Source organism: Urocitellus parryii, chromosome 3, assembly GCF_045843805.1.
Source record: "Urocitellus parryii isolate mUroPar1 chromosome 3, mUroPar1.hap1, whole genome shotgun sequence".
Classification (NCBI taxonomy): Eukaryota; Metazoa; Chordata; class Mammalia; order Rodentia; family Sciuridae; genus Urocitellus; species Urocitellus parryii.
Genome location: NC_135533.1, coordinates 203,918,947 through 203,977,131, shown reverse-complemented (window position 1 = coordinate 203,977,131; position 58,185 = coordinate 203,918,947). Strand labels below are relative to the sequence as shown.

Here is a 58,185-nt window from a genome sequence, read left to right as displayed (position 1 = left end):
CCTCCTGCCTCAGTCTTCCGAAAACCTGGGGTTATAGGTGTGCACCACCATGTCCAGCTACAGTAGCTTTTATTCTCTACAGTTGGCCCTCCACATCTGGTGGTTCTGCATCCATGGATTCAAGCAACCTTGGAATAAAAATATTATTTCTTTGCAGAGGGCAGGGGTACTTCTGGGGATCCAGCCCAGTTGCACTCTACCACTGAGCTACATTCCCAGTCATATTTATTTATTAATTTATTTTTGAGACAAGGTCTTGCTAAATTGTCCAGGCTGACCTTGAATTTGGGATACTCCTACCACAGCCTTCTGAGTCACTGAGATTACAGGCATGATCAGGAGGCTGAAACAGGAGGATCTACAAGGTCTGGACCAGCCTGGGAGACTTAGGGAGACCCCACCACTGTGCCCAGCTGGAACAAAAATATTCTAGAAGAAACTGCATCTGTACTAAACATGTGCAGAGTCTTTTGTTATTATTCCCTAAATCACAACAGCTATAAGTACACAGCACTTACAATGTATTAGGATTCTAAATCATCTAGATATTGTATAAACTCTGCAGGAGGATTGCAAGGTTCTATGCAAAACTCTCCCATTTTCTATAAAGGACTTGAGGATCCTAGGATTTTGGTATTCATGGTCCTAAAACCAATCCCTCACAGATATTGAGGGATGAATTATACATTCAGATACAAAAGTAAATATGTGTGTGTATTGGTTAGTAGATATTCATGTACATTTTCTAGCTCTGACTGCTAGTAGGGTCTAGAGGTATTGACAATACAATACAATTGCAATGAGCACACCAAGCACCTAGATCTTTGTTTCTAAATACCCGCTTCAAGCAAAGAAACCAAGCTCCTTGGAGAAAGGGTTGATTCTAGGGTTGTTTTCACTGCATGGAATATTTTGTGGTACCCATAGTAAAGAAGCACTCATAAACGATATAGACTTATTTTTTGTACCAGGGATTGAACCCAGGGGGGCTTAACCACTGAGCCACATCCCCAGCCATTTTTTTAAATATATATTTTATTTAGAGACAGGGTCTCGATAAGTTGCTGAGGTTGGTTTTGAACTCGTGATCCTCCTATCTCTGCCTCCTGAGCTGCTGGGATTACAGGAATGTGTCACAACCCCCAGCTGATGGGGATGTATTAAAAGAACACAGGAAAGAACTTAAAGGGGCAGCAAAATAAACAATACTTGATTAATGGTAATCCACAAAATAAAGTACCTGTAAATTCAGTCATATTAATACTTGAATAAAGGGGCTGGGGATGTGGCTCAGGCGGTAGCGCGCTCGCCTGGCGTGCGTGCGGCCCGGGTTCGATCCTCAGCACCACGTACAAACAAAGATGTTGTGTCTGCCGAGAACTAAAAAATAAATATTGAAATTCTCATTCTCTCTCTCTCTCTCTCTCTCTCTCTCTCTCTCTCTCTCTCTCTCCCACTCTCTCACTCTTTCTTTGAAAAAAAAAATACTTGAATAAATCCATAATCAGAGAAGAATAGACAGCTTCGCTTACGGAATTCCAATTCGTAATCAAGTTAATAAATAGAAAACCACTATGAGGCAAACACTACCACAAGTAAATGTTGCCAGCAAGAACCACAGATGGATGTTAAAATTAGTAGATAGGAAAAAAAAAAAAAGACAAAAAGCCTTCCAAAACAACAAAAATAAAACCCACAGGGCATTTGCATGATCTCGTTTATTCTCCTCATTTTCCTTTCCTTTCCCCCCCCCCTCCTCCCCTCCCTCTCCTCCCTCTCCTCCTGGCATGGTCTCTTAAGATACTAATTGCAAAGGAGAAATCAGCAACTTTACAGAAGTGGCAGACACTGTCTCAAGCAAATAATCAAGTCCAATATCACCAGCAATGAAACACATCCACACTCTGCTCCTCCAAAATACAGTCTGTCCAATCACGAGGAAATATCGGACAAACACAGAGATGGACGTTCTCCGAAACCAGTCCTCTTCAGAAATAATACGGTGAGGAAAAACAAGGAAAGACTGAGGACTGTCACATATTAGGGGAGACTAAGAAGACGTGACTGGATTCAACGCAGAACTGGTCTGGAACTCCGGACCAGTCACCAAAAGCGGAGCAGAGATTTATGAACCCGGATGAGGCCGATTTCCAGGCTTGGGAAGCAGAACACCTGGGTCTGATTCGGCTACAGCTCACTTAAGACCTTGGGGGTACTTTCTACAGCTCTTGGGCCTCAGCCTTGCCATCTATATAATGGGATGTCTCTCTCAGCTTTCCCCTTTTGGGGTTGCTTTCGATCTCAGACTTTGAACAACTGAGCAGGCGCGACAGGAACTGCTTGATTGGCTATTCACTGTGACGCACGTGCGAACAGAAATTACGTATCAGCCCCGCCACTTCCTGCCGCGCCTCCACGCACGCATGTCGGTCCCAGAATACGGCGCCGCCACGCGCGCTCGCACGCACGGTGCGTGGTGACGTCGAGGCGGCGAGGGCGCCATCCCGGAAGCGCGAGCAAGGCTGCCAGATGTGCAGGTGCCGCCGCCACCGACGCCGGGGCTGAGTTTGGGGTGGGGGCTGGGGACACCGGGGCCGCGGGGGAGCCGGGCCGGGTCGGGCGCAGCACGCAGGCTGCCGTGGGGTGGGGCGCGCCGCTGGCCACATCTGGGCACTCCTGCTGCGCACAGGCCTCAGTTTCTCCAGCTGCGCAGTGGATGCGCGGGGCAGTGCCACGGGCCGGAGCTGGATTCGGAACCCGGGCGCGGGAGTTAGGGCCTGCGCCCACATTGTGCGGTGTCATCCGGAGCCGCGCGTTGCTCTGCTCGTACCTCCAGTGTCCCCAGTTTGCCGGGGGCGGGGAGTGAGTGCAGAGTGGAGCCCCGCCCCACTTGGGGTAATTTTGTGAGCTTGGGAGGCGAGTTAAAAGTTTGGGTTGGAACCGCGGCGTGTCTCTGCTGAGCTTGTGACCTTGGGCCACTGAGTCCGCCCCTGTGAGCGTAAGCTTCCCTCCGAGAGGATAGTATCTGCCTCATAGTGGTGATTTAGAAAAATTCATTGAAGTGTTTTATCTTATGAAGAATTAAATATAAGTGATCGCTCCTGTGGAAGCACCTGGGAGGCTCTTGTTAAACTGATGATTCCCGGGACTTCACATTCCAGCTGGAGGAAATAGCCTGCTCAGAGATCTGTTTTTTTCTCTTTTTTTTTCCCCCTTGCTTTTTGTTTTGTTTTGTTTAAAGAAATGGGGTCTCCTTGTTGCCCAGGCTGGCCCCGAACTCCTGCGCTCAAGCAGTCCTCCAGTCTCAGCCTCCGGAGTAACAGCCACTACAGGTGTGCGCATTGGCGACCTGCTGGAGCTCTCTTTTTATCGCACTGAGAGATCTTGAGTCTATTCTCATTTTCTGAGACTCAGGTGAAACAACACAGCCTTCTCCTGGGCGTGGCGGCTCCATCATCCCATAATGTATTTGGAGCAGAGCAGATCCCTTGCTGGATCCATTCTGCTGTGTAGTAGCGGTCGGGGAAGGTTTCCTGAGGCGGCTGTGGGTGAGGGGGAGGTTGCCGCAAACCCCTCACTCTCACTTCTGGGAGCCAGAAAGACAGGGGGGATAAAAACGCTGAATTTCTTTCTTTGTGTTACTGGGGATTGAACCACCGGGGCCGTTCTACCCTTGAATTACATCCCCAGCGCTCTTTATTTTGAGAGCGGTTTAAGTTACCCAGGCTGGCCTGGAACTTTCTATCCTCCCGCCTCAGCCTCCCAAGTATGTGGGATCGCAGGCATGTGCTGTGGCGCCCAGTTAGAGCCCCGCTTTGAAGCAGAACCATCTCTCTAAAAGCCCAGTGAACAGTTAGGAGGAAGCTTACACCTGATGTGGCAACTTATTATTATTATTATTTTAAAAATTTATTTATTTTGCAGTATTGAGGAATGGAACCCAGGGCCTTGGACATATTAGGCAAGCATCCTACCACTGAGCTGTATTTCCAGCCCCAGCAGCTTATTTCTAGAAGAAAAGCAGGGGCTGCAAACTGCTAGCCAGATTCAAAGCACAAATAAATATTCTTGGCCTTCATGATGTTTTTTTTTTTTTTTTTTGAAAAAAGTATTTGTTGCTAACATTTGGAATTGAGGAAATTTCACAGAGGAAAAAAGAAGACCCTATTAACATTTTTTCCCATAAAAATATCTGAAGTCAGGCCAAAATCAGCTGCTGCTTTAAGAGGCAGCCTTCTGGGCTGGGATTGTGGATTGGCAGTGAAGTCTTGCCTAGCACATGTGAGGTACCGTGTTGGATTCCCAGAACCACATAAAAACAAAGTAATTTCTTTTTTTTTCCTTTCTTTCTTTTCTTTTTCTTTCTTTCTTTCTTTTTTTTTTTAAGAGGCAGCCTTTTTGTAGCAGGTGGATACTGACCTCCTGTTCAGATTCCCACCTTTGTGGAACCTGCAGACTGTGCATTGAGCTAGGGCTCAGGTTCACTGGCTGTGTGACCATGGCCCAGTTCCTCAGTCTCTCTGAGCCTCAGTTTTCTCATCTGTAAATAAAGATGATAATAGTTCCAAGTATTTGAGCTTGGTGCCTTAGGATATAGTAACTGCTCAGTAAATTGGAAGGTAGCCAGACATGGTGGCTTAGCCTGTGATCCCAGTGACTCTGGAGGCTGAGACGGGAGGATCACAAGTTTGAGGTCAACCTGGGCAATTTAGTGAGATCCTGTTTCAAAATAAAAAGCTGAGCTGTAGCTCAGTGGTAGAGGATTTCTCTACCATGTGTAAGGACCTATATTCAGTCTCAGGCACCACAATAAATAATGAAACGGGAAGAGAGATTAAATGGATTCAAACATTTTGCTGATCCTGTGTAAATTTTTTTCCCCTTTTTTGAGATTCTGGGGATAGAGCCTAGAGCCTTCTGTGTGCTAGGCAAGCACTCTACCATTGAGCCATACCCACAGCTCCTATGTGTGACAATTAACCAATCAGAAGTAAACCTTCTATTGTTCTTTATTATTATTTTATCAATTGGTACTGAGGATTGAACTCAGGGGCACTACAGCTGAGCTACACCCATAGAACATAGAACTCCCAGACTGAGGGTGGTCAGAAGCAGATACTGGCCCTTCTGGCCCCATGGAGTCAGGGCCAGAGGAAATTTTTTTTTTCCTCCAGTGGACACAACATCTTTATTTTATTTGTATATGGTGCTGAGGATCGAACCCAGCGCCCCACGCATGCCAGGCGAACACGCTACCACTTGAGCCACATCCCTAGCCCAGGAACATATTTTTTGAGAAAGGGTTTCACCAAGTTCCCAAAGCTTGTCTTGAACTTGGGATCCTCCTGCCTCAGCCTCCACAGTAATGGCTGTTGGTCTTCAAATGTGTGGTCCAAAAAGTCAAGCTATCTCAAGGTTCTAGATTTTTCCCAAGTCCCTCAGAAGGGTCAGTTCTGTGCCCCCCTCCTACATGGCCTGGAAAGCCCCCTCCCTCTGGGTAGGGAAGGTCCTCGAACGCCAGGCAATCTGGGAGCTGCAGAGCCATCTGGGTTGCTGTGGCTACTGCCGGGCTGTGAATGCCTGAAATTCTTGGCTTTCATTTGCTCATAAAAGTCTAGTGTCAGAGCTGAGTTTCCAAAATTCTGTTTGCCTGTCCAAAACAAAGCTCTGACACTCCCTTGCCAGGTTCTGGGCCTGGGTAACACAGACAGCTCTCTCTTGGAGCTAACATTGGATAGAGGGAGCCGTAGGCAAATGGGTCAACTGGGAACTCGGGTAATTTCAGAAAGGATAATTTCACTGAAGCAGTGAAATATAAGAGTGACCCAAGCTGGGTGTGGTAGCACAACTAATCCCAGTGACCTGGGAGGCTGAGGCAGGAGGATTGCAAAATTGAGGACAGGCTGGGCAACTTAGTAAGGTCTGTTTCAAAATCAAAACAGGGGTGTAGCTCAGTGGCAGAGCACTTGCCTGGCATGTGCAAGGCCCTGGGTTCCATCTCTAATACTGCAAGAAGAAAAAAAAAGAAAAGAGTGACTCAAGTGGGGTTGTCAGCAAAGACCTCTCGGAAAAGAGACACTGGAGGTGGTGATGTGACAGGCAGCCAAGGTGTTCTGCTAGTGGGGACAGGAAGGAGACTGGCAGATCCAAAAAGGGCTGGGCCTTGGACAAATGAACAGCAGGCGCCCTGAAAGTTGGGGAGTGGGGGATTCCAAGGTGCTGTGTGCTGTTCACAAATAGGACCCCTTTTGGTTCCCAAGACTCCAAGTTCTGGGATAATAACCCTGAGGCTCAGTTGGCATGGCTGAGTCACAACGCTCATCCCGACTCGGGGGCAATGGTTGAGTCAGAACCCAACCCATGAGGTTCCCAGTCCCACCTAAGGGTCCACGCCCCTGGTGCCTGGCATAGACCACAGATTGTGGTTTCCTACCTGTGCCAGGCCGTGGAGGAGGAGGAAGAGATGGACCCCCCGGACTCGGCCTCGAGGGTCTTCTGCAGCAGAATCCTGAGCATGGTGAACACGGATGACGTCAATGCCATCATCCTGGCCCAGAAGAACATGTGAGTGTTGGCCGCAGGGCCCCAGGCGGGGAAGGAATGAACTCCTGGCCAGTCCCCACTCCAGGCCTACACTGGTGATAAAATGAAGGAAATGTGCAAATCTGCCTGCTGGGTCCAGAGTCAGTCCCTCTGTGACCTGGAGGCGAGGCCTTGGCACAGGAAGCAGGACTTTCAGAAGGTCTTGCAGCTGTGACTGGCTTGGCAGGGGTTGGAGAACTGGAGGGATTTTTTTTTTCCTTTTAGTAACTGGGGATTGAACCCAGGGACACTCTATCACTGAGCTATATCCCCAACCCTTTTATTTATTTATTTTTTAAGATAGGGTTTCATTAAATTGGTTAGTCTTGCTAAGTTGCTGAGGCTGGCCTTGAGCTTGCGATCCTCCTACCTAGGCCTGGTATTTCAGGCATGTACCACGGAACTGGCTGTGGCTTCTTTTGGACCTTAACCCAAAGGCTTTCCCACACTGCATTGATGACCCAGCACAGACCTCATTTCCTGCCATTTCTCACTCTGTGCCTGGTCTCGTGGGTGAAGAATCCCAGCAATACCCGTCTCACTTCTAGTTCTTGAGGGCAAATTCACACCTGACCTTTGGGAACTCCCGGACTGGGGGTGGTCAGAAGCAGATATGGAGTCAGGGCCAGAGGAACAACTTGGGGCTGCTGGAGTCTAAGGGGAGTGGGGAGTCTGCTTAAGGGAGAGATGAGAAAGTCTTAGCTTTCCATCACTGTGACAAAATACCTGAGATAAACAACTCAGAGGAGGAAGGTTTATTTCTGATCACGTTTTAGTGCATGGGTCCCTGGCCTATGGCAGCACAGTATATCATTGTGGAAAAGCACAGGAGAGTAGGCCTTGACTTCATTGTGGCCAAGTAGCAAAAAGATGACAGGAAGGTGCCAGGGTCCTGAAAGCCCCTCTGAGGGCATTCCCCCGTGACCTGACTTCCTTCACGAGGCTCTGCCTTCTAAACATTCCATCACTTCCAGCAGCACCACAGTCTGGTGATCAGGCCTTTAGCACATGCCCTTTCAGGGACATTTAGGATCCAAACCCTAACAGAAGGGTACACTTCAGTAGGATTTTGAAGGTTGAACAGCAGTTTTAACTGGGCAGGCCAAAGAAACAGCACATGCCCTGGTCGTAAAGCAAGTAAGGCCTTAGCATGGTCAGGCAGCAAGGGCCCTGGAGGCGGGGCAAAGAGCTTGTGCCCTTTCTCTGCATCAGGCTGGACCGTTTTGAGAAGACCAATGAGATGCTGCTGAATTTCAACAACCTGTCCAGCGCCCGCCTGCAGCAGATGAGTGAGCGCTTCCTGCACCACACAAGGACGCTGGTGGAAATGAAGCGGGACCTGGACAGCATCTTCCGCAGGATCAGGTGTGTGCTTGACCCCTCTGTGGAATGCGCCTATTCGAACCCAGGAACTGGGAGGTTCTGCTGTTTTAATTGTTGTTGCTGTTTGGTACTGGACACTGAACCCGGGTGTTCTCCTACTGCGCTCTACACCCAGCCCTTTTTGAGACAGGGCTTCACTAAGTTGCTGAGGTTGACCTCAGCCTCCTGAGTCACTGGGATTACAGGCATGAGCCACTGGGCCCAGCCCCAGCCCTTTTTGTTTTGTTTGGGTTCCAAGGATTGAACCCAGAGGCACTCAACCACTGAGCCACATCCCAGCCCTTTTTATTTAGAGACAGGGTCTCACTGAGTTGCTTAGTGCCTTGCTTTTGTTGAGGCTGGCTTTGAATTCACAATCCTTCTGCCTCAGGTTCCTGAGCCACTGGGATTACAGGCATGCACCTGCCAGCCCCAGCCCTTTTTAATCTTGTTATAATTTATAACAGCACATGTTTTCTGGGGCTTCATATCAGGTTTACTGCCCAGATGGTTTGGGGTAGGGGGAGCAGGGATCTTGAGGGTTGATAACCACGGCTATGTGTCCCCGTCACCCAAGAAGGAGAAGAGGGGTTGCCACCTGGCCTGGAACCATCAACAGTAGTGGTACTTATAAGGCCACAAAGATAAAACCACCTGCTTTGAAAACTTCCTTTCCATTCTCTGCAAACACAGCTGTGGTACTTTAGGAAAAAGAAGAACCAGCTAGGGGCTGGGGATATAGCTCAGTTGGTAGAGGGCTTGCCTCACATGCACAAGGCCCTGGGTTCAATCTCCATCCCCAAAACAAACAAACTCACCCACCAAACCAGCAGTTAAAAAAAAAAAAAAAAGAAAATTCTCTAAGCTTCATTTTGTCCAAAGGCAGAGGAGGCTAACATAAGGGGGCACTGCAGGGAGAGGGCCCCTCTGCCTGGGCTCAGGGACCAGACCCCAGGGTGCACGTCTGCCCAGGTGTTCCCAGGCGTGTTGGGCTGAACGTGGGGCAGAGAGAGGGAGGCTTGGTGAATGGTGAGGGCCAGGCTCCTGCTGCCCACCCAGCAAGGGCTCCCTAGCCAGTGCCAAGCCCAGCCCATCTGATCAGCAGGTTCAGCCCCTGTGCCTTCCCTTCCCTGCAGGACCCTGAAGGGGAAACTGGCCAGGCAGCACCCGGAGGCCTTCAGCCGTAAGTGTCACCCAGGCTAGTGAGCCCGAGCATGCCAGCTTCCTCCACTCAGAGCTGGCTTCCCGAAGGTCACCTTGGGCTGACATGCAGCCCAGGCCCTGGTGGGTGGAGGTCCAGAGAGATGGGGGTGGGGGGCAAGGGCAGGGTGCTGGTGGGATGCAGTCTCCTTGTCCTGGGGTGTACCCATGTAGTACCATGAGCCAAACTCCGCCCACAACCACCTGTGACGGGGGACTATGAACATCCTGATTTCAGAGGGGGAAACTGAGAAGCACGATTGTGGGAGGAAGTGCAGCTGAAAAGGGAGGGGGAAGGAATCAAGTTCACATCTGTCTAGTGACAGCCCTAGTGGCTCTGGGCCACCATTCTGTGTCGCCAGCACCTCAGAGGGTTCCCTGTTGCTGAGCCTTGGTTTACCCCATCTGCTTAATGGGCCAGTAGCTAGCTCTTCATCCCAAAGCTGCCGACTACCATGGACATAAATTCCGAGTTTACAGAGCAGGGTGGACAGGAGGGGTGCCTGGGCCAGGTGATGTAGTGGGTGTGAGGAAGGACAGAGCCAGCTCACCCAGCCTAACCTAGGAGGCTGAGGCAGCATCCCGACATCACTTCGTGTGGGAGGGATTCCTCTTACCTGCTGGGCCTTGGTTTCTTCCTCTTCCTCAGTAAAATGGGCTAAGTCATGTACCCACAGGGCAGGGAACCTGTCAGGTCACACACACAAAGTCTCCCATCTGAGTGTTTGACAAGGCAGCAGAGCAACTCCTGGGCCTCCTTCCTCAGACATCCCAGAAGCTTCCCTCCTGGAGGATGAAGACGAGGACCCCATCCCGCCCAGTGTCACCACCACCATTGCCACCTCGGAGCAGAGCACAGGCTCATGCGACACCAGCCCTGATACTGTCTCGCCCTCCCTCAGCCCTGGCTTCGAAGACCTGTCCCACATGCGGCCTGGCTCTCCCACTGTCAACGGCCACAGCCAGACGGATGATGAGGGGAGGCCAGGAGAGTAGCCCTGCTCCAGGCACCCAGAGGTCTTGGGCAGCAGTAGCCATCCCCAGGTGTCTGAGGTGGCAGTGGGTAACCCTGCCTCACCATCTTCACCTTTGCCACCCTGTTCTGTCATCCAGGGCTCCCTCCTGGGGCTGTGGAATTCCTGGGGTCTCTAATTTCCTGCTCCTTCTCCTGGGAACATAACCTCATGCCAGGGCGCAGCCATCCCAGCTGGAGTGGTGGGGCTGGGCACAAGGGATGTTTTCAGAGCCAGGCCTCAGGTCTGCTCTGAACAACAGTTAAGAGGTGACCTATCCCCTGGCTAGGACCTCCTGGAGGTGGACAAGATCGTCACATCATCCTCTCACCCTGCACCCACTAATTCTGGTTCCCCTGCCCCTTCCTCGGACTGAAGTACTGAGTACTTTCTCCAGTTAGTGTCTCCAGGAGGTTTCTGACACAGAGAAGGAAGTTAGAGATGGAGGCTGGATGGCCACTCAGCCCTGGGCCTGTGAGGCCTGTGTTTGAATAGAGGTGTGGACCTCAGAGGCCCCGTAGGCATCTCCTGGGTTTCCTGGAGCAAGCAACACCACCTTGGAAAACAGTTTAGTGGAATATTTTTGTACCCGATGTTTACAGATGCTGTTGGGAAGTTATCAATAAAAAGACTGTTGCTAAAAAGGGAAGAGCACATCTCCCTGGCTTCTTTCCCTCCTTGGGTCTAGCAGCTGAGAAAGTGGACACATGCTGGATGGAGGACATGGAGTCCTTTTGTCAGGGTCTGCAGACAAGCACATACCACTGACCTGGAAAGAGATGGGACTGACCACCAGGCTGCATGGCTGAGCCTGCAATCCCAGCAACTTGGAAGGCTGAGGCAAGAGGATCGCAGGTTCCAGGCCAGCCTCAGCAACTTAGTAGGATTTGTCTTAAAAAAAAAAAGGGAGGGGGGGCTGTAGCTGGCGGCAGAGCTCTCCTGGGTTAAATCCTAGTAACACACACACAAAGAAAGATGGGGCTGTTCTTCGTGGAGGTCCCGGTGGTGGCAGTCCTAACAACCCAGGTTCGCACTTCCCAGGTCGTCACACCTTCTGTTGGCACTGCTACCAACGCTTCCCTTACCCCCTTGAACAACACCTCTAGATTGCAGTGTGTGTGCGTGGGGGGGGGGGGGCTCAGGCAGCCAGATTGGACCCCATTCCCCATTAGACTCTCCCAAAGTCGCCTCACCTTCGGAACTCTTAGAATTTATGTTAAAGGAATCTGCTAGGTGCGGTAGAGGCTGAGGCAGGAGGATGGCTTGAGTCCACGAGTTTGAGATCAATCTGGACAGCAAACAGCAACACATTGTCCCCAAGAAAAGGCACCTTCCTAGGTATGAAAGCTTCTCTGCCTCTGCGTGACACGCAGTAGACACTAGAAATGTTCCCAGGAATAACGAAGCACGTTGACAAACTCGCATGTAACTTCTCAGTCCTCCCTTTTCCCTGGTCCGGTGCCATCCACAAGTTTCAGTCCCAGTCCAGAACACGCCAGGTCCCACCGGGCACTTTTCGCCAGACCGTACTACCTTTTCCTGGAGAAGGCACTAGTCTCACCGACTTTCCCTGCTCCCATAGACTCTGCCCTTAAGTCCGTCCGTGCACAGCGGCCAGAGTTTTCCAGCAACAGGTTCCGGGTGTTGAGGGTCTGCGGTGGCTCCCATGGGTCTCCTGCGACTTCCACCTTCTCCATTTCAACCCCTGCACCCTGCACACTCTCTGCGTGACGCCTTTGCTTTAGCAGAAAAGTCTCTCCTCTGCTCTATTCAACAAGCATTCCCGGAGCATCGGCCAAGCGCCAGGTAACGTCGGGGACCCGGAGACAGTGCGCTAAAACACCTGGAGGGGCGTGACCATCGTCACGTGACTCGACGGGCGCCGCCCACACCCGGAAGAGGGTGAGCGACGCTGGCCCACGTGCTCCGCGGCTTCGTTCGCCAGTACCCAACATGGTGCCGGGGCGGGGCCTGGGGCGGCACCCAATGCAAGACGCGGATTGTGACGCAGACGCGCGGCGTGCTCGGTGCGCAGGCGCTCTCGGCGGCGAATCGGCGGTTTCCGGTTCCGCCGCCCTCTTTTTCTTCAACGAGGCTCCAGAGCGGGTCGGTGGCCGAGGTCGTGCGGGTTGGCGCGGGGCGGCTTGCGGGCGGTGGGCGAGGTCTCGGGAGGCGAAGAGGGAGACCCCGAGCTCGCTCGGGCGGGGCAGCCCCGGGGGTGGCGAACGGGCACGTGAGCCCAGGCTCCCAGCTGGGACGGGGCTCCCCGAGGCGGACGCGGCTCCGGGGAGGAGCCCGAGCGATCCCTCGAGGCGGGAATGGAGCCTCCTGGATGGCCCCGGGTGGATAGCGAAGGGGCAGTAGGCGGTGGCGCTGCTGTGTTGTGCGCCGGGCCTTTGGAAAGGATTGGATTTCTCAGGTTGGGTGCTCGTACCTCACTCTACGTCAATAGACGTTAACTTTCTTGACTGTTTCCTAAATTTCCTTTTAAAGTGAAGCGTTATCTAAACAGATACCTGGCACGTGTTTGGCAGATAATAAGTGGTAGCTTTTGTTGTGTTTTTGGTGCTACTGGGGATGGAACCCTGGGCCTCGCGCTTGTTAGGCAAGCCATCTGCTGCTGAACTCCATCCCCAGTCCTCGTCACTATTGCTTATGGGTTGGAGCAAAGGCAGTAAGTGGGATCTGGGGAGTTTAGGTCTGAGAAGGAAGCCAAGAGTGTTGGACATCTCATCTTTATGTTAAGAAAGGAGAAAGGGGTGTGTGGCATGTTGGAGAGATGGCTACTGGGATGGCATTCCCGTGTAGGTAGTAAGGGAAACCTGTAGGACAGTCCAGGAACTTGTCGAAACAGGGGAGGATGGCGCCATCCTCAGGGAAGATATGCCTGGCAAAGAGAATGCCTCCCGGTACTTGTCATGTATATCAGCAAACACTGAAGGGGATATCTTCTCTGCCCAACTTGAAGGACACTCCTGCAGGCTTGTGGGTATAGCTTAGTGGTAGAGCACTTTCCCAGCATGTGCAAAGCCTGGATAACATCCCCAGTACCTGGGGTTGTGGGGGAGGGCATGGCATCCAGGAGTAGGGCGGAGGAATTGGTCCCTTGGTACAGGACAGGTTTAGGCTAAAAACCAGAGTGTGTGAGAAGACAAGCGCAAGGCACAGGCCTGAAATTGTGGTCAATGCAGGTACAGGAGGGCTGTCAGGCCTGCTTTGCTCACCACTCCATCCTGCTTTCCAGCAGACGCAGAGATGCAGATCTTTGTGAAGACCCTGACGGGCAAGACCATCACCCTCGAGGTTGAGCCCAGTGACACCATCGAGAATGTCAAAGCCAAAATTCAAGACAAGGAGGGTGAGTTGGGCTGGGTCAGTGGGGGCTCTGTCCTGTGAGCTAGGTGCTGGATTTGGACAGACCCCAGGTTTGCCAGTGTTTCCCTGTGATCCCTTGGAAAGAAAGCTTCATCTTAAACTCAGTTGTCCTTTTGAAAGATTGGGATTGGTACTAGAGCACCCCTGCAGGGGAGGGCCCACCAGTGAAATGTGGATAATTTTAGTAATTGAGCTTCCTTCTTTTTCCAGGCATCCCACCTGATCAGCAGCGTCTGATATTTGCAGGCAAACAGCTGGAGGATGGCCGCACTCTCTCAGATTACAACATCCAGAAAGGTACTAGGGTGGGGCTGCTAGACCAGGCTCCATGAGCCCTCAGTCCCTGGACAGAGCATTAGTGGACTCAGTGGCACTACAGAGGGAGGCAGTTCTTAAGACGAGGGGTCAGTACAGTGCCAGGTACTCCAGAGGCTGAGGCAGGAGTGTTGATGCTCTAAGTTAGCCTGGGCAAGTATAAGCCCTATCTCAAAATTAAATATGTTAAAAAAGGGTGGAGGGTTAGGGTTGTAGCTCAGTGGTAGAGTCCTCCTGGATTCCATCACTAAAAATGAAAAAGGGGGGAAAAAAAGAAAAAATGAGCACTGGAACTGGGATTGTGTGGTAGATAGCATACGGGAGTGCAGGAGGCCCTGGATTCTGTCCCCAGCACCCCCACCCCCCAAAAAAAGTGATTAGGGAAATTTTTATTACTGTTATAAAGAAAATTAGTGTCTCGGGGCTGGGATTGTGGCTCAGCGGTAGAGCACTCGTCTAACTAAACATAGGTATTGTGTCCAACTTCTTCTAAAAAAATAAAGAAGAAGAGGAGGCTGGGGTTGTGGCTCAGAGGTAGAGCGTTTGCCTGGCATGCATGAGGCCAAAAAAGAAGAAGAAATTTAATGCCTCTTCACTGTGGTAGTTATAATGTTTAATGTAGAGTTGCCGGATGATTCTCCATAGAGTGTCTGTGGGCAGGTCCGGCCAGCCCTTTGTGTCCATCTACACATAGACCACTTGGGATCCTGCTTGGAGTTCTCATTATGTAATATGAGAAGCACCAGTCTACCAGGTGACAGAAAGCCTTGCTCAGTGACTGAGGTGCTAGGACTGGGCTCAGCTGATGTCCTCTTGTCTCCTGCAGAGTCCACCCTGCACTTGGTGCTTCGCCTGCGAGGTGGCATCATTGAGCCTTCTCTGCGCCAGCTTGCCCAGAAGTACAACTGTGACAAGATGATCTGTCGCAAGTATGTGTGCTCAGATGCTTGGGTGGGGTGGCTGGAATAAGGGGAAGGTGGGCCCTCATTAGCTGCTCCTATCCCTTACACAGGTGTTATGCCCGCCTGCACCCCCGTGCTGTGAACTGCCGCAAGAAGAAGTGTGGCCACACCAACAACCTTCGCCCCAAGAAGAAGGTCAAATAAAGCCCCTCCACTGGCTCCTTTCCCCAAGGAGTGGCCTCCTGCCCAAGCCCCATGTATGGCCTTGGGACCTCAATAAAATTTCCCTTACATTGACTGGAGCAGTAACTGGTGTCCATGTGACTGTTTTGTCCAGGGAGGTGGCTGAAGAGTGGCCTATCTCCTTTGACTCTCTGTTGCCTTTGGGTCCTCTTATCCTTCTGGAGACTAAAAGAATTGGTGGTTCCTGTCCTGCACATACAGCAGGTTTTGTTGAAGCCAAAGCACAAGCAGGTTTCAATTAGGGCTCTGCCAAACATGTGCTTTGTCATCTAATATGGAAATTAGGACCTGGTGGGGACCAAGGTCTGCTGTGTCATTGCCTGGGATCTAGTTGACATTTGGAGGTGTCCAGGTGTGGATGAGTAGACAGGTAGGTAGACCATTTACTGACAGTAAATGCTTCTTAGTTTTGAGTGAAAATTATTAGCACATGTGAGACCAGTCATTCCTCAAGGTTGGTTTTGCTGGGGGTGGACAGGGCCTCATGTGCACTAGACAAGTGCTTTGCCACTGAGCTGCACCCACACAGCCTACCTTAAATTTTGATTGGTACTCAATGTAGGTTATGTCAGACATGCCAATGACTCCCTCTCCTGCAATGCCATCTAAGGGCTACAGTCTTAAGTCACCCCATTCTTCAGCTAGTCCAGTTGCCACCTTGTTGACTGCCCCTCCCTGGTCTAGGTCATCACCATCTGCTATGGCCCATCCTCCAGAGTCCCAGACCTATTATTTTGAGCCAGGGTCCTCACTAAGTTGCTGAGGCTAACCTCAAATTTGTGATCCTCCTGTCTGCCTCTAGAGTTAGTGGGATCACAGGTGTGGGCTGCCACACGTGGCCTATTTCTCCTTGGAAAGTTCCAAAACCACCTCAGCACTTAAAATGCTTTGCTATCCCTGTTGCCTAAGGCTCCCACCTCAGGGCCTTTGCATAGGACCCCTAATTCAGCTCATTTTTTGGACACTTACCACAGTACCTGCCAGTAAATCATCTCAGTGGGCCCGGATGTTATTGGACAAGAAAGGTGTATGCAAAAACCTGAGCTAATATCCTTACAGTATTCAGAGTACCGGGTTCCAGTAAGGACAAACCAGGTGGGCGCCAGGCAGGAATTAACTAATGAAGGATGGGGCCTGCTGTCTGCGGCTTGGCCTGTCTCAGGATCGGAGTCCCTTGACCTCCGGACCTGCAGGGGGCGCCAGGCACAATGGAGCAGCCTGTCTTGGCGTGGCCCCGACTGCGCAGTCATGATCACTACTGGGGCGGCAGCGGAGAACGCCGTTCCCGCGGTGCTTGACGTTGCGGATGCCACCGGAGCTGGGACACTCGCGGAGCCGGTGTGGCCCTGGGTGAGTCGCGGCTCGAGCGAGGACGGGCGTCGGGCGGGCGGTGCAGGCCCAGAGCGCCGGCTTCATGCCCCAAACTTGCCCCCCCGCCCCGCAGAAAGATGCCCCGATCCGGACGCTGGTGCAGCGAATCCACCAGCTGCAGGATGAGCGCGCGCAGGGTTTCCGCAAACTGGAGGAGTGAGTGCGGGCGTGGGGCCGCGCCGGGCGCGCAGGGTTCAGTCCGGGGCCCAGTTCGGGTATGGGTATGTCAGTGGCGGGAGTGCCCGGAGGCAGAGCTGGGTCCACACGAGGCTGCCCTATTAGAAGTGGGACGGAGTTTGAAGAGGGATCAGTTCGTAACTAATTTAAACTCTTAAGGACCCGGAGAGCGGTCCCCTCTTCCCTTGCTAGAGTCAGGAAGCCTCTTTACAGTCGGTCGTCCAGTCTCTGGGGTGCGGGTACGCCCCCTGCGGGTTGGTGCGGGTGCCTGGCCAGGGAGCGCGTACTCACATCCTCACCTGCTTCAGAGGCCACCGCCAGTACCTGCGGAGCGGCCCGCACTACGACTTCTCAGGCTACCGGAACACAGTGCACGAAGTGACCCAGGCCTTCGCTGCCGCCTCGCGGGAGGTGCTGGCGGTGGAGGCAGAGCTGGCTGGACCTCGCGCGCAGCCCCTGCTCGCAGGCCACGTGCGCAGCCTGCAACAGCTGGAGCAGACGCGCCTGGCCACGGTGAGACCACGACCTCCTTCCTCCGCTGTGTCTGTCACTGGCCTGCTATGCTCATTACCGCCCCTTAGGGAAGGGCCCCAGTCCCTGTCCCACACTCATTTCTGGGAGTCCCAGGCCCCACCCCTTCCTGCCACACCTCAAAACTCCCTAAGTCTTCATTGAGAGATTCTCCGTTGCCTCTTACCCAACCCCAGTTTTATTCCAGGTTTTGTTCTTAGTTCAGGACGTGCTCACTTTACTCCAGCCCCGCTTAAACGCTGTTCCTAGAAGTGGGGACACTGCCTCACGACTGCATCCGCTCTGGCTTTTTCATTGCCTGAGGTCCCACCCTCAACTACTGCCCTGGGGAGCAGGGATTCCCAGGCCACACCCACCCCAGTATTCCTCTCTACCTACTAGTTTTCAGGCCCCGCCTACACTTCTCCTGCAGCCAATCCTGGCAGAGAGGGCTACATCCACGTGTAGCCACGCCCATATTGCACAAGAAATTTCCCCTCCAGACCCCAGTATTTTCGACCTACTCCCACCCATGGGTCATAACCCCACCCTGCTTTTGGGACTATGATGCCCCGCCCGCTACACAAGCCACACCCACACATGACCAAGTCCATTTCAAGTGCGGACTCCTTCCCCCCCCCCACAGACTCCTGAGAAACGCTGGACTCTTCACACACAAAGCTCCACCCCTCATGGCCCTACCCTGCAGCTTTTTGGAGGGAGGGGGTACCAGGATTGAACCCAGAGGTGCTTACCACTGAGCCCCAGCACCCTCCCCCCCTTTTTTTTAAATTTAGAGACAGGGTTTCGCTGAGTTGCTTAGGGCCTCACTAATTTGCTGAGGCTGTCTTTGAACTCATGATCCTCCTGCCTCAGCCTCCAAGCCGCTGGAATTACAGGCGTGCCCCTGTAATTTAATTTAATACCTAATCTTTATTTTTAAGTAGCAGGGGAGGACAGAGTGGTTTCTGCTTTCTGTGACACCCTCCCCACTGTCCATTCTCCCACCAGGTGGCTCTGCTGCAGCTGATGGGGACACCAGAACTGACTGGGCAGGAGGACACTGAACAGATGCAGCAGCTGAAGATGAAGTGAGGTTTGCTGCCCACTGGGCTGGCCATGCCCGTTTTGCTGGCACCCTCAGGCCCCGCCCTAGCCTGCTGTTTCCTCAGGCTGGCCCAGTCACATCTGGCCAGTTGAGCAGCCTCTCTGGATCCCTATACAACCTTTGGTATTTATACCAGTGTCCCAACCTGGTGGCCCCAGATGTACACATTCCACGGAATACATACCCTGTGACTTCACATCAGAGGCACCCTGAGCATTGCCAAGACACAGCTGTCCGTCTCAGCACACGCCGACCTGCACTAAGAGCTTGGACGTAGGCCCCCATGCTCCACTGGCACATGCCTGCACACTCCTTTTATCTTTTTTTGGTGGGGGATGGGGTGGCACTAGGGAACTACCCTAGGGAGCCTTACCACTGCTCTACACCCACTGCCCTTTCTATTTTTTTTTTTAATGTTTTTAATGTTTTAATTTTTTTTAATGTTTTAAATTGCCAAGGCTGGACTTGAACTTTTGATCTTCCCGCCTTAGCTTCCCTACTTGCTGGGAATAAGGACATGTGCCACTGTGTCCTGCACGTCTGCACATTGTCCCTGACTTCCAAACACATGCTCTCATGCACACATGCTAGACATTTGCCAAGCTGTCACTCTGTAACCTCTTGATGGCACGCATGCCTCTCCCCCAAGACGGCCCACTTTGACCCAAGGAGCCATCCCTCTTCAGGCCCCCTCCCAGGCTAGTGCTGCCTGGAAGTTTGACGGCGGGCAGGAGGGCCCAGGGCTTGCCACAGCCCCCTCCAAGCTAGTTGCGCGGTGCCGGCTAATCCGCCCCATCTGGGTCTTATTTATAGTTTCCATCCGTTCTTGTAGGGTAATTAAAACCATGGAGGCCATCAGTGAGGTTCTCCAGGACCTCAGGTTTGATGCGGAATCTGCCGAGTGACCGTGGCTCTCCAGAGATGTTCAGAGGAGATGGGAAAGGAGACCAATGGCGTCCAGCCCGACCCTGACCACCTGGCTGAGGTCATGCTCCTCTGGAGCTGCAGACCCTGCTCCAGTTCAGTGTACCTCACAATAAAGAGTCCTTCCTCTGCCATCTCTGTGTTCTGCAGTACTGGGGTCCCTGTGTCTGGGGAAGGGGTTCCCCAGGCCAGAGAGGGCTGGGGGAAAACTCTTACCCTGCCCCAGAACTGGTGTTTTGTTTTTTGAGATGTGGTCTTGCTGGTCTTGAGCTTGTCAGTTTAAGCAATCCCCCTGCCTCAGCCTCCTGAGTAACTGCGACTGTAGTCCCCACACCCCACTTGAAACTGGTGTTTTGAATCACACCCTTGAGGAGTTCAGAACCAGAGATTGTGGATCCTAGAGAAAGTGTCTGAAATTCTGGGAGGTGGGGCTTCTAGTAGGGGAGGCTTCTAGTGACCGTAGGGTCATTAGGATGCCTCACAGATCTCCCCCAAACCCACAGCCCCCACTCCCAGGCTTCAAACTCACCTTCACAATCAGAGCACCTAAATAGCTCATTTATTTTAAAATATTCTTTTGGAGGGTTACTGGGGAGCAAAAGTAATGACTTCTCTTTACTCCCAGCCCTGTAGGGGTTCTGGTAGCTCAACCAGCTCATGTCCCAACATAACACCGGAGGTGCACCCAAGGGTGGCCTGACAGGGGGGCCAGAGCTGTCCGAGCTCAGAGCACCTGCCCCAGCTCCTGCTGATGGTGCTCAGGTGCCCTAAGGTGAGAGTACAAAGGTGGCCCCAGTTTGAGTTCAGCCTCTGGGTCTCCACTTGGCCAGGAAGGTAGCCCCATCCCTAGAGTTTATCTGGCAGGACCTGCAGGCAAAAGGGAAGCCAGGTGAGACGGGCAGCCTGGGCAGGGTCAGCCTTCAGGTCCTGTTCCCTCCCACTAGCTGTGTGTCCTTGGGCAGGATATTGCACCTCTCTGTTCCTGTTTCCCCATCAGAGAAGTGGAACTGATCATCCTCTGGGCTATCCTGCCAGTAAAACCCTTGGCAGAGCCCGGCAAGCCGTAGAAGCTCATTCGTGTTAACTAGGGTGAGTATGTTCATTCCTGAGGATGAGATTCCACCTGCAACATTACCCGCCAGGCACACAGTAAGTGCTAAGTAAATGCAGATGAGTAAGAGGAGGAGGAAGGATTCCATTTGGGCGACTCAGGTTGAGTGTGCTGGGCAAGGCTCACAGTCACCCCAAATACTCCCACCCACCCGGGCCCACCTTACCTCTCGCCGCGCCCCGTCTGCCCGAGGGCAGGATCCCCTCGTCCTGTGCTTGGAAAGAAGACAGCAGTGTCGTGGCGGGTGCTGCAGACCTGGCCCCCAGCCCGCTCCCTCTCCTTCCGCCTTCCTCTCCGGCCGGTCCTCGCAGCTCCCAGCCTCCACCCTCCGCCCTCCTCCCGCCCACCTCCGTGCCCGCTGGTCCCTCCTTCCTACCTGGTTGCGGGTCTTGTGCGACTTCTGCATCCAGGCTCGCCACTGGTCGTAGAGGCGGAAGCTAAGGTTCGAGCAGTACGCGTGCTTCTTGAGCCAACCCAGGAACTGCTTGAGCTCGCGCCGCACCGGCCCCGAGCTCGGCTCGCCACCCCGCGGCTCGCACGCGCCGCCGCCGGGGCCCGGGCGCTCTAAGGGGAGCGGAGCATCAGGGCCGTGGCGCGGCCGGCAGGGGGCGTGCGCGGACCGGAGAGGGAGGGCCCGGCGCGCGGGAGCGCGTGCCCCTCGAAACCCTCGGCTTCCCGGACCGCGTCCTCCCCGCCGCCCTGCACAGCAGCCCAGCTGCGCCCCGGCCCAGCTGCACCCCTGGGGAGGCAGGGGGCAAGGAAGGGAGTCCTCCTCCACGTCTCCTCCAGGGACCCGATTCCTGTGGCCAGAGCCAGGTGTAAAGGGAAGGAGGGGGGAGGAGAGGGGGCCGAGGAGATGCCGAGCAGGCGGCGGGAAAGAAAGGGCGAGAAGCCGAGGAGACAGGGGGGTGGAGAGGCAGAAAGAGTGCGAGACGGGGACAGAGGCGAGATCCAGGGAGGGCGACATTTGGAGGGCGGAGTGGTGGAAGAAAGGACAGGATGGGGACAGACTCGAGGGACACTGCCCAGGAAAGAATTCTCAAGGCACAGCAAAAATTAAAGGGGGGAAAAAAGGAAGAGAAGGAGAAAAAGAAAAGACACAGGGCAACAGCGACAAAAAGATGGAGGGAGGCAGAATGCAAGAGGATCCCAAGGGGACAGTCCCCAGGATGAGCCTGGGAGCATGAGCTAGTGCGGCAGGGAGTGGGCCCAGAAGGCCAGGTGGGAGGCGCTCCTGTGGGTCCAGCCGCCGGCCGCAGCCAGCCCCAAGCAGGCCGGCGGATAAGGACATCGGCATCACGTCATAAATAAAGCCGGGGACCCGCTGACAGGCCCTGGCACGGCCCCGGCCCAGGCCGCCCCTGCTGGCCTCCCCCGGCCTCCCCAGCCTCCCCGGCGGACTCAGCCGCCTGCTGGCTCCCGTGCAAGAATCGCAGGTGCTGGGCACGAGCAGGGGCCAAGGCTCAGCCCCTCCCAGCTGTGCTTGCTCCCTCCCATCCCAGAACCTGGAGGGGCCCCGGGCTGGGGGCTGGGGAGCTAGCTGGAGCGTGGTTCTGCCCCTCCCTGAGTCGGGACGTCTCTGTCTCTGGACCTCAGTTTCCCCACCATCCCACCAATGTGGGTCTGGAACTGAGTCTAGATCCCTATGTGCTCTTTTAGGGCCTCAGTGCCCTCACCTGAATAAAGGGGGCCTCCCTCGGGGTGAAATCAGGAGGGAGTGTGGGGGATGGGAACTTCCTTACCTACTGGCAGCAAATACTAAGGTGCCAACTACCACCATGTGGGCACTTGTCATGACTTATGTCACCTAAATTTTGCAACAGCTTGAGGCAGGTGTGGCTCTCAACCCCATTTTGCAGATAGGAATGCTGAGGCCAGACATTCCAAGTAACTGATTTTTATCCATTTCGAAAGGAGAGAATACAGGCTCAGAGAAACTCCCGATGACACTGGATGTCAGACCCTAATCTCTCCAACACCCTCCTCACTTATTGACTAGAAGGGGACACTGAGGTCATTGGCCTCACAAGCAGGGATCTCAAACTCACTTGCTCTCAGGATTGAAGATGGGGCAAATGCTGAGGGGCCCTGAAGGGGTGACCACTGCTGTGGGGGCCACTCAGCAATACAGGCTGGGTTGCATTTTCTACAGAATTTCTTTTTTTAGGCAATCTAGGCTATTTGTGTAAAAACTTCCTGTTGGGTCAAACTTCCAGGTGGGTCAAACTCCCCCGCCCCCAAATGCCAGACCAAATAGGTTCAGGGGCCACCTTGGGCCCTGAGGGCCAACAGTTGGAGACCTCTGCTATCTTGGAGAAAATGAGGAAACAGAGACCCAGATGCCGGGTGGTTTGGAGCAGCCCAAGGAGCACCCGGCCCTAGGAGGGGTGCTCACCGCTGCGGGGCGTGGAGGCGGCTGTGGGGTGGCTCCATTCACTCCATATCCCCGCCTTCTTGGAGCCATAGATGCCAAAGGGGTTGCAGCGCACTTGCACGAAGTACACGGTGCCTGGCTTCAGCCCCGCCAGACGGCAGGAGGTCTGATTGCTCACGTCATCTACCACCTGGACAGTGAGGGTCAGGTCAGAGGGAGGGCCTGGGGCCCAGGGGCAGGGCTGGGGAAGGGACGGGCACCTTCCAGTCCACGCTGTCCTCCACGCGGTAGCGGATCTGGTACTTGGCTTGGAAGAGAAAATCCTTGAGAGCTGGCGGTGAGACCCAGCGCACGCTCAGCTGGTCCTCCAGCCCCCCAACTCGGCTCACATGCACGTCAGGTGGGGGGTCCGTGGTCACTGCGGGAAGGAGCAGGGTCTGGTCTTCTTGGTTGGTCCCATGAGAGCCTGGGCATGTCTGGGGTCCAATCCCCCAGGAGTGTAGTCCAGGACACGTGGCTTAGGTGGCACCTGCCTCAGGCCCCCCTCTTTCTCCCACTGCCAGGATGGATGGATTACATGACATAATATTCCAGAAACACTCAGCACCTAGGAAGGCTCAATTAATGTCAACTGTTATCACTTTTTTTTTTTTTTTGGCACTGGGAGTTGAACCCAGAAATACTTAACCACTGAGCCCCATCCCCAGCCCTTTTTGTTTTTATTTTGAGACAGGGTCTCACTAAGTTGCTTAGGGCCTTGCTAAATTGCTGAGGCTGGCCTCAAACTTGCAATCCTCCCACCTCAGCCTCCCAAGTAGCTGGGATGACAGGCATGCACCATGAAGCCCAGTTTGTTATCATCATTAGTATCTGATGGGGGGAAAAACATAATCCTGTCCTCAAAGGGCTAGATAACAGCAGACGCTTTGGGGCTGGAGGTGTGGCTAGGTGCTGGAGAGTCTGCCTAGCATGTGTGGAAGCCCCAGGTTCCATTCCCAGCACACCTCAGGGGAAAAAAATTAGACACTGCCTGGCTAATGATATTATCGTTTTCAGACCCAGGGGGCTGATGCCCAGACAGGCCCCTGGGACCCTCCTCCACCCACCTCCAGTTCCTTCCCATTTGAAGCTTGCTGGGTGCACAGGGAAAACTGAGGTAGAACTTGCTCACTGGAGTTTAGGGTGTGAGGAAGAGGAAATAGGCTTGGGGGTGGGGCCACCAGCCAGGGGGTGCCCAGGCCTATTCTGCCAGCCCCGTGGGCAGTAGGCCAGGCTGGTGTCTCCCACTGAGGCCTGGGTGAGGGACAGAAAGGGTTAAAGCCCAGGCCTGCTTGGGGCTGAGAAACACCCTAATTAGATTAGGCCCAATTCTGCTGGCAGATCATCCACTTCCTGCCTCCCACCCGCGCCCCCCAGCTCCAGGCCTTGGCTTCCTGGGGCGCCTCCAGACCTGGGCGCCCCCTCCCCGCTCCCCGGGGCCCTCTCCTGCACACCTGGGCTGCCGAGGGTGGGGGGCGACCAAGCCAGGTGTTCTCTGCAGAGCAGGGACATCCTGGCTGAAGGAGCAGACTTTGAAATAAGGAGTGGATGCCCCGCTGCGCCCCCAGCCAGCAGGGAGAGATCTAGAGTTGGAACCAAAGCTGGGGCGGGGGGTTCAGGCGGGACCTCAGGAGTGGGGACAGAGGCCACAGCTGTGGCATGCCTGGGGGCTCACCCACGTCCAGGATGTCCAGCGTGAGCACATCAGAGCGCGCTGAGCCCAGGCGATTGGTGGCCTCCACCCAGATCTCATAGGGTGTAAAGAGAGCCAGGTCCTTGGGGATGTGGCAGGAGTGAGGGCCCACTGTGTGGTACTCCTCACACGTGTTGTCCTGCCCGTACCACCTGCAGGGGCAGGAGGGGAGCCAGGACACATGAGGGCCCCTTCTGGTCCCCAGATTTCACCAGGGGAGCCCCAGGGTAGAGATAGGGACATAGGGGCTCAGAGAAGGCAAGCATTGTTCCAGAGTCACACAGCCAGTGGGGCACAGGCCCCCGGTGGGCCATCACCAACCTCAGCTTGTACTTGAGGGAGTAGTTGGTGTGAAGGAAAGTTTCCCCGTGGGCCCCTGGAGTCCAGCGGCACGTGAGGTCCTTCATGTTCTTGGACCAGCAGCTGATGTTGAAGGGCTTCTCTGGGGGCACTGGGAAAAGGAAGGGTGCAGAAGGCTGAGGGTCTGAGCTAGCTGTGCAGGTGGCAGGGTCCTGATGGCTGGCTGGGCCCCTACCCTGAAGTGGAAAAAGGACAAGGAAGGCAATCTCAGCCCTGCTGCCAGAGAGCTGAGGATGAGCACGCGCATGGCCCTCCCTCCCTCCCTCTCTCATTCTAGAGATGGAACCCAGGACCTTGCATATTCTCTACCACTGCTGCACCCCCAGCCCCATAGGACCTGGAGAATGAGGGGTGGGGCCTCCAAGTTCTCCTCCCACCTGAGACATGCGCTTCTGAACCCACCTACTTCCCAGCCCCAAGCCAGAGGACCCAGGATTCGTGCTTCCCTTCTCCAGAGGGTGATGGTACTCCTAGATCTGCCCCTGGGTGTCCTGGGGACCCACTTACAGCCAACATAGAGGCAGGAGCCAGCTAGGATGCTGCCGTCGCGGGCGTGGCACACAAGGTTGTCCCCAGACTGCTGTCTGGACCCGTTGAGGTTGGCCAGAACAAGGGCCAGGGTGGAGGCATTAAGCACCCGGGAGAGCTCAGGGGGCAGGCGACGCCCGTTGAGGGTCCAGTAGAGACCCTCGGCCGTGGTCCCAGGAGGGTCCCCGTGCAGCGAGCACGTGGCTTGCAGGGAGGAGCCGATGAGGAGCGTGGGGTCCTGAGGGCTGATCACTGCGGTGTCTGGGATCAAAGAGGAGTGTTTGTCAGCCGTGGGGAAAAGCCGACACGAATCCTCCTCCAGGCCAGGACTTCCAGGGCCCGTGGGAGTCCTGAGACATTGGTTGCTCACCCCCATACCCACACTCACACATTTATAGATAAGGAAACTGAGGAGTGATTAGGTCAAGTGCCCAGTCCAAGGTTGATGGCAAAGCCAAGATCAACCCACATCTGTCTGACTCCACAACTCAGGTCCTTGCAAGTCACATCATCATTGACTTGAGACTCTCTGAGCAGTGAAAAAAATCAGACAGATTTTTTTCTCTGAGACATTGACTCAGAGACTCTCTGAGCAGTGAAAAAAATCAGACAGAGCTGGGCACAGTGGTGCAAGCCTGTAACACCAGCAACTCCGGAGGCTGAGGCAGGAGGATCTAAAATTTGAGGCCAGTCTCAGCAAATCACTGAGGCCCTAAGTAACTTAGTGAGATGCTTACTCAAAATCAAACATAAAATGGGTTAGGGATATGATTTAATGGTAAAGCGTCTCTGAGTTTAATCCCCAGTACCAAAAAAGCAAGTCAGACATAAAAGCCCCACAGATCCAAGTGATTCTTGCTTTGCACATAGTCTGATAAACTTTCTTTTTCCTGTTTTCTTCTTCTCCTTCTGCTCTTCTTCTTTCCCTCCCCCCCCCCTCTTTTGCAACTAGAAACAAAATTTGTGAGTTCTTTCTTTGACCTCCCAGAGTCTCACACATAGTAGGTATTTCTGTGAAGGGAAGGCACTTTTTTAAAGAGAGCCCTGTTCCTACTAGATGAACCATTAAGGGCACCATTTATTGAGCACTGTTGAGTTTTAAATACTGGGTGGGTCTGTAATCCCAGCTGACTTGGAAGACCGAGGCAGGAGGATCACAAGTTTGAGGCCAGCCTCAGCAACTTAGCAAAACCCTATCTCAAAATAAAAAAATAAAAAGGAGGGGCTGGGGCTGTAGCTCAGTGGTAGAGCCCTTGCCTGGCACGTGTGAGGCTCTGGGTTGGATCCTCAGCACCACATAAAAATAAATAAATAAAATATAGGTATTGTGTCCATCTGCAACTAAAACAAATATATAAAATTAAAAGGACTGGGAGGGGGTAGCTCAGTAGCAAAGTGCCCTCCACTTCTGCATAACACATGCACGCACGCATGCACACCGGGCCAGGACTTTCCCTGCATTTTCTCATCAAATCCTGCTCATCTTAAGCAGAGGCTCTGAAAGTTCGAGTTCTCTTGTCCTAGTTCACCAACTGTTGGAGGGATATACTAGTTAAACCCAGATTTGTGGGTCTCCAAAGTCCTGCTCTGCAGTCACTGGAGATGAAGGTGGCGGTGGCAAGCTCTAGGCCCCCGACTCCCATCCAAAGGGACTTTACACTGTTGCTCTTTCCCTCGCCTCAGTTTCCCTAATCTGCAAAGGAGAAGGGAGAAAGGTCTGGGTCATTGTGAAGGTCAGGTGGGAAGGGAGGCCCTCAGCTGGGTTGTGAGAGTTGGGGGCTGGGCAGGGGTGCCTCTTTTCCTATCAGCCACAAGGCAGTTTCCCTTCCTGGTGATCAGAACCTAAAGGAACCTATTAGCCAATGGGAAACCACAGCTCAGAGAAGGGAGGGGGGATGGGCAGGCCAAGCCCCTGATGCCTCTCTGAGTCTCAGTTTCTCCTTGTGGAAGTTCATCCTGGTATCAACCCCAGGGCGTTTTGCCAGGACATCCCTGTGCCAGGCTGAGCTGGGCTTGACTGCTCCTAGCTCCTGAGGACCTCTGACTTAGTGGCTTTACTTCTCTGAGACTCTGAGAAAGGGCTTCTTAGCAGCTATGAGGGCCCGTCCAACTCACTGATTCATCCATTTACAGAAAACCTCCAGTGGTCTAGGAGCTGGAGACACCCTGGGGACTAAAACACAAAATTCCTGCCCTTGTGGGCCTTACATTCAAGAAAGCAGCAGGGGAAAAAAAAAAAAAAAAGAACAGGAGGACGAGGAGAAAGAGGAAGAGGAAAAGGAGGAGGATCAAGAAATATCTAAGAGAAAGAAAAAGGGACAAGTTAAGCAGGGCCCATAGGGAGTCAAGTCAGAGAGGGCAGCTTGGATAGGCCAGGAGTCCTGTCTGGGGAGGAGACATTTGAGCTGAGACCAGAATAAAGAAAGGGAGGTAGATGTGAAAACTTCTAGGAGACAGTACCCTACAGGTGAGTGCAAAGGCCCTGGGGCAGGGGTGTGTGTGGGAAATGAGGTTTGGCATGTGAGCAGGGATGCGGACCTGAGGGAAGCAGGGAGCCTGGGGTTCCATTTATATTTTAAAAGGACTCTCCAGGGGGCTGTGAGGAGGGCTTGAAGGGGCACAGGGGCAGTCCAGCTTCTCAGAGATGGCCGCCAAGGACGGGGCGATCCAGGCCCCTAGGGAGGCCCCTTGAATGCCAGTATCTGCCGGCCCTCTCCCTCAGCCTCACCGCCCCAGATGGGCGAGGTGGGACGAACACGGTTCTCTGGCCTGGCCCTGACAATTTTCCGGGGCAAACTTGGCTCGAGGGCCCTGTCTTGCTGGAGCCTGGGATCGCAGTTGCGTTTGGGGCTTGGCCCAGGGCTCGCCGGAGGTCTCGGCGTCCGTGCGAAGGAGCCGGCGGAGCAGGCCAGAGCCGGGGAGGCGGGGGCGGCCAGGGGGCGGGGGGCCAGGGGGCCGCCCCGGAGGTCCCAGGCAGCCAGCCGCCCGCTAATTCGGAATTCCTTCGGCATGAACTCGGGCGTGCCAGCGTCTCTGCCCCGGCCCACCCACCGCTTCCTGCCTGGGCCCCCCCAGCAGGGTGGGAGGCGCGGCCGGCCTGCCCGGACCCCAGGCCCACTCTTGGCCCTCCCCGTGGGTCCCGCCCTCCTGCTCCCCCACCCGCAGTCCCGGTCTGGCCAGAGAGGGGCTCTCTGGGGGGTCTTGGCTGGGGGGCACTGCCCCTCTGCCACACCCGCCTGGCCTGGCCTGGCGTGGCCCGTTTGCCAGCAGCTGCAGCTGCCCTCCCAGGGCTGAGGGAGGGATGGAGGGGGGGAAACAAGGCTAGGCTGGCCGGAGGGACGGGCCAGCTCCCCACCCCCTCCACCCCAGCAGGAAAGGTCAGGGGGATGCTGCCCCTCCCAGCCCCTGAGTACCTGCGCACCTGGCTTCCCGCTCCCGGTTCTCAGTCTTCTCCTCCATATAATGGGGAGGAATGCATTCTACCTGCTGGTGCACGGTGTCAAGAGGACCTGGCGCCCTTAGCACCGCAGGACCACAGGATTACAGCGCTTCCAGGCCGGGGGGTCCAGGCGGGATTGGCACTCTCTCCAGGCCTCAGCAAACAATGGGCCAAGGCGGTCTGGGACTGGGACATGCACACTCCAGGCCAGGCAGAGGAGCCGCTGGGATCAGCCCCTGAGCCTGGCAGAGGGGCTTGGCCTGGTTTGGGGGACCTCCTAGAGGAACCCCCTAAAGCAGATCCCTAGCTTGGGCTTTTGGACAGCCCCCCTCCCCTACTTTCCTGCCGAGCTGGGGCCTTTACAAGTTTTTTTCTCTTCCCCCTTCCCAATCTGGAGCCACTGCCGTTATTAAAAAGGAACACCATGTGTTTTAAAAGGGAAAAGTGTGAGATTCTCTGAAAGCCGAGCGGGAGGGTGGCCTCTGTCCCAGGGTCCCCACGGGGGTCCCCATCTCCAGTCCCGCTGGTACCTGCAGACACTTTATGACCCACCCGCCTGCTGATCAGGTGCTAAGACACCCCATAAGTAGAAACATATTGCCGAGGTGTGAGAATCTTTTATTTAATTTCTTCCCCCTTAAAGGAAAAAACACACACACACAACACTCCCACCCCCCACCTTCGCCTGTTGCTCTAGGGGCTGGGAAACAAAGCTTGAAGCTATTGGTGGCACTCACAGGCTCTATCCTTGGCCTGGCAGAGTCATTAGGACCCCAAGAGGGCCCTGGGTAGGCCCCCACCTGCCCAGGTGCCTTGAGCAGGCTAAGCTTTCAGCGAGTGTCCCCAGGGGGTGCCGGGACCCTACCCTTTTTGGAGGAACACCACGAGAGAGAGTATGGGAGATTGGGAGCAGTATGTGTCCAGTCCTTGGCCTGTACCCCTGGATGGGGCTCATGGATGATTGTGAACGTCTGGGGAAGACTTTCCGAGTGTGCCCCTGTTGCCTCCCCTGTGGAATGAATGTATGACCACGAATGTGTGTGTGTCAGGGATGGAATGTGTGTGTGCGCTACGATGGTGTGCGAATGTGCATCTGGGATGCAGTGTGCGCGCGTCTGAGGGCGAGGGTGACGGGACACAAGCCAGTGTGAGTCTTTGTGTGTCTCTGGGTGTGTCCCAGAGCGGGTCTGGATGTGGAGTCGTATCCTGGCGGGGGTGTGCATTGGGTGAGGGGGGCCGGAGAATGCCTGAGGCCAGGAGCTCTCTATAGAAAAAGGGTTTCTCGGATTGCGGGTTCCCAGTGGACCCCCCCGAAAATATGGGCCGGCGGTGCCCGGTCTCACTGGCTCCCGCTCCCTCTAGCTCTCACCCACTCGCTCACAAAGATTTCTCTCGCTGGAGGCTCTCAGCCCAGAGCAGCCCGAGTGAGAAGAGTTCTGAGAGCCGCCGGTGACAGAGACTTCGAGGACTCCAGTGTGCGGGGTCCCGTAGGGGGAGGGCGGCGGCGCCGGCCCGAAGAGAGGCACGTCCCTGGGGACCCCGGGCCGCGCGCCAGGCGGTCAGAGCGGGCCCCCTCCCGCCCCTCCTTCCCCGCGGGGCTCATCCCTCCTCCCGAGGGGGCCCACTCCCGGCCCGCACCCAGTGCGCCAACCGCGTGCGCCCCCGCCGGGGAGCCGTGCCCCGCGATCCCGTGGCTCCGCGACCGCGGACGCAAACGCGTGCGCTCGATGCGTTCCAGTGTGCAGAGGGTCCAGGGCCGTGGTTCCTCGGCCCCTGGGGGCCTGGCTAAACGCCCTTGGCCTAGCGGCCCAGGTAAGAAGGCCTCGGGACCAGAGGCCGGACCCTCGGGCCGGAGGACTGTGGAGCCGTGCGCCCCGCAGGTGAGGGCGCCCCGAGGGCGGCGCCGGGGGCGCCTTCCTTTGTTCCCGGGGCCGTCCAGGTGGCGCCCGCGCCCCCTCCCCCCGCGACTGCCCCCTGGGCGCCCGCTCTCGGCTTCGGCGCGAGGTGGGGAGCAGGACGCCGGTACTCACGGGCTCCTGATCCAGCTCGCGGCACCCCGAGGACGCAGAGCAGCAGCAGCGGCAGCAGCGGCGGCGGCCGCCGCGCGGATTGGGCGGCGGGGCCCGGGCGGCCGGCGGGCATGGGGCCGGCGCTGCCTGGGGAGCGCGGCGGGCGGTGGCTGCGGCGGCGGCGGCGCGGGGCGCGAGGAGTGGACCGGGCGCGGGAGGGCGCGGGTTGGGCAGCCCGCACGTCGCTGGGCGCGGACGCGGAGGCCGGAGCAAGTCTGAGCAGCCGAATTGACAAGGCGCTAATGCGCCGCTGGCCCCGCCCGGCCCCGCCCCCGGCCCGGCCCGGCCCCGGGGGGGCTACGGGCCCCGCACCGGCCTCCCCGCCACCCGCCCGCCCGCCCGCCCGCGGGCACCGCGCGTCCCGCCCGTCCGGCCTCCGCCCCGCAGCGAACCGAGTGCGCCCGGTCCCGCCGCCCAGAGCCCCCCACCCATTCCTTACCCGCCAGGGACCTCCCTCTCCAACCCAGCCAGCGCCAGGCTCCCCACCCCCAGTCTGGGACCCAGCGCCCGGAATTCCGTTTCCATACCTCTGTCCACTTTCCGCACCCTGCCTGTGGCCCAGTGCCCTTTCAATGTCCCCTGCGGCCCCCAACCATGCCCCGTTCTTCGCTAACCCCCTTCCCCAGTCCTCCCTCTGGGCCCCCACCCCAGTTCTGGCCCCGCCCCCCACCGAGCGGTCCCTGAGCCCCGCCTACCCCAACTTCCAGCCCCTCTTCCTCCCTAGGGGCTTGAAAGTCGTCCCCAGCCCCACGCCTTCGGCGCGCGGGTCCCACCGGTCTGGGCCCTCCCACTTCATCCCGCCTCTCTTCGTTCCTCGGTGCGCAGCCTCCTCGGCCGGCCCTGGGCTTGGGCTGGAGGAAAGGAGCAAAAGCAGGAAGGCAGAGTCCCCGGCCCTCGCGCTGGCTGAGCTGTCCCACTTGCGAGGAATGGTTTTGGGGTTGCTCGAGAGGCGTCCCGGAGCCTCAGGAGGGGGCTACTACTTGGGCAGACGGGGAAACGTGGGCCCCCGTGGGAGCGGGAACCGGGTCCCGCACTCGGGATAGGAGGGATTCCCATGAGCAGAGCGTAAGGAGGACTTCTCCTGGGACACATTCACATCCCCCCCACGGAAAAATCCACTCAGCGGCCCGCGGGTGGGGTGCGCCACGCGGTGAGTAATCGCTCCGGCGGCCTCCGCCCGCCAACTCCAGGTATCGCCGGCTGCCTGGAGCGACGCATAGTTTATCTTCCTTTTTTGCGCTAAGATCCTTCTCCGTGTTATTATTTTTGGCCACTGCTCGGGTTTCGGGACCCCTCCCGGCTCCGGCGTCTTATCCCCCTCCTCTTCATCCCCACCCGATCCGGGCGCCCACGAAAAAAGGTTACTGGCCTCCAAGGCCACCGCGAAGGGGGCGCCTGAAAAGAGAGTTATGGGGTGGTCCCAGCCCTACGGGTGGGTCACAGCCCCGCCCCCAGCTGCAGCCAGGAGAGGGAGAGGGCTGTAACTCTCCCTTCCAGGGTTTTCTTGAAGAGGTATGGACCCTCCCTTCATGTCCCCAACAGGCCGGGGCCGCGGTCTGAGGAGGGCTCGGGCTTCCCCACCTTGTCTGCTCATGACTGCCCCTCACCCTCTCCTGGGATCCCCAGCTCAGACTCAGAGTGTCAAAAAAGATAAATGGAGGAGGACTTGGGATGCAGGGCATCCCCCTCATCTGGACTCTCGATGGGGCTTTGGGGGGAGGAGGTGTGGGGGGAGTAACCAAGAGTGAATACTGTTGTTTCCTGCAACAAACCAGGCCTCTTTTGCCTCAGTTTCTTCTTCTGAAGTGGACAACTGGGGCCAATCTACAGATTGCTAGAGGAAAATGCAATGGAGCAGAAGTCCCCAAAACCTAAGCCCTTAGGTTTTAGGTAGCCAAGGCATATTCCCCGGAGCAGAGGTGGCCCCCAGGTCTATTTATCTCCTCTGGAAAATGGGGCCATAGTGCCGCTGCCAGACCCAGAGAGTTAAGTGGAAGGGGCAATTCTTGACTGTGTTTCCAAGATACCCACCACCCCTCCCCCATTGCCTCTGCCTTGCACATGTTCCCAGTGGGGGTAGTGATGTCTGACCCCTTCCTGGGAGGACTTGGGACTTCTGGAGCAACATCTTTATTTTTTCCCCATCTCTGCTCCTCCCCCCAGTCATGGGGGGAATGAGCTAGCTCTCCCTTCCACCCAGGTGCTCAGGCCAGAGACCTGGAAGCGTGCGTGACAACTCTCTCCTTCGCTCTTCCCACACGTCCAATCCATCAGCAAATCCTCTTGGCTCTGATTCCAAAACTCATCCCATTCTGAGATTCTGATCCCTTCTCCCTACCTCATCCTCTTCCAGGTCCCCTTTGAGATGGGCCCAGCCTCCTCTGGGGCTTCTCCCCCTAATCCTCCTGCATTTGTCTGAATACAGAATTTTTAAAAGAAGCAAAACAAACTTCTCGGCCCACCACCCTCTCCCCTTTCTCCCCCCCACTCCTTCGCTTGCACCAGCCGCTGCAGCCCCCTTCCCCCAAACATGCCAGGCTCTTTAGTATTGAAGGATCTTTGCACATGGGCTCTTGCTTGCACCGAGATGCTGTTCCCCAAATCTTCCCCTATATTAGCACCTTCTCTTGTGTGAGGTCCCAAGTTCTCAGAGAGCCCCCCCTCATCCTTCCCTGGTACTCTCCATCCCTGTCACTTTTATTGTCTATATATCACAGTTCTTTAAACAACTGATTTCCTTCCCCACTTGTTTTCTTAAGACCCTGAGTACCCAGAGTGTCCTTAGGACCCCATGCTGAGCCCAGAAAGGGCCAATAAAGAGCTCAATAAATATTTGCAATATGAAGGACCAAGGAGAGTTCCAACTAGCAAGAAAACTCTTTTCCAGCAAGCCATGCTGCCTCAGGTCCCAGAATGGCCCCTGACTTGCTGTGTGATCCAAACTAGTAGAAGTCCTTCTCTGGTCCTTACCCATAGAAAGGTATGAACCATTTCCCTAGTCTGTCCATCCCCATCCTGGAATGTAATCTTTGGGTGAACTTTACCCCATACCTTTGACTTATGACCCCAAGACGCACCCTTCCCTGTCCTGAGTACCCCAGCAACTTAACCCCTTCTTCCACTTTTTTTTTTTTTTTTTTTTTTTTTTTTGGTCAGGAAAAGGAACCAGGGATGAAGAAACTTCTGGCAAATATTGACCCAAGTCCTTGAAGGTGGCTGGGAATGTACTGAGGGGAAGATGAAGGGAGGGTCCCTCCATGGGGTGGGGGAAGGGCTCTTCCTAGGTCCTCCAACCAAAAGTCACTTCTGGGTCAGGATGGGGGTGTTTCAAGTCCCAGCACCTGGTGATGCCAGGGCACTGAGGAGGCGTCAGGGTAGGGCAGTTGCAAAAGGCACTTTCAGGGTCCTGTGGGACCCCAAAGCTGGTAGGAGTGCAGATAGCAGAGAGTTGCCCCTCCCAATCTGCTACCACCCCAACCCCAAGGCTGCTTTGAAGTGGAGGCTGGTTGTCCGTTTCAGGCCTGTGTGTGCCCCGGGCTGTGTAATTTCCACCCTGGAGGCTGAGCTTGGGGAGTCCCTATTCCTGGGAGAGTTAGGTGCTCTGAACTTCAGGCTCTAGAGGGGAGGCTTGGGGAATACCAGAGCTGCGCCTGGTCCTGGGCTGGGCTGGTGTGCCTCAGGGCAGGGGAGGCCTACGTGCCCTGCCCCTCTGCACCCCGAAGAAACTCCAAAGACTGGAGGGGCACCGCTGGCCGGAGAGCGGCTGCACCCCTCTTTCCCCTCCAGCCGTCAGCAAACCGCGGCGCCACGGAGCCTTGCCTCCTCCCCAGCTTGGACCCGGCTTGGGGGTGGGGGTCAACAGGGTCGTGGTGAGGGCGGAAAGGGACAAAGGGCGCTTGTCCGCCGTCCGCCGTCCGCCCTGACCTCGGCCTGGCGGGCCGCTGATTCACGCCGGGGCCGGCCGCAGTGCCCCCCGCCCGCCGCCCCCGCCGGGCCGCCCCGGGGGGTAGGAAGTGAGGGGGGGCGAGGGGCGGCGCCGAGTCAACTTTCCCTCTTAAGCCCCGAAGGAATGTCGGCGGATTTCCTGAAACCCGACCCCGGCCGCCCGCCGGCCCGCCCGCCCCTCACCTGGACCGGCTCCCTCGGGAACTGCAGGAGGGGCGCGGGGGGCTCACCTGGGGGGCCGGGGTCAAGTCCTCTTCCTCTCCCCTCCAGCGGCCTCCTGGCGCGGAAAGGCGGAGGAGTGGGCGGCCAACTCTCTTCCTTTGCCCGCGGGCAACCTGGGCCAAAGGTCTCATCCCTCCAGCCTCAGTTTCCCCTTATGCAAAAAGGTGCGAGGGGTCCCTCCTTCCTTTTGCACTTTAAACAACACTTCTTATGTCTAAAGTCCCCCCCATCACACACCCTACAAGGTTTCGTAGGGCTCTGCCGGCCTCGCTTCTCTGACTTGTCACCTGGGCCACCCGCCGGGTTCCAATTTCCTAGTTTGGAAATAGGACAAAGCCACTAGTACCTATCTTAGAGGGCTGTTGCGAGAAGTGTTTTGTTTGAAATGAATGAAGGACAGGGATTGTGAAAGGGTTAAACACTGGGACTCTGAACCGGCAAGTGTGGACTTGAATCCTGGCTCTGCCCAAGAGTCTGGGAGTCTCCCACCTGTGAAATGGGGGACAATACTGGTCATAGTACACTAGGAAGCTTCCGGAGGCGTGGGCCTGGCGCAACGGTGGGTTAGCTGCCGGGTTCCCGGGCTCGATTCTCCAGCAAACGCAGGGCAGGAGGCCTTCACCGCTGGGTCGGGGCGGCCTAGCCTGGGAGGGGCGGGGCGGGGCGGGGGAGGGGCCGCGCCGGGATCCAGATGTTCGGGGTCCGCCAGGCACAGCCGCGCCTGATTAAGCCACTTGGGGGCCGGCTGGGGCCGCGGAGATGAAAGCGAGACGGCCGGCCGGGGAAGGGGGCTAGCCAGCCCGCCCCCCAGTCTCCTCCTTCCCAGCCGGAACCTGCGGCGCCCTCTGACCCGCCGACCCTGCAAGGCAGCCGCCCCGTCTGCGGGGGCGGAGCGTCGATAGGGACTTGCGGGCCTCGGCTCAGCGCGGCCTCTGCAAGCACCTGCGTCAGGCACGCCAGCGAGACCTGGGACAACTTCTCAGAGGACCAAGGTTTAGAGGCAGCGCCCCCCTTTCATGCCTAAAGGAGAGGAGGCTGAGTGGACCGCCTAACCCGATATTCTTCTCTTGGAGATCCAATCTGTCACTATGGGGTGTGGCAGCTATGAAAGCCAGAACTGTCCCTGTTTGCCCCCCAAGTTTTCCCACGAGAATTAGACATTGCAACAGTTCTGTGTACATCTCTGTGTCCCTTCCCACTGAGTCCTAGGGCGAGGGGCTCCCAGTCTGGAGGACAGGGACCGGTTTCCCCAAGTCTGTTTCAAGACTGGGCCATCCGAGGCGAAGCTAGTGGTGGGAGGGGCTAGTGGAGAGGCAAAAAGGGCTTCCTGGAGGAGGCGCGCTGCCCACAAGGCACCACCCCTCTGAACTGGCGTAGAAGATGCCAGCTTTCGCCGTCCAGGTCCTGCGGCTCTCACCTTTCGATTCCCCTCTCTGGCTCGGCTTCAGCCCTGCGATCCTCCTACCTTCCCTCCTTTCAATGAGCTCTTCCCCGCCCCAAGGTCCTGGCTCTTCCCTCTGCCTGAATTGCCCTTCTACGTCCCGCCGGCTCAAATGTCGCCTTCTAGGCGAGGCTCTCCTTGACATCCCTGGAGAATTGACCCCCGGCTCATCACATCACCCTATTTGTTCTCTTTTGTCCCCTAGGGCTGGCAGAGATGCCCCCCCTCGTGGGACCCCCAAGGTGGCCCAGACGTTGGTGGCCGAGATCCACCTGCCCCACCCCGCCCGCCCCCGACGGTGCCGCAGCGCCGCTCTCCGCACGGGTTCTCCGCATCCTCCACCCCCCCTTCCCAGGCTGCCTCGCTCGGGTGACGTCAGCGTCCCGGTCCCCGCCGCCGCTGCATCCTCGGCTCCCGCCCCGGAGCCCGAGTCTCCCGCGCCCCCAGCGCATCCCCTTGCCATGGCTGCGGTGGCGCTGATGCCGGCGCTGCTGGTGCTACTCCTGCTGGCATCGCCGCCCGTCGCCTCCGCGCCGCCCGCTCGCGACCCCTTCGCCCCACAGCTCGGGGACACACAGAACTGCCAGCAGCGGTGTCGCGAGCGCGACCCCGGCCCACGGCCCTTGCAGGTGAATCGCTTGCGGCGCCAAACTGAGGGGACCCTGAATCTCTCCGATGGGGGAGGGGCTGGGGAAGCGGTTCTCTGGGACCAGAGCGGGAGGGGAGGAGTCGAGAATGGAGGGGTCCCAACGGTCGGGGAGAGGCTGAGGGTCCCTCCGACGGGTTTAGGGGTATTTCTACGCGAGGAGGGGGCTATGGGAGTCCCTCCAGTAGGGGCTTTGGGGATGCAGATCCCTCCGATGAGAGCCGTGTATGCCTGTGTATGTGTGTGTGGGGGGTCCTTCCTAGCCCGGGTAGGGAGTGGTAGGGGGGATGGGACTGAGGCCACCTCCCGGGATCCCATCGCACTGTGCTGCGCAAGGGATGCTGACAGGCCAGTCCTTGCCGTCGTCAGGCCTGATGATCCTCCCCAACTGACTCCTAATCCTTACCCCTACCTCCCCCTCCGACTTACCAGCCCCCACTCATCATCGACCCCCAAACCTGATACAAAGGGTGACAAAATTTCCGTCTCTGAGTGCCCTTCCTGAGACTCCTCAATCCTCCTCCTCCCTGGGATCCCGAGAGGGGCCCACTCAGCTCCCCCAGATCTTCCATTGTGCTTCTCTAGCCCCCCGTCTCCCGCTTCCTTTCCTCAGAGCTAAGAGACCGTTCCCCCAAATCCTTAGCCTTCTCGAACCTCACCTCAAACTCCCTGGATTGGGGGAGGGGCCAAACCTTCTTCTCCCCCAACCCCCATGCTGCATCTCCTACCCCCCCTCCCTCCCGCGGGCCTGAACCGGTGTCACCCCTCCCCCAGGCGGGGCTTGCGAGCCCCTCAGAGTCCCCGTATGACAAGGCGGTGCTCATCAGCGCTTGTGAGCGAGGCTGCCGTCTCTTCTCCATCTGCCGATTCGTGGCCAAGAGCTCCAAGCCCAACGCCACCCAGACTGAATGCGAAGCAGGTGAGGGTCGGCGGGGCTGGCCAGCTGGGCCAGGGTGGGGAGAGGTGGCCTGGGCATGGCCGCTCGGGTCACGCCTCCCACCCCTGCAGCCTGTGTGGAAGCCTACGTGAAGGAGACGGAGCAGCGGGCCTGCCGCGAGGGCTGCTGGAGCCAGTCCCCTGAGCCGGAGCAGGATCTTCAGCTGGAGCAGAAGGTGGGCTCCCTCCCAGTCCGGCTCCTGGGCGCACCCGGTCAGCTGAACCTACATCCGGGTTCCATTCTAGACCTACTAGGTGACCTCAGCTGAGCCCTGTCATGTGTCCAACCTCAGTTGTAAACTCTGTGACACGGAACTTATCGCCCCTCCTCCTCTCCCCGCCCCCCACCTTCCTAGGAGTAAGTGGCAGACAATAGTCCCCGTTCATCAAATATTTATATAGCTCCAGGCCTACTGTAGCCTGTCCCAAATTCCTCAAGCCACTTAGAAGCACCAGACCTGTCACCCTCATTTGGTGGCCCAAGGAGCAACTGCCCAGGTCACACAGTTAGGACTGTGCAAGAGTCAAGATTGATGCCACCAGGGCTTGTGGCTGCCACCAGGCTACCAGAGTTACCTGGTGCTGGTTGAAGCAATTTTCCTGTGACAAAAAGGTACCCATTGTCATCTGGAGGGGCTCAGAGCTGAGGTTCAGGGAGGCCTGCGCTCCCAAGCACATGCACAACTGAGGGCGATAAAAACTGTCCTAGGGGCAGCTCGGCAGGCTGAGGCAGAAGGATCATGAGTTCAAAGCCAGCCTCAGCAAAAGTGAGGCACCTAAGCAACTCAGTGAGACCCTGTCTCTAAATAAAATACAAAATAGGACTGGGGATGCTGAGTGCCCCCTGAGTTCAATCCAGTACCCCCCCCCAAACAAAACAACCTGTCCTAGTCTATCAATAAGGCGATGCATCACCCCATCTGGGGAAACTGAGGCTCGAGAAGTCATGTGACACAGCCAGAGACTCGCAGACTAGAACTCCCCAGAAAGTCTCCCCCTTCACCCACATTGCTCTCCCCCCTCCAAATTTCTACTGTTCAGAAAAGAAAACTGCAATGTCCCCTACCCATTCAGGACTCCTTGACACCATCCACATTTGAATAATTATGGAATAGGGGCGTGGCTCCAATAATAACAGGGATGAGAATTTTAGTAATAGTGGCTACTCTTCCTTAGAAGCTTGTGCTATGCCAGGTGCTTGGCAGACATCCTAATGGAACTCTTGTGGCCGTCCCATGAGGGAAGAGAATCATCCCCATTTTAAGGGTCAGAGAGGGCAATCCATTCCCCCTGGGGCACACTGCAAGCCAAATGCTGAGCAAAGTCTACATTTATTAGATGGAGTCTTTGTTGCCCCAAACCACTCAGCCACATCTGAACACAGAGAATTCCTCTAGCCCTCTTCCCAAGGGCTAATGTCCTTCTTTGTTGACATTTCCATGTTTGGGTCTCCCTTCACCAGAGAAAGGTCCTGGAAACTCCTGGTGGGGCCCTGTCCCTCCTGGACTTATTTTCCACCCTCTGCAATGACCTCGTCAACTCGGCCCAGGGTTTCGTCTCCTCCACTTGGACATACTACCTGCAGACTGACAACGGGAAGGTGATGGTGTTCCAGGTGAGAACTCTAGAAGCGGCCAGTGGTAGGTGGGTGGTCTGGGTGAAAGGTCAGGTTGAAAAGTGGGATGTACTGACTCTTGGCTCATGGAATGCAAAGTCTAAGGTGAGAAAAGCTTCAGGCACAGTTGGATCCAGGAGCTCAGTGTTTTACTCCACCCTTTGACTCAGCTTTCCTCTGTCGTGGCTTCATATCCAGGCATGCCTTTCCCTCCTGACCCCAAGGAGGGTGCTGGAGGCTCTAGACTACAACCTCTCTAGGGTTTTTATTGAGCTGGGATTTATTATGATTGGTCCTGGCAGGGTCATTTGACCATACCAGCCAGTTTGTTATTCTGTTGGCTTGTCCTGAGTCACCTTGCTATTTCATGAACTGAAGGATGGTGCTTAGGCAGGTGGAGGGGTCCAAGAAAGCAGGGAGTAGCATCAACCCACTGCCCATGGGGTGGGGTCCTCCCTGCCTTCCCCCTAATGGAACTGGGTATCAGCCTGGCAGGAGACATGGTAGCCAACTGGGACCCAGCGAGGTGCCTGCAGGGCTCACGGTGCCCTTGAAGCAGCCTCTCTGTGCTGTCTTGTTCTCGACCCAGACCCAGCCTGTGGTTGAGAGCCTTGGGTTCCAGGGGAGCCGTCTGCAGCGAGTGGAGGTGACCTGGAGGGGATCTCACCCTGAGGCTTTGGAGGTGCATGTGGGTAAGTGGGTAAGGCTCCACTGCACCAGTGCCCTGTCCCCGGTGTCCCCACTGTCACAGGATTCCTCTTGGCAAGAGAGCCTTATAGGATCGGGATTCCCATCCTCAGTTCCTGGGTTTCACAGTCCCTCTCCCAGGGTCTCAGGGTCCATCTCCATGGTTCCTTGTATCTCCAGGGTTCCTTCATCCATCTCCCAAGGTTCCTTGGTCCATCTCCCAGGGTTCCATGGTCCACCCCCCAGCCCATGGTCCACCCCCCAGGGTCCATCTCCAGGGTTCCTTGGTTCATCCCCCAGGGTTCCTTGGTCCATTTCCCAAGGTTCCTTGGTCCATTTCCAAGGTTCCTTGGTCCACTTCCAAGGATTCCTTGATTCATCTCCAGGCCTCCGTGGTCCATCCTTCAGATTCTATGGCCCAAGTCCAGGGTTCTGATCTCCATTCCAGAACTCCGTGCCCTACTGCCCCAGGCCCTGGCCTCCCTTCTTCACTCAGGATCTCTTGGTGAAGGTCTAGGGGTCCCTGAGAAATAACTTCTGTCTCAGACCCGGTGGGCCCCCTGGACAAGGTGAGAAAGGCCAAGATACGCGTCAAGACCAGCAGCAAGGTCAAGGTGGAGTCTGAAGAGCTGCAGGACAACGATTTCCTCAGTTGCATGTCCCGGTGGGTGGCAGGACCCTGGGGGTGGGCTGGAGGTGGGAGCAGAGGGGAGCTTCTCCCTGAGCCCTGCAGCCACCTCTGAGCGGTGCCTGCTGGGCGGGACAGGCGCTCGGGGCTGCCTCGCTGGATCCTGGCCTGCTGCCTCTTCCTGTCTGTGCTGGTGATGCTGTGGCTGAGCTGCTCCACCCTGGTGACCGCACCAGGCCAGCACCTCAAGTTCCAGGTGGGCGGGGCCAGGGGCAGGAGGGTGGCAGAGGGACTGTTCCCTGGTTCTCGATTGGGCCATCCTCTCCTGGCACCAGGCCCTGGCTAGCTGGGGCACTCAGGGGCCCTTCTTGCCTCAGCCCCTGACCCTGGAGCAGCACAAGGGCTTCTTGGTGGAGCCAGACTGGCCCCTCTACCCTCCGCCATCGCACACCTGTGAGGACAGCCCCCCGCCCTACAAGCTGAAGCTGGACCTGACCAAGCTGTAGGCCTCCGTTGGCTGGAGCATAGCCTCGTTCCGAGGCCCTTCTGGCCTCGCTTGCTCTGCGCCTGGGAGTCCAAGGTCAGCGTGGGACCGTCCTTGGGCTTCCCCACTCCAATCCTTCTCTCCCCCAGTCCCATCCGTCTCTCCACCAGGTCCTGGGGCCTGAAGCCTGGCTGGGTGGGGTGGCCTGGCCCTGTCCCTCCATCCTGCTTCTTTGGGGTGTGCTCTTCTTGTCCTTCATCGTGTGGCTTTCTGAGTATTTGAACCCGTTTTGTGTCACCTTTCTTCTTTCTCTCTCCCCTCTCTGGGGGGCTGAGGGCTACAGGGGAGCCACTTCCTGTCAGGGCTTCTCCCTTCTTCCCCTCCCTATTCTTGGAGACCCAGCCCCCCAAGAGAGGGAGGGAGGACGCGCAGAGGGGTGACCGGGGCTGGAGAGGAATAAACCATGTATATAAAGGACCTTGGACTGAGCTTGCTTCTGTCTGTCTGTCTGCTCTGAGAGAAGTGGCCTGAGCGTGGCCATGTCCCCTGCCCACTGTGCCCTTTCTGACACAGGAAAAGTCCCCGGAAGTTTTCACGGGCAAGAGGGCCACAAACCAGCTGCCTTCTCCTGCTGCCTGGCGCAGATTGCGTCCCCAGTCAAGGCATGGCCCTGAGAAAGTGGCTCCTGTCACCCGCCTGGTCTGGGTAGACAAGTGCCCCTTCCTGGGCCCCAGGGTCCCTGTGAGACATCTTGAAGAGGCTGCCTGGTGATGTGGCCTCTGGCTTCCATGCCCCTTTCTTTGGGGGACAGAGTTCCTGTCCACTGGGGAGAGTGTCAGGGCACTGTCTAGGGCATCCTCCCCTCCCCTGTCTAAGGTCACTCAATGTGGCCTTTTCCCTCTGCACGTGGCGTCCGGGAGGACTCATGAAGGCTAGGGGTGTCTTCACCTTGGTAGGAGCACATCCTGCTTAAAACCCAAAGATACAGGGCTGGGCTGGGGCTCAGTGGTAGAGCACTTGCCCAGCATGTGTGGGGCCCTGGGTTCGATCCTCAGCACCACAGAAAAATAAAATAATAAAATAAAGGTGTTGGGTCCATCTACAACTAAAATAGAGATCCAAAATACAATCAACCAAAAAAAAAAAAAAAATCTGCAGATTTCCCCAGATCCTTCCAGATGACCCCTGTAGCCTCAGTGACTGGCGTTGGTCCGTTGAGATTCCTGGCTGGGGGCTGGAGATGTGGCTCAGCGGTAGCGCGCTCGCCTGGCATGCGTGCGGCCCGGGTTCGATCCTCAGCACCACATACAAACAAAGATGTTGTGTCCACCGAGAACTAAAATAAATATGTATATATATATATTCCTGGCTGGAGCTGGCCCTAGCCCCTAATAAGGTGTGGGATAAAGGACCTGGTCCTGGCTCCAGGCAGTGGTGGGGGAGGTTTCCAGGGCTCCAGGTTGACTGATGGACCTCGGGGGATGGTGGGAGAGCAATGGCAGCCGGAAGCAAGTCAGAAGGAGCCCAGGACTGGGTGTGAGCTCCTCTTCCCTTCATCCGGCCCTGTGTCCTGGGAGGTAGATTCACTTGGGTCCTCTGCCCCCCCTTGCTGGTGGGGGATGAGGAGAGAACAGGTGGTGTCCCTCCTGGCATCCCCAGATCCGAGGCTACAGCTCTGGCTGGGAGTGGTGAGTGGTGGTGTAGATCTGTAATCCCAGCTCCTCAGGAGGCTAAGGCAGGAGGATCACAAGTTGGAGGCCAGCTTGAGCAACTTATTAAGACTAACTCAAAACTAAATTAAATTAATAAATTTTAAAAAATTCACAGCTTGGCTGGGCAGCCCACTTTCGATTCTGTGTCTGGGGGTCTTCAGCCTGGGCATGGGGACAGCCCCTGTTTCCACTCATCTTGCATGCCACCCATTCCCAGTAGTTCCCCAGGCTGCGGCCTTTATCATAGCTCTCCTGAATCATCCATTCTGTCTGTTCTGAGCGTTGCTTGCTGTGGGGCCCTGCCTGGTACGTGAATAGCAATTCAACATGGGCCCTGGTTGGTTGTCATTTGGGGCTCCATATGAGATTTCAGCAGTCCATGGAAAGTCACCCAGGAAATAACACCTGGGCAGGGTTGAGAAGGAAGCCGGCCAGCACCACTTGGTAGAACTTTCTTTGATGATGGAAATGTTAGGAACCCATCACCTGCAACTGCCTGGATATGTGATTGGTAGAAGTGAGATTTTTCTCTGTGTGTGGTACTGTGTATTAAGCCCAGGTGCGCTCTACCACTGGGCCACATCCCCAGCCTTTTCTATTTTTTATTGAGACGGGATCTCACTAGGTTGCCTCACTAAGCTGCTGAGGCTGGCCTTGAACTTGCAATCCTCCTGCCTCAGCCTCCCAAGATGCTGGGATCACGGGCATGCACCACTGTGCCAATTTCAATTTGTTCTATGTTTTGGGGAGCGGGGTACCGGGGATTGAACTCAGGGACACTCGACCACTGAGCCACATCCCCAGCCCTCTTTTGTATTTATTTTGAATTTTATTTATTTATATACAGGGTCAGGGTCTCACTGAGTTGCTTAGCACCTTGCTTTTGCTGAGGCTGGCTTTGCGCTCATGATCCTCCTGCCTCAGCCTCCTAAGCCACTGGGATTCCAGGTGTGCACCACTGCTTGGCTCAATTTGTTCGCCTTAGCCTTTTTTTTTTTTTTTAACTCTATTCTGTTATTTATTTATTTATTTATTTAGTTTTCGGCGGACACAACTCTTTGTATGCCGCACGCATGCCAGGCTAGCTCGCTACCGCTTGAGCCACATCCCCAGCCCCCTGCCTTAGCCTTTTAAGTTGCTGACATGACAGGTGTACACCACTGTGCCTGGTGCCTCTATTATTTTTTTTTTTGAGAGAGAGAGAGAGAGAATTTTAATTTTTTTTTTTTTAATTTTTTCAGCCGACACAACATCTTTGTTGGTATGTGGTGCTGAGGATCGAACCCGGGCCGCATGCATGCCAGGCGAGCGCGCTACCGCTTGAGACACATCCCCAGCCACATATTTTTTAAATTGTGGTAAAATACACAGTCATTCCTCTAGCTCTATATATTCTAAATCCATGGATTCAACCAACTGTGGATCAAAAATCTTTGTAAAAAAAATTGTCCCTCCTGGGGTAGAATGCTTGCCTAGCATATGAGGCACTGGGTTCGATCTTTAGTACCACATAAAAATAAAATTTAAATAAAAAAGCTCTTGTGTCCATCTACAACTAAAAATCGATTTTACAAATTTGCATTTGCGGGGCTGGGGTGGTGGCTCAGTGGTAGAGCGCTCGCCTAGCATGCATGAGGCACTGAGTTCGCTCCTCGGCACCACATAAAAACAAAACTAATGAATTCACCTAAAACTAAAGATACATGAATACATAAATATTTTGAAAAATTTGCATTTGGGGGCTAGGTTTGTGGCTCACTAGTCGAGCACTTGCCTTGCATGTGTGAGGTACTGGGTTCAATTCTTGGTACCACTTATAAATAAACGAAGGTCCATCAAAAACTAAAAAAAAAAGTTTTTTGTTTTTTTTTTAATTGGCACCCGTATTGAACATATATAGACTTTCCATTTATCCTTATTCCCTAAACAATATAGTCTAACATCTATGTACACAGCATTCACATTCTATTAGTATTCTAAGTCACCTAGAGATGACTTAAAGTCTACTGGAGAAGCCAGGTGCAGTGGCGCAGGCCTGTAAGTGCAGCGACTCAGGAGACTGAGGCAGGAGGATTGCAAGTCTGAGGCTAGCCTTGGCAACTTAGTGAGACCCTGTCTAAATAGATAGATAGATAGACAGACAGATAGACAGACAGACAGACAGATAGATAGATAGAAAAAGGCTGGGAGTATAGCTCAGTGGTAGCATCCTGCTGGGTTCCATTCCTAGTCTCACACAAAAATAAAATAAAGTCTGCAGGAAGATGTGGAGAGGCTCGATGCAAACACTGTGCCATTTTCTATCAGGGATTGGAGCATCTGTGAATTTCAGTATCCATGGGGGGTCTGGGGACCAGTGCCTGACTGATATTTTGGGATGATTATATAACATGACAATTTGCCATTTTGATGATTTATTTATTCATTGTGCAGCGCTGGGGATGGAATCCAGGGCCTCACATGTGCTAGGCAGGAGCTGACTTCAAACCAGACTGAAAAACCCAGACTGAGGCGTTTTTAAGTATACAACTCAGTGGCCTGAAGTTCGTCCCCAGGGGCTGGAGGCAGCTCAGTGGGGGGTGCTCAGCACATACGGGGGCCCAACACCCAGCACCGAAAAATAACAGAAAAATAGAAGCAGCACCTCCACAATGTCGGGCAGCCGTCCCGTCCATTGGCTTCGGTGGCTACGGGAGGGGTCAGCTCAGCTCTGAGGGGCCCTGCTTGTCCCATCCTGCCTCCCACCTCCCACCCTCGTGGTCCTGGACGCCTGAGCAGCATCTTGATGCCGATTGGTCCTCCCTCCTCTCCCTCCATCACCAAGGACTGTCCCAGCACCCGGCCTCCAAAGCATCCCTCCAGCCCACGCGTGTCTTGTTGTTCCCATGGCAACCACGCAGGCCCAAGCTGTCGTTGCTTCTTGCCCAACAGTTGCACCTGCCTCCTCTCCAGGCCCCCTGCCCACCTCCAGCTGGCCACCGGGTCCACCTGCTCCAAACCAGGCCCCACCCGAGGGGTCACACTAGAGGTCCCCGTCCCCATCTGCCGCTCTCACCACGTTGAGGACCAGGGGGTGAACCCAGGGGCACTGAACCACTGAGCCGCAATTTGATAAGGCCTGGAGTCAGACCATGTCCCTCCTCTGTGACCGTCCCCCATGATTCCCCGTTGCCTTAACGCCACCTAATTTCTTTTATTTTTGGTACCGGGGATTGAACCCACTTAACCACAGAGCCACATCCCCAGCCTATTTTATATTTTATTTAGAGACAGGGCCTCGATTTTGCTGAGGCTGGCTTTGAACTTGGGATCCTCCTGCTTCAGCCTCCCAAGCTGCTGGGATTATGGGTGTGCGCCCCCGCGCCCGGCTCAGACACCACCTAATTTCTTCGCTGCTAAAGGGCTTTCAGTCCTTGATGACCACGTGACTATGTCTCCTGTTGCATCCCTCCCATCAGTGAGTCTTGAAGGCAAAAATGGGCTCATTGTTCCCGTTCCTGATGGCATGGTCCAGCCATTGGGCCTTTGCCATCGCTTCCCTTCTGCTTGGGTTTAATGCTGTCATGAACTTGGGACGTCCTCACCACCTTGTTGCCCTCTTCCTCCTTCCTAACAGATGTCTGGTTTGGTCTGATTGTGGGCCTGTGTGACTCCAGAGACATCAAACAGCATGACCTAAGTCTCCACAAGGAATTGGTGGGATTCATAGGGAGAAAAGATATGTCCTGTGGATGAGTGTTGCTGAATTGGGAATATGTAAACCTGGAGCAGCTGAGGGCCACTTGTCACTGCAATGACAATGCCTGTCAGAGGAATGAAGAGAAACAATGTCCTCAGGTCATGAGTAGAAGTCCTAGATCAAGCTGTGCCTGAAGCCCACATTGTTCCTCAATTTTTGGCTAATGTCAGTTTGTGTTAGCCTTCTTGAAACTGAAACATTCAGTCCCTTTCTCTCTTGTCTCTCCTGTTCCTCAAGACTGAGCTCTCCTTCCAAGAGTATTTAATTTAATGTATATATGTATGTATTTACTAGGATTGAACCTAGGGCTGTTTTGCCACTGAGCCACATTCCCAGTCCTTTTTCTTTTATATTTTGAGACAGGGTCTTGCTAAGTTGCCCAGGTTGGTTTCAAATTTGTGGTCCTCCTGCCTCAGCCTCCTGAGTTGCTGGAACTACAGGTGAACACCAGCACACCTGGACTACAGATACTTAAAAATTCATTTTGTATTCTGTGTCTGGCCCATCGATTCTTTTATTTATTTTTGTATTTGGTGGCACTGAGGATTACACTCAGCCTTGCACGAGCTGGATAAGTGCTCTACCACTAAGCTGCATTTGCAGCCCGAGGGGATTAGTTTTCCAATCTCCAGTGACCAGGTCGGAGCTTGACCCTGACAGATGCTTCATGAATGGAGAATGAGGAACGTCAGGCAGGGTTCAAACCATGAGCTCTGTCTCCTGCAGTGGTGGAACCTCCCAACAGAAGGTGAGCATTGGCTGCCTGGAGGAGGTGGTGGGGAGGGGGGTTCTGAGGGATGGGTAGAATTTGGGAGGAATAGAGAGTGTCCCAGTGGATCAAAAAAGGAGGGTGGGTGGCTAAATGCAGTGGTGCACACCTGTCATCCCAGCAGCTCAGGAGGCTGAGGCAGGAGGATCATGCGCTCAAAGCCAGCCTCAGCAACTTAGTGAGGCCCTAAGCAACTCAGTGAGACCCTGTCTTTAAATAAAATGCAAAATGGGGCTGGGATGTGGCTCAGTGGTTGAGTGCCCCTGAGTTCAATCTCTGGAACAACAAAAACAGCAACAACAACAACAAAAACAAAATTAAAAAAACCCAGAGTGTGTGTACATGTGCTCTGCACAGCTTCCCCGGGGACTGGGGTGGAGGGGTCCTGGGTACGCATGTGCTGTCCTGGAGCAGTGTGTTGGAGGGTGGGTGTGTGTATGAGAGAGAGAGGGGTTCCCTCACCTCGCCTGCCTCTGTGGGTTTGCTCATGCCCTTCAAGCCCCTGTGAGCTGACCCCCCCCACCCCCACTTCTCCCTCCATTTGCACTTCCCTGGCCACACCCCAGGCCCCCCAGGGCCCTGCAGGGACTCTGCCTGGAACACTCCCTCCTTAGGAGCCTAGTTGGGCTCCTTGATGCACTTTGCCAGTCTCAGGTGGCCTTGGGTCCGTCCCTCCCTCTGGTGGCTCCATTACTCCCCTGTTTCTCCCTGGTCCTGCCCACGTGCCCTGCAGGGCTGGGTCTGCCGTGGCCCCAGCACCCACAGACGCAGACCGCAGGGGCCTCTGGGATGCTGGCCAAGGGCCCCTACTGGTCCAGGGAGACCCCGGGCTGCTTTGCCCAGGCTCCCGTCCAGGGCCTGTGCTGGGGTCCCAGGGGAGAGAGTGTCCCTTTGACGTGTGGCCAAGGACCCCCCTGAAGCAGTCTCTGAGCCTCAGTTTACTATCTGCTCCCAGGGCTCTGCCCCTCCCTCCACTTTCCTCCCACGTCACACACAGACCTGGTGGTGACAGGTGGGTGGCTGGTGTCATGGCAACTGGAAGGAGCACCCGTGTGTCCGGGTAGCACACGGTTGCCAAGGCAACAGACCATGCTGTTCCTTGGTAACAGGGACAGAGATCTGGCCGGGGGTGGTGATCCGCTGGGGGAGGGCGGGAGCGGGAATGTCCCTGGCCTCCAGCAGGCACTTAAGTGACACTCCAAACACTCCCAGAAAGGATGGGGACTTGTGTCTGTCTCTTCCAAGGATCTGGGGAGTTCAGGCCAAGGCCCACCTGAGGCCGCCCAGGTACTTGCTGGCGTCCTTCCCTTCCTCCTGTCCCCACAAGTCCCTGTGCTTGAAGCCCGTTCCCTCTGCCATCCTCTGGCTTTGGCTTGAATGTCCTTGTGTGACCTCCCTGCTCAGTCCAGCCCCCTCCCCCAGTCACCATGCCCCAACTCCAGCTTTTATCATGTTGACAGTTTAGTGGCTGCTGGTTGGCTTGTGTGATGATTGGTTTAATAAATGGTCCCTCTGCCAGATGCGACAAGCGTCTCGGCCACAGCTGGGTCCCACACACCGAGGAAGCCGCTCTCCATACATCTCTGTCGACACCCCGCCGCCTTCCTCTGCCTTGCCCTGCTTCCCCTGAGCCAATCCCACAAGGTCTCCGGCCTCTGTCCCCTCCCGGGTTGGAGTAGGGCCGCCCACAGGATGTCTACCTGGACCGCTTGGGAGCATTGTGGACTTCTCCACCATGTTCTGGAATGTTCTGGAACATTCTAAAACATCTTCTGCTCTGACTAAAGAGGGGAGGTCACCTCCTTAAAGAGCCTCTCCTTGACCCCCTGGATGAACCAGTCCCTCCTCCCCGGGTCTCAGCCACCTGCCTTCATGGCAGTTATCACCCCCTGGAAGAGCCTTGGTCGTGGTTTGATGGGCACGTCTCAGATTCTTCCTTCCTCGTTAGGACATGCACTCTAGAATATTCTGCAGCACGCGGGCAGGGCTCTTGTCTGGTGGGATTATAGTCAAATCCCAGTTGTTCAGTACCCCATTCCCTGGTGCTCTCTCCTGCCTGCTCCTCATTGGTCACCCCCTAGAGGTCACCCCAGCCCTGATCTTTATCGTGTTCAGTCCATTGAAATCAATCACCTTAGCTGGCCACAGTGGCATGTGCCTGTAGCCCTGGCTGGTGGGGAGGCTGAGGCAGGAGGATCACAAACCCCAGGCCAGCCAGGGCCACATAGTGAGACCCTATCCCAAAGTAAAATAAAAAGAGCTGGGGATGTGCAGGGGGAGAACACTGGCCTAGCATGTGTGAGGCCCCGGATATGACCTCCAACATGGCAAAAAATAAAGAATGATAAATAATAAGTAAATAAATAAAATAAATCAGTTTTCATGAGAGGCAATGTACATCTGATAATGCCACCATCTCAACTGTCAATCCTCTACTCTGTTGATCTGCTTCAGGTAGCCCCTGTGTCAACCTTTATGACCATATGACGCTTATGAATGTTACATCAAGAGGATCATACAGCATGTCCTCATATGTCTACCTGCTTCACTCACTGTTGGAGAGATCCACTCATGGGAGACATGAGCAGTGATGTCTTCATTTTCCTTGCTGCGTAGTATTCCACAATGGGACTATTACATCACCTTTTGATGGTCCTTTGGGCTGTTTCCAGTTTGGGGCAGTTAGTATTTATATCTTCTGGTGAAAATCTGTCATCTTTTCTTTGAATAAATATATGTAATGGGTTGAGAGATGCCCCACCCCGTCCCCAAATTTTATGTCTACATGGTACCCCATAGAATGTGGCCTTACTTGGAAACAGGATACTTGCAGGCGTAATTAAGGTCAAGATCCAGATGAGCTGAACGTGGAGGAAGGTGGGCCCTCGACTAATGCCTGTCTTGAGAAGAGACAGAAACGTGAGAAACAAGGAGACAGCCATGTGACCATGGGGACAGGAATTAGAGTGTGATGGCCACAGCTAAGGAACTCCAAGGACGGCTTCAGTCACCACAAGTCAGGAGACAGGCGTGGGACGGATTCCCCTTCAGGTCCGTATGGGGATAAGAACCAACCTGGTGGACACCTAGATTTTGGACTCCGGCCTCCAATACTGTGGGAGAACACATTTCTGGTTTTTTGGTTGCCACCCAGTTTGTGGTCATTTGTTACAGTAGACACGGTTCCTCATCCGATGCCCAAGAATAGGACGACAGGGCCCCAGAGTGGGTGGATACCTCCCTACAAGGATGATTTGGGGGAGCCCCCTGGGGATACTCAGGTCCCCTCTGTAAAATGGCCTGGTAGTTGCATGGGACCTTCCAGGGCACGTTCTTCTCTGGGGCTATTTCGTTTCTATGTGTTGAGGTGCGGGTGGGGAGCCCGGGCCTGGTGCCTGCTTGGCAAGCGCTGTCTCGCTGGGCTCCTCCCCCAGTCCTCCTCCCGAGACTGTAAATCATCTCTAAATGACTTATGATACCTAACACAATGTCAGTGCTGTGTAAATAGCTGTTGGACTCTATTGTTTAGGGAGTAATGACAAGACTAAACGTCTGTACATGTTGGGTGCAGACGCGACTTATTTTTTGAATATTTTCCATCTGCACTTGTTGGAATCCATGGCTGCGGAACCCCTGGAGGCAGAGGACTGGCGGTGTTGCCAAACACCCAATGGCATTCCCCAGTGGTCCCACCGATGGACACTCCCACTGGCTGAGTGTGAGGCCGGCCTTGGAATCAGGACCAGTTCCTCTGTAAAACAGAGAAAGAAGGGGCTGGGACTGTCACTAAGTGGTAGAGTGAAGTTACCACGCATGAGGACCTGGGTTCCATCCCCAGCACCCCTAAAAAGTGGGGACAGTAAGAACTCCCCCCCCCAACCCCGGGTGTGGTTGAGAAGACACCAGATGCACGATTCTGAGCATTGAAAACACTCCCTAGGCGCTAGGGATGTGGCTCAAGCGGTAGCGCGCTCGCCTGGCATGCGTGCGGCCCGGGTTCGATCCTCAGCACCACATACCAACAAAGATGTTGTGTCCGCCGAGAATTAAGGTAAAAATGTTTTTAAAAAAAAAAAAAAAGAAAACACTCCCTGTATTAGACTATTTTGTGTTCTTAAAATGACATGCCTGAGACGGGTGGGCTTGATAAAGAAAAAAAGTTTGTTTTTATTATTTATTTATTTATTTTTCAATATTGATTTTTTAGTTATAGGTGGACACAATGTCTTTATTTTATTTTTATGTGGTACTGAGGATCGAACCCAGGGCCTCACGCATGCTAGGTGAGCGCTCTACCTCTGAGCCACAATCCCAGCCCCCTTATTTTTTTATTTTTTTAAAAAACATTTTTATTAGTTGTTTATTTACTTATTTCTATGTGGTGCTGAGAATCGAACCCAGGGCCTCACACATGCTAGGCAAGTGCTCTACCACGGAGCCACAAACCCAGCCCTGAAAGGGGGTTTATTTCCCCCTCAGGGTTGGGTTGGGTTGGGTTTGGTGCTTGGGATGGAATTCACGACTTCTCCCAGGGGCTCGATTGCTGAGCTGCACCCCAAGCCTCAGTCGCAGTTTCAGAGGCTGAAAGTCCAAAGAGCACGGAGCAGGCTCTGGAGAGGGCCCCTCCTTTAAAAAGGCTGCATCAGCTCGTGGTGGATGGCGATGGAAGGGGAGGGTGTGGCTCAATTCCATCTCTACACAGGAAGTCAGAAGGGGGCTGGGGGACCACAATCCCTGCCCAGGACAACATGGTCCCAGTGACCTAATGGCCTCTCCCTGGGCCCAAGTCTGTGTCTGTCTGTCTGTCTGACTCTCTCTTTCTCTCTTTGGTGGTGCTGGGATTGAACCCGGGGTGCTCTACTACTGAACTACATCCCCAGCCCTTTTATTTATTTATTTTTAGTTTGAGACAAGGTCTCACTAAACTGCTGAGGCTGGCCTAAATCTAGCAATCCTCCTGACTCAGCCTTCCGAGTTGCTGGGGTTACAGGAGTGTATCACAGACCAGCTGCAAAACCCTTTTCTAATAAAGACTACATTTCAAGGTTCCAGAGGGAAAATAACTTTTGGGGGAAGCCATGGAACCCAGTACCTGTTGTGAGCATGTGAGCATCTAGAATGTATCAGCCATCACATTTATATATATATATTATTCTTATGTGGTGCTGAGGATGGAACTCAGGACCTGGCACATGCGAGATGAGTGCTCTACTGCTGAGCCACAACCTCAGCCCTCAGCCATTGCACTATTAATACTAACAAAGAAAGGCTGGGGTTGCGGCTCAACGGTAGAGCACTTGCCTAGCATGCATGAGTCGAATCCCTGGGTTTGACGCACCACAGATGGCTTCCTTCCACCAAAGTCCACTGGGAATCAATCTCTCTGGTCTGTTTTGCCAGCTAAGTGAAGACATTCCGGTTGTACTATGGTTTGGGGATGGTTTAAGTGTGTCCCTCCCACAAGAATTTATATATGGGGTTGGGGTTGTGGGCTCAGTGGTAGAGCGCTTGCCTAGCACATTCGAGGCCCTGGGTTCAATCCTTAGCATCATATAAAAATAAATAAATATAACAAAGGTATTGTGTCCAACTATAACTAAGAAAAATAAATATTAAAAAAAGAATTAATATATTGAGCTGGACATGGTGATGCATGTGCATCACCACAGCAACTCAGGAGGCTGAAGCAGGAGGATTGCAAGTTGGAGGCCAGCCTCAGCAACTTGGAGAGGCCTTAAGCAACTTAACTGGACCCTGTCTCAAAATTTAAAAATAAATAGGGGCTGGGGTTGTGGCTCAGTGGTAGAGAGCTCGCCTAGCATGGGTGAGGTCCTGGGTTCCATCCTCAGCACCACATACAAATAAATAAACAAAAATAGAGGCATTGTGTCCACCTACAACTAAAAAAAATTTTTTTTAATTTAAAAATAAATAAAAAGGGCTGGGGATATAGCTTAGTGGTTAAAATGCCCCTGGGTTCAATTCCCAGTATAATAATAATAATAATAATAATAATAATAATAGTAGTAGTAGTAGTAGTTATTGAGAGCTTGGGCCCAGGCACTGAAAAGTGGTGAGATCCTTAAGAGGTGGAGCCCAGTGGGAGTTTGGAAGACTGGCTCCTCCCTCTTACTCTGGTTTCCTGTTTGGCCATTTGACCACCTCCCTGCATATACTCCCACCATTACTCAGAGCCAACCTGATGCCTGTAATGATGCCCTTGACCTCCAGAACTGTGAGTGAACAGACCTCTTTTCTTTGTAGTTAACCTGCCTCAAGTGTTTCATTATAGTAACAAAAACTGGACTGATACAGGTTGGCTCAACTTTACGGAGTAGTCCTGGCCATTCCTGGATGTGGACATGTCCCTCCCCTTGCCACCCTAACTAAGGCAGGGGTCCCCAAGAACTGACTCTGACTCAGCTTCCCTGAGAGTCCAGAGCTTATAGCTTGTGCTGTATGACTAGGAGTCCCTCGCCCTCTCTGTGCTTGATCCCAGCCCTTGAGTGGCTCTGGAAGACAGAAGTACAGAACTGCATTCTTTGATATACATGGTGGACACCAAGAATTTATATATTGGGCTGGGGTTGTGGGCTCTGGGTGTTTTAGTAGAAAGGGTGACTAATTCTTAGTATGGGTGTGTGTGTGTGTGTGTGTGTGTGTGTGTGTGTGTGTGTGTGTGTTGGTGTTTTATTTTGTTTTTTGTTGTTTTTTGAGGCAGGGTCTCATTAGATGGCCCCTGCTGACCTTGAATTTGTAGTTGTCTGGGCTCAGCCTCCTGAGCAGCTGGGGTTACAGGTATGTGCCACAACCTGGCTCCTGGTGCTGGGGATTGAACCCAGGGCCCCACATGTGTTAGGCAGGCACTCTAGTACTGAGCTGCTCCCCCAGGCTGGGGGACAAGTTCTTGCAAAGGGAAGAATTGAGTTCACTGGTTCCCACTTCCCATGCATGGAAACTGAGACCACCCAGCAATCCAAGAGCTATTGCCCAAGAGCCTCAGTGATTCATCCGAGCCCCACGTGCTCACCTAACGTGCTTGGTGCTGTCCAGCAGCGAAGCAGCCAGGAAGAAAACAGCATCCATTCCTTGGGGAGCTGACATTTCAGTGGGGGTGGACGATAAGCAAAAAGAAAGAAAGAAAAAAAGGAAAATGTCTGACAATTCCTCAAAAATTTGAACATAGAACCACCCGATGAGCCAGAAATTCCGCTCCTAGGTATCCGCCCAAGAGAACTGAAAACAGGGAGTCAACAAATCCTCACCCTCAAAAGTTCACAGCAGCTGAAAAGTGGAAACAACCCAAATGCTCATCAACGGATGAATGAATGAACAAAATATGGCCCAATCACACGGTGGAACATTACTCAGCCATCAAAAGGAGCAAAGTACTGACGCAGGCTGCCACATGGATGAACCTCAAAAAACATGATGCTGAGTGAAAGAAGCCAGGCCAGAGGCCACAGGGTGTGGGAGCACATGGACAGGAAATGTTCAGCACAGGCAACCACAGAAGGCAGAAAGTAGATTAGGAGTTTCCAAGAGCTAGGAGGAGAGCAGGGCGTGATTGTATGAGAACTAGATTCCCTTTCGAGGGTGTTGAAATGATCTGCATCACTTTAGGAGAGAGAGATGCTTTCACAGCATTCTGAATGCACTAAACCCTTGTGGGCCAGCGGCCCAGGAGGCTGAGGTAGAAGGATCATGAGTTCAAAGCCAGCCTCAGCAATTTAGCAAGGCCCTAAGCAACTCAGCAAGACCCTATCTCTAAATAAAATATATATAAAAAAGTGCTGGTGATGTGGCTCAGTGGCTGAGCACCCCTGGGTTCAATCCCCAGTACCATAAAAAACAAAAAACAAAACAAAACAAAAAACACACAAAACAAACCCTTGTGGGATTGTCGACATAGTTCAGTGGTAGGGTACATGCCCAGCAAGCACAGGTCCCTGGCTTCAATCCCTAGTTCCGTGAAAGTGAGAAATCAATGAATAAAAAATAAAATAAGGGCTGAGGTTGTGGCTCAGTGGTAGAGCACTTGCCTAGCATGCGTGAGGCCCTGGGTTTGCTCCTCAGGACTGCATGTAAATAAGTAAAATAAAGCCCATTTAAAACACTTCCTTAGTTGTCAATGGACAGCTAAGAAAATATTTTAAAAAATAAAATAAAAATTATTTTAAAAACACAGAATCATTTATTATGGATGTTTCATCTCAGTTTTAAAAAGAAAAGTAAAGTTTGTTAGATGGGAAGAAAATTCAGACTAGGCTGGGGACAGAGAATGGGCCTAGGGGCTGGAAGACAGTCACCCTGACAGTGACAGCGGTGAGGACTCGCCCTGAGCCCTGCCCCCAGGCACAGCGGGGTGGAGCGACCTGCCCCAGGCCTTGGTGCCCATAACCACTGGGCGCAGAATGCAGGGCGATCACAGGAGTCTTTATTTGACGTTGACCTGTGTATTTTATAGAGAAGCAAAGAGGACCATTGAGTGTTTCATGGCTTGTTCCAAAAGCATTTGGTGGTGACAGCCTAAGGGGTGGACACTGGCCCCCCGCGTGAGGCTGCGGGAAACCAGGCCCCCCTGAGGCTTCATTCCCTCCTCTAACACCCGGGGGTGTGAGGAGGCCCCGAGCTTCGACCTGAGCCCCACAGCTGGTCGGAAGCAGGGGAGCAGGTGAGGTCCCTGCCTCTGGGGCAGCTGTGCCAGCTGCAGGCCAGATGGTGGCCGGGCCTGTGGAATTGCCTGCTGTGTCCCTGCTTCAGCCTTTGCCAGGCTATAGGTCATCTTATTGGGTGCGGGGTGTGCAGTGACCCATGTGGACCATCACGGTCCCCCCTCCCCGACCCTGCTTCATCCAGAGAAGACAACCTCTACAGTTTGGCCCAAGAACCCTGCAGAGAGTCCTGGCTTTGCTCGGCCTCACCCCCAAATCTCACCTGTCCTATTAGCTACACCTGCAAAGTGCACTCCAGCCAACACTACCCGGTCACCACCCTGGGACGAACACCATCAATTTTGGCCTGAATTGTTTGCCTCCTAATAAATCCCCAAATGTCAGAGGAGTTTGTTAAAGTCAGTGTTAATTAAGTCCCCTCTACTGAGATGGCCCCTCTCATTTCACACATAAGGATGTCTCCACAGTGACCCCTAAGACCCTCAGTGACACAGAGAATGCCTCCCACCCAGTCTCCCACCTCCTCCCTCTCCCTTGTTTTTGCTTGATAGGCAACTCTCCAGGCATGCTGATGCCTCAGGGCCTTTGCACTTGCTGTTCCATGGCACATGGTCTTCGAGCACCCAGGGTGTCCAAAGGGCTGCAGGTCTACAGCACGCTCCAAGTGTGCACGCAGCCAGGAGCCCAGCAAACCTCTTCTTACTTATCTATGGCTGTGGCTGTGTTCCTGACATGTGGGTCAAATCTGGATGTTATGAAGTGTGCGTGCATATGGACAGCATTGACTTCAACTCTAGTGTAGCGGGGGTGTGAGCTGGAGTTCTCTGCTGAGTGGGGTTTGCTGCCTGCCTGTAGTTCATCTGGAACAAAGGCTGCATGGTGGACCAACCTTGGGCGGACGAGGGCGTGTCTGCAGAGCTTGCCGGAACGTGAGCGGCTCATGCATGCATGCGTTCAGCATTATTCAGTGATGACTATGCTGGAGAGGTCAGCAGCACCCAGTTTCTATCAACTCCCACAGTGTAATCTCCTGGGCATTTTACACAATGTTTGAGCATATCTGTGCACCCAGACCTCTACAGGAGATGGATCAGTACTTGGACCCGGTCCTCCTTGCAGGAGCCCACTCAAGCAAGCCCCTTACGCTCTCCTCCAGAGTCTCCAGCCCTGTACACCCTCTTCTCCTAGTGCTGACTCAGGGAGAGCTTTGAGCCCCATCTGGACTCCTGGTCCCCATCCGAGCGAGGTTGCATAAAAAAGCTCTGACTCAGAGAGCAAAAGTAAATCTGCTCAAGGCTGGAGAAAGGATCCTGGGAGCTTGGACCCTTCCAAGGCAGTGATTCTAGGCTTTCAATGAGTTTAGGGATGGAGGGTGTCCTTGAGAGCTCTGGATGCTTTCTAGGAGGGTGTGTGGCTGGGGTGAAGGGTTGGATTTGGCTCCACAGGGTGCACAGCAGGGAGGGATGAAAGAAGGGAGAGGAGGAAAGGAAGGAAAACAGGAACAAAGACAAAAAAAAGGAAAGACACCACATTGAGCCCTGGCTGAAGACTGGGGTGTCTGGGGTCTGGAGCTTTCCCAGGGCGCTGGGCCTGATGGAATGAACTCAGATGGTGTAAATGTGAGTTCGAAGAACCTATAGGCAGGGATTTGGGGGAGTAGGAAGGGGATTTGAGTAGAGGTTGGGGAGGTAATCTGATTGGGGAGACTGAGGTGTAAGAAACCACAATTAAAGAATGAAGAAGGTATGGTGGATCTGAGGCAGGTGACTGGTATCTGAGGGTGGAAGTTCTGGGAAGTTCTGGGTCTTTTAGAGAATAGTTGGGATCCAATAGTGTTGAAAGTCTAAGACCTGGCAGGGCCAGGTTTCTGAGGGAGGCCCGCGGAAGGGGTAAGGCTGGGAGTGGGGTGTGCGTGGTGGGGAGAGGGTGAGGTTGTCAGAGTTTAGGGACCAGTTTCTGCACGCCTTAGCTCATCCTCTCCCGCGCCCCTA

General features: G+C 54.7%; 5 protein-coding genes across 9 annotated transcripts; 4 read left to right on the top strand and 1 right to left on the bottom strand.

Annotated features, from left to right (window-relative positions):
- The first annotated feature begins 2,401 nt into the window (after window positions 1–2,401).
- On the top strand, window positions 2,402–10,811 carry Kxd1 (KxDL motif containing 1). The gene is made up of 5 exons (XM_026390063.2): window positions 2,402–2,537; window positions 6,443–6,564; window positions 7,795–7,947; window positions 9,081–9,127; window positions 9,911–10,811. Exons 2-5 carry the CDS (start codon window positions 6,464–6,466, stop codon window positions 10,138–10,140), a joined length of 531 nt encoding a protein of 176 aa, XP_026245848.1. The 5' UTR covers window positions 2,402–2,537; window positions 6,443–6,463; the 3' UTR covers window positions 10,141–10,811.
- A 1,364-nt stretch (window positions 10,812–12,175) lies between these two features.
- On the top strand, window positions 12,176–15,058 carry Uba52 (ubiquitin A-52 residue ribosomal protein fusion product 1). 4 transcript variants are annotated; one of them, XM_026389959.1, is made up of 5 exons: window positions 12,176–12,263; window positions 13,405–13,515; window positions 13,743–13,829; window positions 14,674–14,776; window positions 14,860–15,058. In XM_026389959.1, exons 2-5 carry the CDS (start codon window positions 13,413–13,415, stop codon window positions 14,951–14,953), a joined length of 387 nt encoding a protein of 128 aa, XP_026245744.1. In that variant the 5' UTR covers window positions 12,176–12,263; window positions 13,405–13,412; the 3' UTR covers window positions 14,954–15,058. The 4 variants fall into 4 exon arrangements, with proteins under 4 accessions (XP_026245744.1, XP_026245740.1, XP_026245743.1 ...); XM_026389955.1 differs by having other exon boundaries at window positions 12,184–12,263; window positions 13,402–13,515; XM_026389958.2 differs by having other exon boundaries at window positions 12,194–12,276; window positions 13,402–13,515.
- A 1,156-nt stretch (window positions 15,059–16,214) lies between these two features.
- Rex1bd (required for excision 1-B domain containing) lies at window positions 16,215–19,216 on the top strand. 2 transcript variants are annotated; one of them, XM_026389997.2, is made up of 5 exons: window positions 16,215–16,342; window positions 16,437–16,519; window positions 16,849–17,053; window positions 18,062–18,141; window positions 18,991–19,216. In XM_026389997.2, the coding sequence occupies exons 1-5, from the start codon at window positions 16,241–16,243 to the stop codon at window positions 19,061–19,063; spliced, it is 543 nt and encodes a 180-aa protein (XP_026245782.2). In that variant the 5' UTR covers window positions 16,215–16,240; the 3' UTR covers window positions 19,064–19,216. The 2 variants fall into 2 exon arrangements, with proteins under 2 accessions (XP_026245782.2, XP_077651825.1); XM_077795699.1 differs by having other exon boundaries at window positions 18,062–18,146; window positions 18,991–19,077.
- Window positions 19,217–19,666: 450 nt separating this feature from the next.
- Crlf1 (cytokine receptor like factor 1) lies at window positions 19,667–30,768 on the bottom strand. The gene is made up of 9 exons (XM_077795698.1): window positions 30,657–30,768; window positions 25,167–25,448; window positions 24,621–24,750; window positions 24,282–24,451; window positions 22,828–22,985; window positions 22,589–22,757; window positions 20,570–20,757; window positions 20,360–20,407; window positions 19,667–19,949 (listed from the first exon to the last, which is right to left on the bottom strand). The coding sequence occupies exons 1-9, from the start codon at window positions 30,766–30,768 to the stop codon at window positions 19,929–19,931; spliced, it is 1,278 nt and encodes a 425-aa protein (XP_077651824.1). The 3' UTR covers window positions 19,667–19,928.
- A 5,966-nt stretch (window positions 30,769–36,734) lies between these two features.
- Tmem59l (transmembrane protein 59 like) lies at window positions 36,735–41,743 on the top strand. The gene is made up of 8 exons (XM_026390060.2): window positions 36,735–36,932; window positions 37,724–37,868; window positions 37,958–38,061; window positions 39,348–39,500; window positions 40,090–40,192; window positions 40,734–40,851; window positions 40,954–41,071; window positions 41,193–41,743. Exons 1-8 carry the CDS (start codon window positions 36,765–36,767, stop codon window positions 41,319–41,321), a joined length of 1,038 nt encoding a protein of 345 aa, XP_026245845.2. The 5' UTR covers window positions 36,735–36,764; the 3' UTR covers window positions 41,322–41,743.
- Window positions 41,744–58,185: the final 16,442 nt, after the last annotated feature.

What these genes read in the sequence shown, in the direction of transcription:
- Kxd1 (XM_026390063.2), top strand. Translation starts at nt 6,464, where the DNA reads ATGGACCCCCCGGACTCGGCCTCGAGGGTCTTCTGCAGCAGAATCCTG. An exon ending in ATCCTGGCCCAGAAGAACAT is followed by an intron (nt 6,565 to 7,794) that starts GTGAGTGTTGGC and finishes TCTCTGCATCAG; the next exon opens with GCTGGACCGTTTTGAGAAGA. An exon ending in GCACCCGGAGGCCTTCAGCC is followed by an intron (nt 9,128 to 9,910) that starts GTAAGTGTCACC and finishes CTCCTTCCTCAG; the next exon opens with ACATCCCAGAAGCTTCCCTC.
- Uba52 (XM_026389959.1), top strand. Translation starts at nt 13,413, where the DNA reads ATGCAGATCTTTGTGAAGACCCTGACGGGCAAGACCATCACCCTCGAG. An exon ending in CAAAATTCAAGACAAGGAGG is followed by an intron (nt 13,516 to 13,742) that starts GTGAGTTGGGCT and finishes TTCTTTTTCCAG; the next exon opens with GCATCCCACCTGATCAGCAG. An exon ending in GACAAGATGATCTGTCGCAA is followed by an intron (nt 14,777 to 14,859) that starts GTATGTGTGCTC and finishes TCCCTTACACAG; the next exon opens with GTGTTATGCCCGCCTGCACC.
- Rex1bd (XM_026389997.2), top strand. Translation starts at nt 16,241, where the DNA reads ATGATCACTACTGGGGCGGCAGCGGAGAACGCCGTTCCCGCGGTGCTT. An exon ending in GGTTTCCGCAAACTGGAGGA is followed by an intron (nt 16,520 to 16,848) that starts GTGAGTGCGGGC and finishes CACCTGCTTCAG; the next exon opens with AGGCCACCGCCAGTACCTGC. An exon ending in ATGCAGCAGCTGAAGATGAA is followed by an intron (nt 18,142 to 18,990) that starts GTGAGGTTTGCT and finishes CCGTTCTTGTAG; the next exon opens with GGTAATTAAAACCATGGAGG.
- Crlf1 (XM_077795698.1), bottom strand. Translation starts at nt 30,768, where the DNA reads ATGCCCGCCGGCCGCCCGGGCCCCGCCGCCCAATCCGCGCGGCGGCCG. An exon ending in TCCCTCAAGTACAAGCTGAG is followed by an intron (nt 24,452 to 24,620) that starts GTTGGTGATGGC and finishes CTGCCCCTGCAG; the next exon opens with GTGGTACGGGCAGGACAACA. An exon ending in CAGACGGGGCGCGGCGAGAG is followed by an intron (nt 19,950 to 20,359) that starts GTAAGGTGGGCC and finishes TTTTGCCTGCAG; the next exon opens with GTCCTGCCAGATAAACTCTA.
- Tmem59l (XM_026390060.2), top strand. Translation starts at nt 36,765, where the DNA reads ATGGCTGCGGTGGCGCTGATGCCGGCGCTGCTGGTGCTACTCCTGCTG. An exon ending in CCAGACTGAATGCGAAGCAG is followed by an intron (nt 37,869 to 37,957) that starts GTGAGGGTCGGC and finishes CCACCCCTGCAG; the next exon opens with CCTGTGTGGAAGCCTACGTG. An exon ending in GGCTTTGGAGGTGCATGTGG is followed by an intron (nt 40,193 to 40,733) that starts GTAAGTGGGTAA and finishes CTTCTGTCTCAG; the next exon opens with ACCCGGTGGGCCCCCTGGAC.